The sequence below is a fragment of the Euprymna scolopes genome, chromosome 46, assembly GCF_053919585.1.
Source record: "Euprymna scolopes isolate OS-2025 chromosome 46, ASM5391958v1, whole genome shotgun sequence".
In the NCBI taxonomy this organism is placed as follows: domain Eukaryota; kingdom Metazoa; phylum Mollusca; class Cephalopoda; order Sepiida; family Sepiolidae; genus Euprymna; species Euprymna scolopes.
This window is the reverse complement of record NC_136527.1, coordinates 89,405,373-89,469,287: the sequence shown is the minus strand read 5'-3', so window position 1 is coordinate 89,469,287 and position 63,915 is coordinate 89,405,373. Positions and strand designations below refer to the sequence as shown.

At 33.6% G+C, this 63,915-nt stretch overlaps 1 protein-coding gene across 1 annotated transcript; it reads left to right on the top strand.

Moving 5' to 3' along the window:
• The first annotated feature begins 3,320 nt into the window (after positions 1-3,320).
• LOC145270370 (uncharacterized) lies at positions 3,321-42,634 on the top strand. Its single transcript, XM_080126020.1, has 2 exons — positions 3,321-3,793; positions 33,167-42,634. Exon 2 carries the CDS (start codon positions 35,006-35,008, stop codon positions 36,140-36,142), a length of 1,137 nt encoding a protein of 378 aa, XP_079982146.1. The 5' UTR covers positions 3,321-3,793; positions 33,167-35,005; the 3' UTR covers positions 36,143-42,634.
• The last annotated feature ends 21,281 nt before the right edge of the window (positions 42,635-63,915 follow it).

The following is a 63,915-nucleotide window of genomic DNA, read 5'->3' as shown; positions in this document are numbered from 1 at the left end:
TGCCTGTGGAACTCTGTTCCGTCTGCCTGCTTCCCACCTGACTACAACTCTTGGATGTCTTCAAGTCCAACGTTAACAAATTCCTAATGAACCACCCCCTTAAGTAAACACTTCATCAAATCTCCGCACTAACGTACTGTACTTGCAATAACCCTTATCCCTGTGTGGCTTCTGGGCCTTGATAAGTGGTGACCACCGTGTAAAAAAAAAAAAAATGTCTATTCACATTATACTTAAAGATCTGCATGTCTGTACAGTTGGAAAAGCAGAATCCCAGAAGGGAGTTCTAAAATCTAGCAGTTCTGGTGAAGAAACTATTGGAGTAGAAGGCTTTCTTACACCTAGGGATTTCTACTGTGAATGGGTGGGATTTAGCTGCTTGTCGGGTTTGTTGGGGGTATTCACGTTAAGGAGGCACAAGTGCTTGTAATTCGTCAGAGCATTCACCATTAAAATACTTGTAGAACAGTCAGAGGGATGCACCATTTCATCGATGGGACAGAGGCTGAAGCTTAGATGACAACTTAGGACCTATTAGGTTGGTGACTTTCTTTTGAACCCTGTCCAGGAGCGAGAGACTAGTAGCAGATGCACAAGCCCAAATGTGACAATACTCCATACATGGGCGAATGGTGGCCTTATAGAGCTAGAGGATACTTTCAGGTGTAAGCAGCTTTCTAGCATGGTAGAGAGAGCCCATCTTCTTCACAGCAAACTTGCCAATGCTCTCAATGTATCTATTCCAGTTCATGTTCCCTGTAAACGTTAGGCCAATGAGTTTTAAGGAAGTACTTTCGGGTAATATGTTCTTGGCCATTGCTATTGGTGGTAGAGAAGATTTCTTGTAATTATTGAAGGAAACAAGCTTAGTCTTGGCAGCATTGAATGTGACCAACCATTTTCGTCCCCATTCCGCTACAGATCGTCAGCAGGACAATGGCGTTTCCCTCCAGAAATGTAGCATCTGCAATGAGTAAGAAGGGCAGTAGACAGTACAGAATCAAACTCCATGCGATAATCAGCAAAGTCAGGGAGTACGTTTTTAGTCATAGTAGCAGTGATAGTATTGGTAGAATCATTTTGAGTTGGAGTAGCAGCAGGTCCAAGTTGAAAGACATATGATTCCACAAAGCTGAAGTATATTAACGTAATACCGTCATATTTTTTTCTGAAAACGATATAATCTAAATCCTTTCACCGCCTTAATCGCCTTACGAACAGTGCATTATTTGTTATCGTATTCTCAAGCCATATGTGAATACGCTCAACGTACACCGAATGACCTATTGACCGAGGAAACACTTGTAAATGGATTGACTTATTGTCTGAAAACGTACTAAAATAGCGCTAGTTATCCGTAAGATAAGCACTTTTTCCCCTCTAAACCGCGATGAAAAATGGGGGTTAACCTCCTTGGCTCTTACAGTTCTCTATTGAAATCTCACAAGAGGATTTGGTTATTTTTTTGAGAGTGTATAAGCGAGTATACAGAAAATTACTTGGACCGATCGAAAGCCAAGTGTCTACAAAAAGGAAACACATTAGAAAAGCAAATTTACAAGTATTCCCTTGCCTTTCTGGTTCTCTTACTGTCTCTTCCTATTTCTTTTACTTTGTTTATCTTCCGTTTTCTTTATTTATTTTCTATATCTAATATTTAAAAGGAAATAGAAAAACACCAAATCGCAAAAGTAATAGTATTAAAACAGTGAGTACTTCCATCTAACTGGATTCCGAGTGGAAAGGGTATTTTAGTAATACAGTTTTAAAATGTGCTTGCTCATATTTCTTAAAATAAATGCAGTTATTCAGTTCATACCCATTAGTTTACATTATTTAATGATTATTTATACCGTGCTCTATTGTTCTGCTGATGTACTCTTATAATAATTTATATGGTTATAATACTGACCACATTTTAAAAAGTATAATAAATGTTAGCGAAGAAATACTAATTTATGAATCTCATAAAAATTGTAATCTATATTTACTGATAGTTCTCTCAGTCCAAGAATTAAAGAACATAAATCCCTACCAAATTTTAGAAAAGAGAACTATATATATATATATATATATATATATATATATATATATATATATATATATATATATATATATATATATATATATATATGTGTGTGTGTGTGTGTGTGTATGTGTGTGTGTGGATGGTGTACTTGTGTGTGTGGGGGTGTTTCTTTTTTAGGGTAATACATTTCGAGCTTTGGCATTCATTTTTCACGGTTACTACGAATTACTTAGAACCTCTATCCAGTTATGGCATGCTACTCGAGACGTGTCAGAAATTTTGTGAAAAATATTGAATAATTCCACCCCGTCTTCCAAGCTTATAACTCCTCGAAAAATATAATTCAAGCCCTAATTTTTTTTTTCAATTAACGGAGAAGCAAGACCCAAGGTTTCATTAAAAAAAAAAAGAAAAAGTTTTAAACTTCGGACTTTACAGGTAAATTTCTAAAAAAAACACTACTTTTTTGAAAAATTTGAATATATTATTTATTGATCTTCAATTTGTGATATAAAACTTTGTAAAGTAAATTAATTATTTACTTTTTAATAGACATTTAAAAATGGGGGGGGGGATGCGTGAATTAAAAAAAAAAAACAAAAAAAAAGTTTGTCTAAAATATTATATTCGGTTTATTGGAAAGAGCATAAAATTTCACATTGACCCTGAAAATATCGTAAAAATTGAATCAATAGAAAAATTTTGATAGATTTTTAAAGTTTAAAAATTGAAAAATACTGAACTCGTAAAATTCAATTAAGGTCTTTACTGTTTAAAAAAAATGCTATTACTTTTTATACAACTTTAATAGTTTATTTTGGAAGTATAATCCATAAAGAAAATAAACAACCCACTTTTAAAAGAGAAATTATGAGGTTTTTATATTTTATTCGCAGTTTCGTGTTAGGGGTATCAAAAATTCCTACAAAAATTTTTATACACCTACAGCATCACTCCTTTTTTAATGGCGAATTCTGATACTCCTAATGCTACTCCCGTGAAGTAAATAAAGGGTTCCGGGTAAATTTTTACAACGTGCCCCAGTGTATTATACACCCCACCAACCTCCTCATGTTAAAAAACAGCTTTCGGAATAAACACCACCCCCAACCTCAGAAACCGTTCTTAACATTGGGAGGTTGGGGGGTATTCTGAAAGCCGTTCTTAATATGGGATGGTTGGGAGGGGGGTTATACAACGCTGGGGCAGGTCGTAAAAAATACCGGACTCCGTTCGAAATTCCGTCCAAATTTCCTTCAACAAGATACACCTGAAGAAGCTCGGAGGCCACATTGACCAAAACGTTGTGAAAATGGCACTCAAGATGAGAACAGTAGTCCGAAGAATATAAATAATACGAATAACCAATCCTCATCTCAAAAATTCTGAATCATAAGAGAATTTTTTTTTTTTTTTTCACAGACTTTTATACAGAAGGGACGAATGGTGTTTTACACCGGCGGTGATAATGCACTTTTCATGTTTCAATTTTGAAAAAAAAAAATTTACATATAAATCTTGCTTTTTCCCATTTTTATATTTCATTTTATTTAATTCTTTTCAGTTTCCACGGTTTTTCGTTAAGAATTTTTATTCTTAAAGAAGAAAACAGAAAAAAGATTTCTTGACGACGAAGAAATTGAAAAATAGCAAAGAAACATTTTGACAAAAAAAAAAAAAAAAATGCAGATTTTATGAATGTTTTGCAGAAAGTCAGCGACGTTTCTTCCTCGTATGACAATTGAATTCCACCAATTTTTGAAGGTAAGTCGGCTCAAATGATGAATTGTTTTAGAATTTGAATCGAACTAAACCTGTAATAATTTTTTTACGTTCAAGAAAAAAAATTGGGTTTGTATTACTGTACACATAGATTCGAAAAAGTTGTCAAAAAACAAATATATAACAAATGTTATCAAAGGCAAGATAAGTTACTTTTCTACCAAACTGGATATGTTTTTAGTGTTTTTATTTAATGTATCACTAGGTGTATCAGAATTTTTGTAGGAATTTTTGACACCCATAACACGAAACTGCGAATAAAATACAAAAAACTCGTAATTTCTCTTTTAAAAGTGGGTTGTTTATTTTCTTTATGGATTATACTTCCAAAATAAACTATTAAAGTTGTATTAAAAGTAATAGAAATATATATATTTTTTTTAATAATGAATTTTCCGAACTCAATATTTTTCAATTTTTAAACTTTAAAAATCTATCAAAATTTTTCTATTGATTCTATTTTTACGATATTTTCAGGATCAATGTGAAATTTTATGCTCTTTCCAATAAACCGAATATAATATTTTAGACAAACATTATTTAAAAATCCATGCCTCCCCATTTTCAAGTGTCTATTAAAAAGTAAATAATTAATTTACTCACCAAAGTTTTATATATCACAAATTGAAAATAAAAGATCATTAAATAATATATTCAAATTTAAAACAAAAAAGGGAACAGTTTTTTGGAAATTTACCTGTAAAGTCCGAGGTTTAAAACATTTTTTTAAACCACGTTATTTGTATATATATATTTTTTTAATAAAACCTTGCTCCTTGCCCCTTTAATTGAAAAAAATTAGGGTTTGAATTACATTTTTCGAGTAGTTATAAGCTTGGAAAGACAGGGGGTCAAATTATTCAATATTTGTGAGAAATATTTCCATTGTGAAATTTTATGCTCTTCCATTCTAGACAAGGGTTTTTAAAAATTTTCCAATGAACCGAACATAATCTTCTAGACAAGGTTTTTTTTTTTAATTCACCCCCCCCCATTTTGAAATGTCTATTAAAATGAAAATCATTAATTTTCTCACCTCAGATATAAATTGAAGATAAAAGATCAATAAATAAAATAAACAAAAAACAACAAAAAAATAGTTATTTGCAAATTTACCTGTAAAGTCCAAAGTTTAAAATCTTTTTTTAAAAAACGTTGAATTTTTTTTTTATGTGAAACCTTATAATCTTATATTGCACTGAAAGTTTCGTTTTATTACGACAATTATTTCTATTTTATTCAATGGTTTTTTTTTTTTAGATATTAAAACAAAAAAGAATTCACTCCATAAAATATATAAATTCAAAAACTCATGCATTTCTTTGAGAAAAGAAAAATAATAAATTCCTCGACTGTTTTTTTTTTTTTTTAAAGACAAAAACTTATAAGTAAAATGTGAGTACTTTTCACCTATAATGACACATCTTTCTTCACGCACAAGGCTAGATGGCTAACGCAAACGTGTGTTTTTAATGTCCTTCTGTAGGTGTATCAGAATTTTTGTAGGAGTTTTTGACACCCCTAACACGAAACTGCGAATAAAATATAAAAAACTCGTAATTTCCCTTTTAAAAGTGGGGTGTTTCTTTTCTTTATGGATTATACTTCCAAAATAAACTATTAAAGTTGTTTTAAAAGTAATAGAAATATTTTTTTTTTATTTTCTAAAAAACAGTAATGAATTTACGAACTCAATATTTTTCACTTTTAAAAAGTGAAAAATATTGAAAAATATTGAGTTCGTAAAATTCATTACTGTTTTTTAAAAAATAAAAAAAAAATATTACTTTAAAATCTATCAAAATTTTTCTATTGATTCAATTTTTACGATATTTTCAGGGTCAATGTGAAATTTTATGCTCTTTCCAATAAACTGAATATAATTTTTTGACAAGCGTTTTTTTTTAATTCACGCCCCCCCATTTTGAAATGTCTATTAAAAAGTAAATAATTAATTTACTCACCAAAGTTTTATATATCACAAATTGAAGATAAAAGATCAATAAATAATATATTCAAATTTAGAACAAAAAAAGAAGTGTTGTTTAGAAATTTACCTGTAAAGTTTGAAGTTTAAAACCTTTTTTTTTTAAATCACGTTTTGTTTTTTTTTGTTTTTTATGAAACCTTGGTCCTTGCTCCTTTAATTGAAAAAAATATTAGGGTTTGAATTAAATTTTTCGAGTAGTTATAAGCTTGTAAAGACAGGGGGTCGAATTATTCAATATTTTTCACAAAGTTTCTGACACACCTAGTTCTTCTGTTCATCCGTAGTTCAAAACAAAATAAATGGCAGGTTCAGCGTTTGGCTAAATGCCATAACAATGTTTACATAATGACGTCTTTTTCAAATAGTTGTTTAAAAAAATTCATTTATTTAAAAATACATGGAATTTAAAATATAAATATGGATAAATTCTTAACAATGAGGAATGGAAGTACCCATTGAATAGTATTTTTTATAGGTAAGTGATTTTTTGGAATTTATATATACATATATTTTATCGAAGCAAGTTAAAATATGTTGATTTTCTTTAAATCTTTTTTAAAGAAAACCGATTTAAAAAAACAAATATTGCATAATTTGCTATTAAACCTGTTATTTTTTTTTAAATTTGGTCTGTGCGCCTTTAATTGAAAAAAAAATAGGGTTTGAATTACATTTTTCAAGTAGTTATAAACTTGGAAAGATAGAAGGTCGAATTATTCAATTTTTTATCACGCATTTTTAATGTTGGTTTCTGACACTGCTATATATTAGGTGAGTTTCTAACAGAAATTGGTAACTGTTTGATGGACTGACTTTATAGTGTGGGTTTGTTGTTCATACATATTAAGATAAAAACGAAATGTAAGAAGCCCCCAGACGTACCCCTCCACCATACTGTATACCGATACTCTATTGCTGACTGGGATAGCTTCCGTACATTCATATCTGATTTACCTCTGCACTCCATGTTTAAAAAGGATGTGTCCTCTATAGTATCAGATCTGACCGAATGGTTAATTGTAGGCATAGACCAATTCATACCATCTAAATAATTCCAACAAAAACTTAACAGCCAGCCATGGTTCTCCCCAGAATGTGCTGCTGCTATCGCGCACAGAAATCACTTTTTCCATAGCTACCAACGTAATAGATGCACTGAGACTAAAGCTGCTTTCAGGACTGCCAGCAACCACTGTAAAAGAGTAATAAAAAATGCAAGAGAGCTATATGCCCAGTCTGTTAAATCCAAGGTAGCTGATCAGCGGCTTGGTTCCCACCAGTTTTGGCAAATAACAAATAGGATCCTGAACAGAAGTGTATGTTCTATCCCAACCATTATCAATGGACCAGAAGTCATCTCGTCAGCGTCAGACAAGGCCAAACTATTTGCAAAGAACTTTGCAGCTAATTCCACCCTATGCGACGAAGGCCATCAACTCCCCATATTTCCTCCTATAACACAGAACAAGCTAGGTAACATACAAATATCCGTGCATGAGGTCGCCAAGCTAATCAAGAACCTAGATTCCAGTAAAGCAACTAGCCCTGATGGCATCCCAATTATAGTGTTAAAAAAGCTTCAACCAGAACTTGCTCCCATACTTACGAAACTATTTAAGCGCTGCCTTAAGGAGAAGTGCTTTCCGACTCCCTGGAAGACCTCATCAGTTTGCCCTGTATTTAAGAATTCAGGTGATAAGTCATCTCCCTCTCAGTACAGACCTATAAGTCTCCTGTGACAAAAGCCTTTGACAGATCTGACATTTTTCTTCTGGATATCACACTTAAAATTAAGTGTCTGAGAAATTTCTGGTGTACTCTCTCCATGACCTTTATGTGTGTGTGTGTGTGTATATACATATATACACACACACACACAAATACCTAACCCTTAAATTATCACCCCATTAGCCTCCACCAAAATATTTGAGTCCATAAATTAATCAAGCTCTAGTCCATCACCTTACAGTTGCTAAACTTTTTACCAACCAACAGTATGGATTTAGGCAAGCCCCTTCCACACCAGATATCCTAACTGTAATCTCTGAATGTATATACCATTCGCTGGGCAAAGCAAGGGAGGGTAGAGTGGTAGCCCTAGACATATCTAAGGCTTTTGACAGGGTATAGCATGATGGTCTTCTAAGGAAAATAAGATCATATGGTATCACTGAACGAATACTTAATATAATTAAATCTTTCTTAAGTAAGAGTAGAATTCAAGTTGCCCTCAACAGCCGTACATCTAAACAATATGATATAAATGCAGGAGTTCCTCAGGGGTCTATCCTTGGCACTTTATTATTCCTAATATTCATGAATGATCTCCCTGATAACATTGTCTCTGAGATGGGTATATTTGCCGATGACACCACGCTCTATAGCAGGCACGAGGGGAAAACAGATGAGCACATATCTAAGGAAATGGCAGAAGCAATAGAGAATGATCTCCAATCTGTAGTGGAATGGGGACATAAATGGATGGTCATATTCAATGCTGCCAAGACTAAGCTTCTTCTTTCATTCAAAAATTAAAAGAAACCTTTTCTAACATCAATAGCAATGGCCAAAGACACATTACCTGAAAGTACTTTTTTTAAACTCCTTGGCCTAGTGTTCACAGGAAACATGAGTTGTAACAAATGCATTGAGAGCATTGCCAAGGCCACTGTGAAGAAGGTGGGCTCTCTCTACCATGCTAGAAAGCTACTTATGCTTAAAAGTATCCTTATAAAGTCACCATTCGCCCATGTATGGAGTATTGTTGTCACATTTGGGCTGGTGCATCTGCTACTAGTCTCTCACTCCTAGACAAGGTTAAAAAAAGAGTAAGCAACCTGATAGACCCTGAACTATACAAATTCAGGTTTAAGATGTTCAAAATTAGGGACTAATGAATACAACGAGTTTCTAGAAGTGTAAGCCATGTTTAGTTTCAGAACAGTTTCCGATGGTTCGTTGTTCTAAACAAGTCTCGAGAGTATTTGATGAAAGATCTTACTTGATAACAAAAAGTTAAGCAGAGGGAATATGGTGAAGAAAAGGGTGATTTCACGTGAATGGATAATCTGGTGTAAGGTAAAGTATCCAATGACGGTAAAATCCAAAAATGTAAATCCAAGAAAGTTAATTAAGTTTCCATTCACACAAGTAAAATCCAAGGAAATCGCGTAATTGAAAGATGGTCCAAAATAAAGGCCGAAATCCGTGGAATATTTATATTGTGAACCAGTTTGATTTTTCTTTTGTACTATTTTTTGTTTTTTGTTTTTTGTTTGTGTATTTTAATGCTTGCAAAGGAAAAAAATTGTTACTTATTGTAAATAAAATTTCTTTTTCCTCCCCTTTTAATTTCATCCTTTTATTTTTTGTGCAGGCTATTAGTTTCACATTGAATTTATCTGAAAAGAGGATAAATGTCTGCAATATATGTGTATATAGATAGATAGTCTAGAAGTGTAAGCCATGTTTAGTTTCAGAACAGTTTCCGATGGTTCGTTGTTCTAAACAAGTCTCGAGAGGTGACTGGTTTGCAGTAGACAGCACAGTTTCTGATGGTTCGTTGTTACACACAAGTCCTGAGAGGTGACTGGTTTGCAGTAGACAGTTCCACAGAGCAAAATATTCTTACCGTGTCGAGACGAAAAAAAACATGCGAAATTGCTACGGAAAAGGTTTAATATTTATGGAGCAATTCTGGTTTCTGATTGGTTGGTAGCAGAACGTGAATTAATTTGATTCATCAGTTCCTAGCAATAATCGTTTATAAATAGAATCACCCGACTGTGTGGGATCATACCTCCATTATGAATCAAAAATATTGCAACACCCCCTCTATTTTTTTATAATGGGGAAGTCCCTTGTGTTTGTTCTGCTCAAAAATAAATCTATATATATATAAGAATGTAATTCTTGGTTCGTTCAAAATTGATACAACCATATTTCTACATTACCAATTTATTTGAAATTTTCAGACAACCCATCTTTAGAGTCGAGGGATGTTTCTATGTTATTAAAATAAATTTACATTGCTAATTGATAAAATATTAAATAAAATAAATATATTTTTCATAAGCCGTTAGTATGAACCTGTTTTGTTGATAGAAATGAACTTCCGGTTCGATTCATTTCACACACCACGATTTGACGAAACGAATTAGAAGATTTCATTTTCTGTTTACTCGATAAGTAAAAATAAAAACATAATTCATTTGTTTATCTTCCAAATTTTTTAATTTAAACATTTTTTCTTTATTATATCAGGCAAAAAGAAGTTTGTCGCTTGCTTTTTGAGTCGAAGCCGTTTTTTTTGTTTTTTGTTTTTTGTTTTTATTTTTCGATATAAGACAATATGAACTTTTTTATTATTAACACTATAAATTGTTTGGTAAAAGTACAGGTTTTTTTCGAAGAAATTTTACGGATTGGTAACGTGCTTAAATAATATTTGGTGATAATGCAGAGAGTGGTCTGCGCTATTTTTTAAATCGTATTTCCACGTTTAATTAAAGTTTTATTATATGTTTTTTTTTTCAATTGTAAGGTTAAAATACAGATTAGGTAGGAAACACCCTCCCCTCCCCATTTTAAGAATGGCTTTTTAGATAATAACATTATTTCAGCACCGATCACTCTCTGCATGAGTACCATACTTTCGCTAACAATTTAATAAACAAAACATGGTACTTATGCAGAGAAAGTACCGTGCTAAAATAATGTTATTTAGAAAGCCATTCTTAACATGGGGAGGACGTTTTGTAACTATTCTATACTTTCACCTAACAATTTAATAAACAAAAGATGGTACTTATGCAGAGAAGGTACTGTGCTGAAATAATGCTATTAAGAAAACCATTTTTAACATGGGAAAGGGAGGGTGTTCGGTAAGTATTTTATACTTTCACCTAACAATTTAATAAACAAAAGATAGTACTTATGCAGAGAAAGTACCATACTGAAATAATACCGTTATTTAGAAAACTATTCTTAACATGGGAGGGAGTTTTGCATCTATTCTATACTTTCACCTAACAATTTAATAAACAAAAATAGATATTACGTATGCATAGAAAATAATGTGCTGAAATAATGTTATTTAGAAAGACATTCTTAACATGGGGACGATATTTTGTAACTATTCTGTCCTTTCACCTAACAATTTAAAAACAAAACATGGTACTTATGCAGAGAAGCTACCCTGCTGAAATAATTACGTTATTATTTAGAAAGCCATTCTTAACATGGGAATAGGGGTGTTTTGTAACTATTCTGGACTTTCACCTAACAATTTAATAAACAAAAGTTAAACTTAAGCAGACAAGGAACAGTACTGAAGCATTAACATTATTTGGAAAGCCATTCTTAACATGGGGAGGGAGGATGTTTTCTAACTATTCTGTACTTTCGGTGCTAATGCACAGTGATCCGCGCTATTTTTTAAATTGTATTTCACGTTTAATTAAAGTTTTATGTTTTTTATTCAATTGTAAGGTTAAAGTACAGAATAGGTTCAAACTCCCCTCCCCTCTCCATGTTAAGAATGGCTTTTTAAATAATAACGTTATTATTTCAGCACGGATCACTCTCTGCATGAATACCGATTAACGTTTTGTTGTTTGCTTTTTTTACCGTATTTGTGAGTTTTTTTTTTAAGAAAACCTTTTTTAACAAAAATTGAAAGTAGACGTTTTTTCTTTTTTTTTCTTTTACAGAAGTTGTTTTTATATAAGAAAATATGAATGCTTTTTCTTTATTAAAGAAATTGGGTACTTATTGATCCATGCTGAAATAATAACGTTATTATTGAAAAAGCCATTCTTAACATGGGAAGTAGAGGGTGTTTTGTACCTATTCTGTACTTTAACCTTACAAGTGAATAAAAAAATAGTAAATTTTCCGATTAGGTCCACCTCCACAATTTTCTTTTAAATGACGAAGTTTTCAGCCATGTTGAATACGAAAATCGCATTGAAATTTTGCAGAAATAAGTAGTTATCGAGATATAAAAAGTAGTATAATGCATTGTAATCCCTGGCAGCCATCTTTTTTACACGCTTGCGCATGTCATAAACAAATCTACGCACATAACAAAGATGGCCGCCAAAGAATACAATGCATAAAACAACTACTTATATCTCGATAACTACTTACTTCTGCAAAATTTCAATGCGATTTCCATATTCAGCATAGTTGGAAACCTTTTAAAAGTCATTTAAAAGAAAATTGTGGAGGTGGACCTAATCTGAAAAAATACCAAAAAAACATAAAACTTTAATTAAATTTGGAAATACGATTTAAAAAAATAGCACGGATCAGTAAGTGCATTAGCACCCATTAATCGGCTAACGTGACCTTATTGCCAAATAAGATCTGGCTACAATGTTGAACGCGCCGTTCACATTGTTTGTTTGTTTTTTTTTTTCAAGTTAAATTCAACTTTCACAATATCTTTTTATTTTTTTATAATTTCACAATATCTTTTTTTAATAATAAATTGTTAGTTAAAAAAGCACAGAATAGTTACAAACCACCATCCCCTCTCTATGGTAAGAATGGCTGAAAAAAATATTAGGTACTCATGTAGAGAGTGATCCATGCTGAAATAATAACATTATTTAAAAAGCCATTCTTAACATGTAGAGGGGAGGGTGTTTTGTACCTATTCTGTACTTTAACCTCACAATTGAATAAAAAAACATATCATAAAACTTTAATTAAACTTGGAAATACGATTTAAAAAATAGCGCGGATCAGTAAGTTCATTAGCACCAGAAATTGTTAGGTGAAATACAGAAAGGTTTCTACCAAGAAAACCATTATTTTTTTTTTTTTTTTGCTATTCTTACCAAGGGGAGGGATGGTGTTTTGTCACGATTCTGTGCTTTCAACTAACAATTTATTAAAAAAACAAAAAGTAAATTTTCACATTAGGTCCACCTCCACAATTTGCAACATGGGTAGGTTGGGGGTGTTTATTCTGAAAGCCGTTCTTAACATGGGGAGAATGGTGGTATTTATTCCAAAAACCGTTTTTAAAAAACGAAAGACGGGTAAAAGGTTAAAACATGTGGTTAGGCATGGGTGTTGTTTATTCCAAAAGCCGTTCTTAATATGGGGAGGTTGGGAGTGTTTATTCATGGCCGTCAGTGAATTATAGTGCATAGTACAGGTCTTTATATCTCGAAAACTAATTGCCTCTGTAAATTTTAAATGAGATTTTCTTATTCAGCATAGTCAAAAATTGTGGAGGTGGACCTAATGTAAAAAAAAATACCCTCCCTCAAAAAAGATATCGTAAAATTTAAATATAAGCACGGTACTAAAAATAAAATTAGACAGAAAAATACACCTTTGGGTTTGTATGTGCACAAAGACTTGAAAAAGTTGTCAACAAAAACAAATATATAACAAGTAAATATTTTCAAAGGCAAGATAAGTTACTTTTCTACCTAATTGGATAATTTTTAGTGTTTTTATTGGGTTTGTACTACTGTACATATAGATTCGAAAAAGTTGTAAAAAAATAAATGTATAACAAATATTATCAAAAGCAAAATATGTTACTTTATTACCAAAATGGATAATTTTTCTGTTTTTTTTAATGTAAAATGTTTATTCGGCTTGAAAAACGCAGCGTTTATTGCTATATTTGAAAATTACAAATGGCGGCAGACTGTGTTAAACACATTATGTTTGGGAAAATGAGTTAAAACTAAAAACTATACAAAATACTGTTAAAAACCACCGAATACATGTCTGCCTATGTCACGGTAACATATATTGAGTGAGTTCCTGACAGTATTTTGTATAGTTTTTTTAACTCATTTTCCCAAACTTAACGTGTTCAACACAGTCTGCCGCCATTTGTATTTTTCAAATATACAGATAAACATACATGTTTTCGAACCGATTAAACATTTTACACTAAATAAAAACACTAAAATCTTATCCAGTTAGTTAGAAAAGAAACTTACCTTGCCTTTGATAACATTTATTTGTTATATTTATTTTTCAACAACTTTTTCGTTTCTGTGTTTAGTAATACAAACCCGTTTTATTTACTATAACATTTAGTCAGCCCGAAAAACAGTGTTTATCAGTGTATTTGAAAAATACAAACGGTGACAGACACTGTTGATGATGTTAAGTTTGAGAAAATGATTTAAAACTAAAAAACTATACAAAATACTATCAGAAACCCACCGAATATGCCAACCAATCTCACAATAACATATAATCAGTAGGTTTCTGACACTGTTTTGTATAGTTTTTAACTGATTTTCCCAAACTTAACGTATTCAACAGAGACCGCGACCATTCATCTTTTTCAAATATATAGATAAACACTGAGTTTTTTGAGCCGATTAAACATTTTACATTAAATAAAAACACTAAAAAATTATCCAGTTAGATAGAAACGTAATTTACCTTACCTTTGCTTTCATTTATTCGTTTTTGAACAACTTTTTCGAATCTGTGTATAGTAACACCCCCCCCCCCCTTACCCAAATATTAATTAAAAACTGACATTTTTGAATACAATAAAAAAGAAAACTATTTAGCGTTTCAATGGTTTAGCAACTTTTGGCTTAATCCACTGAATGTTGGTCGAGCCCAAGCCATGATTTATGGTAACTCCCGAGGATCCAGATCCAGTTCTGCAAGAGTACCATTTTTTTTTTCATTTTTGCCTTTTTTTTTTTTTTTTTTTTTACTTTTTGGAGTGGATTGCTGTACTAAGAATATAAGAAACATGCATTTTCTCTTTTTATTAGAATTTTCCGTTACACCAAATTAAGCCACAGCAACGTGTGGCAAGGTACAGTTAGTACATATATATTTAAGTATTCAATTATACATAACAAACATTAGAAATCATTTGGATCTTAAAATTTTAGCATGTAAAAAGACGCCATTTTTAATTGTGTTCAAATATCAAAACAGATATGTGTACAGAGAAGAGAAATAAAAGAAATGGAATGTATTTTAACCTTAAAAAAAGGGATGGGTATGTGAAAAAGAAGCCATTTCTTAAATTTGATTATGTAAAAATTATTGTAAAAAAAAGAAAAGAAAAAATATACATAAAAATAAACAGACATGCAATATGTACCCGTTTAAAGAGTGTTTTTTTTTGTTAATGAAAACAATGCAAAAAAAGATGCAATATGTACCCGTTTAGAGTTTTTTGTGTTTGTTTTGTTTTTGTTTTTTGTTTTTTTTTGTTAATTAAAACAATGCAAAAAAAAATAGAACATTTTTGAAAAATAAGAAAGAAAACTAATGTGCACAAAAATAAATAAAAGTCAATTGTAATTTCTGCGCGCCTTTAAATAAGCATGTAAAAGGTATTTTGTCGAAAAGTAAAATTACAAAGAGGTTTTTAAAAAAGTGACTTTAAAAAAAAAATTTTTTTTTGTTTTATTTCAACAAAAGTATTAGTTACGCATTAGTAGGTTAAAGTGTTAATACAAATAAAATGGATACAGTTTAACGTCTTGTCTAGGACTATTTTTTTTTTTTTATATATATAGAAATTTATATACATACAGGGCCGTGAAAAAAAAAATTATTCAGTCGAATCCCCCAACAAGTTTTGAGAAAAAACGCTTTAGCTTTATTCTTGTTGCGGGTTTTGTGAATACATCAGGAATATTTTGTTCTGATGATATGTAATTCAAAATAATGGATTCTTTTTTCACTCGTTTTTTATGAAATGGTATTTTATATCTATATGCTTAGATCTTTGGTTGATCATCATGTTCTGTGCTAAGACTATACTGGCTTGATTATCACAATTAATTACTATGGGGGTTTTAGTTAATTCTGACTATTTTATAGTCTTTAGGATATTTTTAAGGTAGAGTGCTTCCTAGGTCGTATGTGTGATCGCGATAAATTCTGCTTCACACATAGAGAGAGATACAATCTGTTGCTTTTTAGATTTCCATGAAATAATAGGCCCATTTTCTGAAAGTCTGAAGCAATTTCCAGATATACTTTTTTGATCTTCATCATTTTTTCAATCTGAATCCAAAAACCCTTCTAATTTTAGGGGATTTCTTGATTTTCTAAATACTAATTTCTGTTCTTTAGTTCCTTTTAAATAACGCAGGACTTGTTTAGCTCTGTTTAAATCCTTCATTGTCGGTCGTGATAATTTTTGTGATAGTTTTGTTACTGTATAGCATATGTCGGGCCTGGTTGCAGTCATTAAATATACAAGACTACCTATAATTTCTCAGTATTGTTTATCATTTATTATTTCAGATTCTGTGTGTATATTTTTTATTAATATCATTTTCGACCGGTGTAGAGCGTTTCTTGCACTCTCCCATTCCAAATTTTAATAGTATTTTGTCGATGTATCTCGATTAATTCATCATAACAAGTCCTTTGCTTTGAATAAATTCTATCCCCAAAAACCAGGATATTTTGTCAAGATCGGTCATTTTGAATCTTTTACTTAATTTGTTCTTAACATCAGTTAACATTATGTCACAATTTGATGCAATTAAAATATCATCCACCCACAAAACCAAAATCAGTAGTTTATCGTCTTTGTGTTGGGTATATAAACAGAGGTCTACAGCACATTGTCTAAATTGTTGTTTAATAATATAATCATGGAATACTGTGTTCCAACACTGAGCACTCTGCTTTAGACCATATAATGACTTGTTAAGTCGCCACACGCTATTTTTATTTTTCATTATAAATCCCTCTGGAAGGGTAATATAAATTTTACAGTCTATTTGGGCATTCAAATAAGCATTTTTTACGTCCATTTGATGGATGTTTAGGTCATATTGCGATGCGATTTACAGTAAAATTCTGATTATCGTTAGGTTTGTGGTTGGTGAAAACATAGAAAAATATTCTATACCGTAAATCTGAGAGTATTATTATTTGATAGTACCCTTTAGCAACAAATCTTGCTTTGTACTGTTCTACGCCTGATGCTGTAGTCTTTTTTGTAAAGACCCATCTTGTAGAAATAACATGTTTATCTTTTGGGAGAGGCACTACCGCATAGGTATCATTTTCGGTTAAGGCATCTATTTCTTTTTTCATGGCAATTTTCCATTCATCACAATGTTCTGAATTGCTTTGTTAAAGCTTTTTGGTGCATTTTCCATTGAATAGCAATAGTCGATTTGATAATCTTTTATATTGTCGACCACAAAATAATTGGGTCGCCTTCTATTTCTTTTGGGATATCTTTCGACTTTATCATCATCATCATCATCATGGACACTCTTGTCTCCGTCATTTTTATTGTCTTCGTTTGTTTTAATTATTTGAGAAAATATAATTTCATCTCCTTCATATGACGGGTTTTCATCTGTAAAATTAAACGTGTCTGTGAATTTTAAACATCAGATTCTTTTTATTTTATTTTTTTCTGGAAAAAAATACTAAATTGGTTGGACTGATTTTATCGTATCCAAGAAATATACCTCTGTCGGCTTTAATATTCAATTTACTCTTTTTCTCTATATATGCGAAGCAAGTTGAACCAAATATATACATTCTGCTTGAATTTGTTTTTTTACCACAGAAAGATTCATATGGAGTTTTAGATAGTGTTTTGTTAAAACACCTGTTACGTATATAGGCTGCTGCCATAAGTGCGTACATCCAAAGGTTTTTGGGGAGTTTTGATTCAATGAGTAGGTATCGTGCCATTTCAAAAAGTGTCCACCACGCTCTTTCAGCAGTTCCGTTTTGGTGTGGCGATCTAGGAGCTGATGTTTCATGCTTGATACAATGGTTAATTAGTAAAAGTTCAAAGTCTTTATTAGTGAATTCCGTACCGTTGTCAGAGCAAATACACTTGACTTTACTGTAGGGAGCCATGTCGGCTAGATATTTTTTAGTTGCTAGCAGGGTATCAGATTTGTTCTTTAAAAAGTAAACCATTATTAAACCTGAATGGTCATCTACGAAATTCAACACATATCTATGATGTTCTCTGGCCATCGGTTCCACGGGACCATTCAAGTCAATGCACCATTGATAGGATTTTTTTGGCCTTCTTGTCTGGTATCTTGCTTTGATAGTTTGTCATTTTCACTTGCGTACAGACGTCGCAGTTGAAGTTTTTTGATGTTTGTATTTTCATTCCATCAACTACAGTCGGCAACTTTTTGATATCAGGAATATTGCAATGTCCAAGAATTTTATGCCATGTCTGTAGATCATGGCAGGTGGTTTTCAATCGGACTACGCTATTTAAATAATATAGTCTTCCATTTTCTTTAATGTCGAATACAGTTCCATTCGGGTATACCAGTTTTGATTTATTGATTTATTGTGGCTAAAGTTTATATTTGCACATTGTTTTGTGGCAGCTTGTACAGAAAATATATTTGTTCAAATTTTGGGATTAGAAGAGCGTTTTCTAGAATACAGAAACACACTTCACCTTTATTGTTCTTTAGCGAGATTTTAGCATCGCCTCTTTTCAAAACGATATCATTGACTTGACTCCTGTCAGCTAGTTCTACAAAATGATTTTGTGACTTAAAGTTGGGATCAAAATTGATAAAATCAGATTCCTTTGTAATCACATGTGCCGTGGCCCCACAATCAACAAGAAAATTATTATTGTTTGTTGAAGCATTAAACGTACACGAAAATAAAAATGTATGTTCGCTAACAGAGATCTCCACATTTTTAATGGAGTTGCCATTTTGAGTCCTGTATCTACATTGGAAACTCTTGTGATTAGGTCGTCCTAAGTTTTAAAATAATATTTATTAAAAGGAAAAGGCTAGAATCGAACCCAGTATTCCAAGGTTTAAAGTATGTCCAAGGATGGAGTACTGCTGCCACATCTACCAGAGTCCAGTTTTGACCAGGAATATATCTATGGAATGCGTACATCAAATCTGTTGCCAGGGATGCTGGGAAAATGGTGGGATCCTTCTACCGCTCCAGAAGATATCTCATTACTGATGCAATTCTCTATCTTTATAAAAGTCAAGTACGTCCAAGGATGGAGTACTGCTGCCACATCTGGGCAGGAGCTGTTAAAAACAGCCTATCCTGCATTGACAGAGTACAAAATAGACTTTGTGGCTTAGTGGGGTATGTCATTTTCTCTTCCCTGCAACCCTCTTCCACAGAAGAGACGTTGCGAGCCTGTCTCTGTTTTATCGTTATTTCCATGGCAGGTGCTCGTCTGAGCTCCAATCTTTAGTCCCCCCTCGCCAATCTTTCACGATAAACGCCCGTTTAGCTGAAGCCACTGTCAAAAATTTCCCCTACTCTTTATCTGTGCCAAAGCCAAAACGTAGATTCCATGTAAAACGCTTCTTTCTTAGAAGTTCACGCCTGTGGAACTTTGTTCCGGTTGCCAGTTTCCCACCTGACTACAACCTGGATGTCTTCAAGTCCAACATAAACAAATTCCTGATGTAACTTTTTAGATCATTGATTACCTGATATGTCTGTAGGGAGTTCTGGTTTATAGAGCGATCTTGGTTATCTGAAGACTGTTGATTGTGAGACCAATTATTGTGAAGGTTGTGTCTGATTACTCGAAGATTGAAGGTGTTGCATGGTCATCGTTTGTTTTTTGGACAGTGTAATAAACACAACAAGAAAGCATATTTTACGAGTACATTTACGAAGATATTGAATGAAGTACACTGAAACAGATAATATTTATTTGCATGAAATATACATACAAAACGTAGAGCATAAATTAAAATCAGTTCAGCACTAGTGTTTGATAACGGTGCCAGGCAATGCTGTTTTTTTTTGTTTTTTTTAAATAATGAAGAACAGACTTTTCGGATCAAGGGAGTTATGGAGAAAAAGCTGCCTGTCAACAGCGGTTGTCCACATTTTTTTGTCGTCGCGACAACCAACCACCCTGGTGCAGTTTTTCTAGATCAACAAAAAATGTTTTCGTTATTGAAACCAAATATACATACAAAAGATAGAGCATGAATTAAGTTAGTGTTAGGGAGAGGTGTCTGGGCAATCAAGAACACAATAAGTCAATCTCAAGAAAGGTAACCTGTAATAGTGTTACGGAGCTGTATCCGGGCAATCAAAAAAACACAATGGGAAATCCCGGGATTTAAAATGAAATATACATACAGAACGTAGAGCATAAATTAACACAACAAGAAAGCATATTTTACGAGTACATTTACGAAGATATTGAATGAAGTACACTGAAACAGATAATATTTATTTGCATGAAATATACATACAAAACGTAGAGCATAAATTAAAATCAGTTAAGCACTAGTGTTTGATAATGCTGCCAGGCAATGCTGTTTTTTTTTTTAAATATTGAAGAACAGACTTTGTAAATAGATGCATCCCATTTTTTGACTGTTTATGTAGAATGACGTATGTTTAATGAAACAAAAGAAAAAATGGAAATTCCGATTGATGCAATGATAATAAAACAGTTCTGCATATTTTTTTGTTATCATCACATCTTTTTTCTCCAGTAACAGTTGGTATAGTAGGATTTGTGGTAAAATTGAAATCAGTTAAGCTCTAGTGTTTGACGATGGAGTTGGTCAATACAGCATTTAAAAAAAAAAATAACAAGGAGGTACATGTATCCTATTTTCTGACCATTGACGTAGAATGATGTATAAACATAGATTCCACAGAGAAATACTGGGTTTTTTAAAAATAATGAAGAACAGACTTTGTAGATAGATGCATCCCATTTTTTGATGTAGAATGACGTACGTTTAATGAAACAAAAGAAAAAAAATGGAAATTCCGATTGATCCAATGATAATAAGTTATGGAGAAAAATCTGTGAACAACGCTTATCTGCATATTTTTTGTTATCGTCGCAAAATCTTTTTTCTCCATAACCACAAGCTCGAATAACAGTTGGAATATTACGAGACCCTACATTTGTGGTAAAATTAAAATCAGTTAAACCCTAGTGTTTGACCATTTAAAAAAATAACAAAGAGGTAGATGCTTCCTATTTTCTGACCATTGACGTAGAATGATGTATAAACATAATAATCGAATAACAGTTGGAATATTAGGAGACGGGTTACCTACAAATGTTAGATTTGTGGTAAAATTAAAATCAGTTAAGCCCTAGTGTTTGACCATTGACGTAGATTGGTGTATAAACATAGATTCCACAAAGAAAGCTTCTTTCTTAGAACTGCATGCCCATGGAACTGTCTTCCGTTTGCCAGCTGACTACAATTTCATTGTCTTCAAGTCCAACGTAAACAAATTCTTGATGAATCGTCTCCCCTAAGTAATCCAATCTACAAAATTTCCACTGCTTAAGTTTACTACGCTATAATCCCATTGACTAATTTATACTCATTAACCCTTATCGTTGAGTGGCTTCTGGGCCTTGATGAGTGGTGATTCTTATGTAAAAAAAAAAAAGTTCAAAGAAATTACAATTCATGCAATGATACTAAAAATGAATGGGTTTGGAGTCAGAGGAGTTATGGAGAAAATGAGAAGTTGTTCACATATTTTTGTCATCGCCACAACCTGCCACTCCTTGTGTTTGTAAGAGTTCACTAAGGTATTCATTCTTACCTTGAGAGAAAGGCGGAAGTAGATGATGACACCTGTTGGGCAAACAATAATTACCACAAGGGCAGGTAACCGGTGTACAGTTTGAGTAATGTGTTAGATTTAAAAGGCATGTGCCCATAATTATATTCATTACATATAGATATTTTATGAATATATTTTTAAAAAAATTTATATTGCTTTCATATTTTTGAATTACAATATTCATTACATATAGATATATTTCATGAATATATTTTTTTTAAATTTTTATATTTTATATTTCTTTAACATTTTTGAATTACAATATTCATTACATATAGATATTTTATGAATATATTTTTTTTAATTTTTATATTTCTTTAATATTTTTGAATTACAATATTAATTACATATAGATATATTTTATGGGTATATATTTTTTTGATTTTTATATTTTATATTTCTTTAATATTTTTGAATTACAATATTCATTACATATAGATATATTTTATGAATATATTTTTTTAATTTTTATATTTTATAATTCTTTAATATTTTTGAATTACAATATTTATTACATATAGATATATTTTATGGGTATATATTTTTTAATTTTTATATTTATATTTCTTTAATATTTTTGAATTATAATATTCATTACATATAGATATATTTTATGGGTATATATTTTTTTAATTTTTATATTTTATATTTCTTTAATATTTTTGAATTACAATATTATTTACATATAGATATATTTTATGAATGTATTTTTTAAATTTTTATATTTTATATTTCTTTAATATTTTTGAATTATAATATTCATTACATATAGATATATTTTATGGGTATATATTTTTTAAAATTTTTATATTTTATATTTCTTTAATATTTTTATAATTACAATATTCATTACATATAGATATATTTTATGGGTATATATTTTTTAAATTTTTATATTTTATATTTCTTAAATATTTTTTAATTACAATATTCATTACATATAGATATATTTTATGGGTATATATTTTTTTAATTTTTATATTTTATATTTCTTTAATATTTTTGAATTACAATATTCATTACATATAGATATATTTTATGGGTATATACTTTTTTTTTAAATTTTATATTTATTTCTTTAATATTTTTGAATTACAATATTATTTACATATAGATATATTTTATGGGTATATATTTTTTTAATTTTTATATTTTATATTTCTTTAATATTTTTTAATTACAATATTCATTACATATAGATATTTTATGAATATATTTTTTTTAATTTTTATATTTCTTTAATATTTTTGAATTACAATATTAATTACATATAGATATATTTTATGGGTATATATTTTTTTGATTTTTATATTTTATATTTCTTTAATATTTTTGAATTACAATATTCATTACATATAGATATATTTTATGAATATATTTTTTTAATTTTTATATTTTATAATTCTTTAATATTTTTGAATTACAATATTCATTACATATAGATATATTTTATGGGTATATATTTTTTAATTTTTATATTTATATTTCTTTAATATTTTTGAATTATAATATTCATTACATATAGATATATTTTATGGGTATATATTTTTTTAATTTTTATATTTTATATTTCTTTAATATTTTTGAATTACAATATTATTTACATATAGATATATTTTATGAATGTATTTTTTAAATTTTTATATTTTATATTTCTTTAATATTTTTGAATTATAATATTCATTACATATAGATATATTTTATGGGTATATATTTTTTAAAATTTTTATATTTTATATTTCTTTAATATTTTTATAATTACAATATTCATTACATATAGATATATTTTATGGGTATATATTTTTTAAATTTTTATATTTTATATTTCTTAAATATTTTTTAATTACAATATTCATTACATATAGATATATTTTATGGGTATATATTTTTTTAATTTTTATATTTTATATTTCTTTAATATTTTTGAATTACAATATTCATTACATATAGATATATTTTATGGGTATATACTTTTTTTTTAAATTTTATATTTATTTCTTTAATATTTTTGAATTACAATATTATTTACATATAGATATATTTTATGGGTATATATTTTTTTAATTTTTATATTTTATATTTCTTTAATATTTTTTAATTACAATATTCATTACATATAGATATTTTATGAATATATTTTTTTTAATTTTTATATTTCTTTAATATTTTTGAATTACAATATTAATTACATATAGATATATTTTATGGGTATATATTTTTTTGATTTTTATATTTTATATTTCTTTAATATTTTTGAATTACAATATTCATTACATATAGATATATTTTATGAATATATTTTTTTAATTTTTATATTTTATAATTCTTTAATATTTTTGAATTACAATATTCATTACATATAGATATATTTTATGGGTATATATTTTTTAATTTTTATATTTATATTTCTTTAATATTTTTGAATTATAATATTCATTACATATAGATATATTTTATGGGTATATATTTTTTTAATTTTTATATTTTATATTTCTTTAATATTTTTGAATTACAATATTATTTACATATAGATATATTTTATGAATGTATTTTTTAAATTTTTATATTTTATATTTCTTTAATATTTTTGAATTATAATATTCATTACATATAGATATATTTTATGGGTATATATTTTTTAAAATTTTTATATTTTATATTTCTTTAATATTTTTATAATTACAATATTCATTACATATAGATATATTTTATGGGTATATATTTTTTAAATTTTTATATTTTATATTTCTTAAATATTTTTTAATTACAATATTCATTACATATAGATATATTTTATGGGTATATATTTTTTTAATTTTTATATTTTATATTTCTTTAATATTTTTGAATTACAATATTCATTACATATAGATATATTTTATGGGTATATACTTTTTTTTTAAAATTTTATATTTATTTCTTTAATATTTTTGAATTACAATATTATTTACATATAGATATATTTTATGGGTATATATTTTTTTAATTTTTATATTTTATATTTCTTTAATATTTTTGAATTACAATATTCATTACATATAGATTCATTTCTTTAATTAAAATCTTTTCAAAAAACACAAATGTTAAGATTATTAAAAACAGTCAAGCATGCATGGTCCCTTGTGAGTGCACAATGAATGAGGCATAAGAAAATGAATAAGCACAGTGATTTGATATAAATGATATAATTCTCATCTGCTTTGATTAAAACAATCTTCCATGTTGCACCTTAGACACTTTTTCTCAGATATCTAATAACAAAAAAAAAGTTAGGATTCTGGTAAAACGCTGGAATCTTCTTACACTGTCGAATCATGGGAGTCTGAAAGTGTACAAATAAAAAAATCTGTGGAGCCTCATTTCCATGTGAAAGTCGATTTCTGAATCTTGTAGCAGACGAAAATTATAACAAGCTGTAGAATAACAGACAACGCAATGGAGTTTCATTCTAAGATTTAATAAACAATTTTATTTGTTATCTTTGTTAGTAGCGTTAGTAGAAGAAAGAAACAGGTTAGTAGGTTGAAATGTTCTTGTGTAAAGATAGATTTAATATATTGCTGTCTTGTTGAAGCGAAAACAGCTCAGTTCACACGTTTTTATAGAATAAGAAAAATATAGAATAAGAAACAACGAAATGGAGTTTCATTATATATTAATAAACAACTTTATTTGTTATCTTTGTTAGTAGCATGTACAAGAGAGAAACAGATTAGTAGGTTAAAGTGTTCTTGTGTAAAGATAGATATAATATATTGCCGGCTTGTTGAGGAGATAATAGTTCAGTTAACACGTGTTTATAGAATAAGAAAAATATAGAATAAGAAACAATGAAACTCCATTTCATTTTATATAAATAAACAACTTTATTTGTTATCTTCGTTAGTAGCGTGTACAAGAGAGAAACGGGTTAGTAGGTTAAAGTGTTCTTGTGTAAAGATAGAATTAATATATTTCTGGCTTGTTGAAGAGAAAACAGCTCAGTTCACACGTGTTTATAGAATAAGAAAAATATAGAATAAGAAACAATGAAATGGAGTTTCATTATATATTACTAAACAACTTTATTTGTTATCTTTGTTAGTAGCTTTGGTAGAAGAGAGAAACGGGTTAGTAGGTTAAAGTGTTCTTGTGTAAAGATAGATTTAATATATTGCTATCTTGTTGTAGCGAAAACAGCTCAGTTCACACGTTTTTATAGAATAAGAAAAATATAGAATAAGAAACAATGAAATGGAGTTTCATTATATATTAATAAACAACTTTATTTGTTATCTTCGTTAGTAGCGTGTACAAGAGAAAGAAACAGGTTAGTAGGTTAAAGTGTTCTTGTGTAAAGATAGAATTAATATATTGCCGGCTTGTTGAAGAGAAAACAGCTCAGTTCACACGTGTTTATAGCTAGCCGTCTCCAGAATGAAGGAAGTCATCTAAAGGAGAAAGAAAGGGCAAAGGTATTTAGGGTGTTGACGTGTGAGTTGTATGGACGAGAACAGTTAAGCTTAAACATGGAAAAATAAAGGACTAGTTGTTAAAACTGGAAAAGAAAAGGACAAGATATTCTAGTAAAAAATATAAAATCTCATTTTAACATTGAATAAATAACTTTATTTGTTATCTTTGTTAGTTGACAAAAGAAACAGGTGAGTAGAGGTTTCTATCAAGATCTGGTTTGGACGTGTGTTAAAAGCACACCAATGTTTTAGTGTCTTTCTGTGCTTCTCCCAGACAAATCAACCCCACATGCATGTCGTGACCACTGCCATGCAGAAGGGCTCTGATGAACGGCGAGTGTCCTGCGCCATATAACTGGACCTCCACTGCCTTGTGGGTCAAGGTTATTTAACCAAAGGCTAAGGGTGAGGTACATACATACGTACATACATTTAAACAAACAGACAAGATTTATATTATAGATGAAACAATGAAAGGAAGTCTCATTTTATCATTTAATAAACAACTTTATTTGTTATTTTCGTTAGTAGCTTTGGTAGAAGAGAGAAACGGGTTAGTAGGTTAAAGTGTTCTTGTGTAAAGATAGAATTAATATATTGCCGGCTTGTTGAAGGAGAGAATAGCTCAGTCCACACGTGCTTATAGCTAGTCTATCCATCTCGATTTTAAGACCATAATCATTTGGGATGTTGACATCAATAATGAGCACAGGTCTTTTCAGCTTATTCCATATTGAAATGTATGGTTTAATAACCTTGTCTATTACGTATCGGCTTATTCCATATTGAAATGTATGGTTCAATAACCTTGTCTATTACGTATCGACTTATTCCATATTGAAATGTATGGTTTAATAACCTTGTCTATTACGTATCGGCTTATTCCATATTGAAATGTATGGTTCAATAACCTTGTCTATTACGTATCGACTTATTCCATATTAAAATGTATGGTTTAATAACCTTGTCTATTACGTATCGGCTTATTCCATATTGAAATGTATGGTTCAATAACCTTGTCTATTACGTATCGACTTATTCCATATTGAAATGTATGGTTTAATAACCTTGTCTATTATGTGTCGGCTTATTCCATATTGAAATGTATGGTTTAATAACCTTGTCTATTACGTATCGGCTTATTCCATATTGAAATGTATGGTTCAATAACCTTGTCTATTACGTATCGACTTATTCCATATTAAAATGTATGGTTTAATAACCTTGTCTATTACGTATCGGCTTATTCCATATTGAAATGTATGGTTCAATAACCTTGTCTATTACGTATCGACTTATTCCATATTGAAATGTATGGTTTAATAACCTTGTCTATTATGTGTCGGCTTATTCCATATTGAAATGTATGGTTTAATAACCTTGTCTATTACGTATCGACTTATTCCATATTAAAATGTATGGTTTAATAACCTTGTCTATTACGTATCGGCTTATTCCATATTGAAATGTATGGTTTAATAACCTTGTCTATTACGTATCGGCTTATTCCATATTGAAATGTATGGTTCAATAACCTTGTCTATTACGTATCGACTTATTCCATATTAAAATGTATGGTTTAATAACCTTGTCTATTACATATCGGCTTATTCCATATTGAAATGTATGGTTTAATAACCTTGTCTATTACGTATCGACTTATTCCATATTGAAATGTATGGTTTAATAACTTTGTCTATTATGTATCGGCTTATTCCATATTAAAATGTATGGTTTAATAACCTTGTCTATTACGTATCGGCTTATTCCATATTGAAATGTATGGTTTAATAACCTTGTCTATTACGTATCGGCTTATTCCATATTGAAATGTATGGTTTAATAACCTTGTCTATTACATATCGGCTTATTCCATATTGAAATGTATGGTTTAATAACCTTGTCTATTACGTATCGGCTTATTCCATATTGAAATGTATGGTTTAATAACCTTGTCTATTACGTATCGGCTTATTCCATATTGAAATGTATGGTTTAATAACCTTGTCTATTACGTATCAGCTTATTCCATATTAAAATGTATGGTTTAATAACCTTGTCTATTACGTATCGGCTTATTCCATATTAAAATGTATGGTTTAATAACCTTGTCTATTACATATCGGCTTATTCCATATTGAAATGTATGGTTTAATAACCTTGTCTATTGCGTATCGGCTTATTCCATATTGAAATGTATGGTTCAATAACCTTGTCTATTACGTATCGACTTATTCCATATTGAAATGTATGGTTTAATAACCTTGTCTATTATGTATCGGCTTATTCCATATTAAAATGTATGGTTTAATAACCTTGTCTATTATGTATCGGCCCAACTGTATCTGTGGAGCCTCATTTCCTTGTGAAAGTCGATTACTGAATCTTGTAGCAGACGAAAATTGCAACAAGCTATAGAATAAGAGAGAACGAAATGGAATTTCACTTTAACATTTAATAAACAACTTTATTTGTTATCCTCGTTAGTAGCTTTGGTAGAAGAGAGAAACGGGTTAGTAGGTTGAAGTGTTCTTGTGTAAAGATAGAATTAATGTATTGCTGGCTTGTTGAAGGAGATAATTGTTTAGTCCACATGTGTTTATAGCTAGTAGCCGCCGGAACAAAGGAAACCAATTACAGGAGAAAGAAAGGGCAAAGGTAGTCAGTGTATTGACATGTTGTCAAGAGTGTGTGTGTGTGTGTGTGTGTGCATGTCGCCAGAACAAAGGAAGCCGATTAAAAGAGAAAGAAAAGGCAAAGTCTTCAGTGTGTTAACGTGTTGTCGTGTGTGTCGGTGTAGTTTCTTTAGCATGATAAAGATGTTCGTTTGGGTACAGCACATGGAAATAAATGTGAGTTAGAAGAGAGCCATTGTGAGCTTGTTGTACTCACGATAGATAGATAGATACAAAGATAGATATAACTGGTTAGTAGGTGGAAGTGTTCCTGTGTCGTATTTACATTTCACAGTCTGTTTTATGGTACCTATTTACTATGCTTCCCCACGGGACAGAGTTAGACACCAGGGTCGTTTTTTAACGTGGAGAAAAGGTACAAAAATAAAAATTGTCTCAGTCGTGAAGGATTTCTCCTCCACCGAAAGAGAACAAGAAATAGAAGTGCAGCATCTGAAGAACAGATACTACACTTTGATCTTGTTTATATATTTTATTGAGAAAGAAAAAATTGAACATAAAAAAACGTACAAAAAATTCAATTCAACAAAATTAGGCACAAGGCCTTAATAGAAATTGGGAGGTGGAGGGTACAGGGTCTTTTTGACTATGTAACAGATGAGACTTTGAAGTCTTACTCTTGACTGGCAACATTTACCAAAATACCTCAATCACTCTGTGGATCTTAATCTAACTAATAACCCCAGCGTTCAATGTAAAATTTAACTATGTACAATTTGTATATTCATTTCTGTATGTTGTGTGTGCATTTTTTTTTTTTTTTGTGTGTGTGTGTGTATGTGTGAGAAATCTTTGATCTTGTCCCGAAGGCCAAGAGAGTTTTCAGAATATTATCTAAATGGATTCTATATCTACTGACAAAGTAAAAGGTTCATTAATTTTCGATCGTACTACTTTACAAAAGAAATCATCATAAAACATTTCTCATTTGTTTCATATTGAAGCTATGCTTTTTTGGACATGTTTGTTATCAGATGAACTGTCAGTTATTTTTGTAAGGGAGAAATTGCTTCATTGCACCAAGAGTCAATTTTGTATTTTAGCCATTTACTATGTGGATGAGCAAGGGATGGGGTATTGGAGGATTATCCGTACGTAAATCTACTACATTCTTTACTATGTTGCTTTATTCTGGCTTGTTGAGAAGAGGACAGCTTAGTCCACACGTGCCTGCAGCCATTGGTATGACGATATCATTCTCAGCCTCACCCATCAACAGTAACGACCCGATATCCTGACCTCGAACAAAGAGTAAAGATAGATTTAATATATTGCTGGCTTGTTGCGAAGAGCACAGCTTAGTCCACATGTGCCTGCAGTCATTGGTATGACGATATCATTCTCAGCCTCACCCATCAACAGTAACGACCCGATATCCTGACCTCGAACAAAGAGTAAAGATAGATTTAATATATTGCTGGCTTGTTGCGAAGAGCACAGCTTAGTCCACATGTGCCTGCAGTCATTGGTATGACGATATCATTCTCAGCCTCACCCATCAACAGTAACGACCCGATATCCTGACCTCGAACAAAGAGTAAAGATAGATTTAATATATTGCTGGCTTGTTGAGAAGAGCACAGCTTAGTCCACATGTGCCTGCAGTCATTGGTATGAAGATGTCATTCTCAGCCTCACCCATCAACAGAAGTTAAAGCACTCTATTCCTTCATGTAACGACCCGATATCCTGACCTCGAACAAAGACTGTGTAGTGACGATGTTATTATTTAGGACCTAACCCCTCTATGACCTACATTAATCATATGGACTTTTTACTTTATCTATTGACTCTCAATCATTACACAAACATTTTCATACAAAGATAACTTTATTACATTTCGAACAATTTAACTCTAATGTACATTATCATTTGAACTGTAGGTCTTCAGAGTATTTAAGTGTTGTAGTGGGTGTGTGTGTGCCGGTGTATCCCACAGAAGAGACCTTGTGAAATGTGATTACTGAATCTTGTGGCAGACGAAAATTGCAACAAAAACAGTAGCAGGAGGGAATTCGCGTGGTTGGAGATTTTGAATTCACTTTCTTCCTGGCTTATCCAATCAGAAGCCAGCTCTCGATCATGTGACCGAGCGTCTAAAAGGTTTAATTAGCACTCTTCTTACACTAATTTGTAAAATTGTGAGAGTTGGTTTTTACTAAAAAAATGTTCGACCAAAATTATGCTCAATCAATGTATGACTGACTGCTCCTGCTGTTCGTTAAATAGAAACAATGTGTAAAGTTTGAATCAGCAGGAGCTTAATTGGACATTTAGTCACGCCGGATTTTGGTCGTATTACGTAAGTAAGAATTGCTGAAAATATTAAAACAATTAAATACTGAAAAAAAAACCAGTTCTTGTGCTAAATTGTCTAACAATTCGACCAATTTGGAATTAAATTATTGTGTCTGTGATAAACATTATTTTCTTATCAAGGCCAAGAGGCCACTCGAGGATAAGGGTTAAAGAGTGTACAGTAAAAATTGGACAATATAGTAACCGTGTAATCAAAAAACTTGCTTATGTTAGACTTGAAGACAACCATATTGTAGCCAGCTGGAAAGCAGGAAAACGGAAGACAATTCCATAGGCGTGCAGTTCTAAGAAAGAAGCTTTGTTCATGGAATCTACGCTTAGGTTTAGGCACAGATAAAGAGTGGGGGAAACTAGTGATAATGTTTTGTGCTAGACGAGTGTTTCTTGTGAAAGTTTGGCGAGGGGAGACCATAGAATGGAGCTCATCCGAACATTTGCCATGAAAATAACGATACATCAGAGACAAACTTGCAACGTCTCTTCTGTTAGAAAGAGGTTGCAGGGAAGATAAAAGGACATCCCCACAAGTGTTATATAGTTATTATTATTAGTATTAGACTATACCACTTGTGCGCGTATGTTACGTGAGTTCTTATTAGTAATGATGTGTGTCTTAGTGAGAGAGATGTTATAAGTGATGCTTTTTCTTGTGAGAGTTCTTATTTTATTACATATGATGTTGTATCTTAGAGAGAGAGATGTTGTTGTAATGACATTTTATAACACAGACATATTATAACAATACAATTTACCTTTTTGTAGAAATCACAAACACAAAGATGAGCTTTATCCAAAACACATGGTGAATTTATTTAATACGACCGGTCGGGATTTCCTCATTAAGAACTCAAAGTTTCACATCTTAGTTTCTGAAGTGACGTCTCGCTTCAGACGTCCGCCTGTCTGTCTCCCCTGACTGTCTCTCCTGACTGTCTCTCTGACTCTCTCTGACTCTCCCCTGCTATATTGAGAACTCCATGCATCCCGGCCACGTGAGCAAAATTCACGTGTCTCAACATGCACGACTTTGCACGTTTTCGACATTGATTTCCCAATAACCTATTTTCCTTGTTTGTTTCCACAAAGGAATTTAACCTACATATCTAATTTATTTAACTCATATTTTATTATCCACATTCTTTTAACAATTGAATAGTTTATTTATTATTTATTTCATCCGAATTAACAATTTACTGGACATTCCATTTAAACCTATTGTTCTTTAAAACTTATGTCCAGGGTTCGATTTCTGCTTTCTCTTATTTCCATTTTAACTAATCTCTCTATTTTTATACTTACATGAACAGGGGACAGCCCTTATCATGTAACACAAGGCTACGAAGTCGATTTTGAAATGGAGATTGACTAATATTTTAATAGGATTTTTTTTAATTGGAGCTTCAGACTTTTTTTATTCGCATCTGTTATAGAGCATGGCGGAATTGTATGATTGTTAAAATTGTATGATTGTTAAAATTGTATGATTGTTAAAATTGTATGATTGTTAAAATTGTATGATTGTTAAAATTGTATGATTGTTAAAATTGTATGACTAGCTGCAAAATGAAATAATATACAAATTACTCATCTGAAAGGATTCCAATAATAAAATATTATTTTTTAATTATTTTTTTTAATCCTGTTCACCCATTACAAAGCATATCACCAGGGGCTACTATTTGGGGCCATGTCTATGAAAGATTAACAAGATATTTGTTTGCATTACATTTAAACTTCTGCATATCAGTACAAACAGGAAGCAGGAAGGGAATTCCAAAGTCTAGCTGTTTGAAGGAAGAAACTATTAAAATAGAAAGCTTTCTGGCATTTAGGGACATCAGCAATGAAGGCGTGTGATTTTGTTGCTAAACGGGTTCGTCGGGGATATGTGCAAAATAAATATACAAATTACTAATCTCAAAGGATTCCAATAGTAAAATAAATTTTCGGGTAAAATCCCTTGAAAGCGTATTGTGGTTCTATGAGAAAATAAAGCTGTGTACGCATTATAAATGTTTCTTTTCTGTGTCTTACGTTATACATTAGTACATTAGGGGTCATTTCAAGTTAAAAGTTTATTTACTGCACCCAATTAGAATCAGTTAAATGTGATTTTGTTGTTAAGCAGGTTTGTCGGGGATATGTACAAAATAAATATACGAATGACTAATTTCAAAGGATTTCAATAATAAAATATTTTAATATTTCCTTTTAATATTTCTTTCATATTTTTTAATTATTTATTGCTTCTGCTATTTATTGATAAACCAAATAATAGAAACAATCCTTATTGGTGTCATCTCTTTTGTATTTACAGATTCAAATTACGGCAGAAGAAAAAAACTTCTTGGAAATCCCGGCAAACTCAAGTCATAGAGCTGCATCATTTGATAACCTCAACTAAAATATCTACGCGAGGAAAAAATATCTTTTTCTGGAACGACACTTACCTTAAATTTGAAACTAAAAAATGGAGATGGATTATTCGCATGTCAATATTTATCCCCCCTTCCTAATCCTCATTCTATGAAGTATTCATGAAACTCTTAACTATATAAAACCAACATCTCGTTAGTCTTCCCTAGGGCTAAATAATAGCCCCTTACAGCCAAGTGGTTATATGCATGGTTTAGAGTGAATGTGAGTGAAAAAAAAAAGCTAATAAAAAAAGTAACTATACTATAGAACATTATACTCAAAAGGAAATATCATCACAGGTAGTAATACTATTTAGCATGTAATCACACAAAAAATCAGAAAGGAGGGATATAGGAAGCAGAAAGTGACTAATATTGAATTTAATTCTTTTATTTTGAAAAAATTTTAACTCACTTTCTGATTCAAACTAGTGAACCAAGTGTAAGATAGATTTAAACAATTGTAATTAGAATATTTAAAAGATCTCTTGGTTGGGATATATTAGATAAACAGGTGAATGTCTGGCATCCAGTAGGATGGCCCATATTTAGCTTAAACAAATAAGATAAAGAAAATTGAAAAACAAAAAAAAACTGGCCTAATGAAAAAATATAAATCAAATACCTAGACACAATAGTTGGAAAAGCAATCTGTAGCAAAGTAAAGATAACTTTAAAGATCAAAGTGTAGTATCTGTTTTGATACTGCACTTCATCTTTTCTGCCCTCGATCAGTGGAGAAGAAATCCTTCTGGACTGAGGCAATTTTAATTTTCGTTCCTATCAAGAATGTGCCCCTTTTTGGGGAGTTGGATTTTTCCCACATTAAAAACTGACCTTGTGTCCAACCCTGCCCTAGTGTAGAGGCAAGTTAATAGGAACTTTAAAGAGGTAACATGACTTGTTCGTCTCGAAGTCTTAATCTCTGAAATTAGGAAAAGAATGATAAAGAGAAACTGTTCTTTTGTGCATTTTTCATATGGAAGCTGATATGGAAATTGTTTTGACATGAAGCTTGTGGTTCTACTTTTTCAATAACAGAAGAAGAAAAACACTAATGAAATATAAACTTTGTATGTGGTTGTTTTGTATTTTTAAAGTTTTATCTAGATATACAAACACACACACATACATTTTCACTGTATACAATAGATATAGTAAAGTAATTGTGAGCTTTAAATTTCAACAAGCCATATACAATTCAATACTTATCAATCCATTTTCATGTCTACCCGTTTCTTTCCCCGTCTCATAATTTCTTGCTATCCCAACTTATATTTGTTTCTCTGTTTTTCTTAATTTCTTTCTTACATTCTTTCCCCCCCCACACACACACACACGCATACACACACATGCGCGCACATATAAATATATAGAGAGAAGACAGAGAGAGAAAGGAAGTGAGCAAGGGAGAGAGAGAGAGAGACTTTGTTCCACTTTTAGAAGAAGGAAGTGCTTGTAAACATAATTTTAAAACCAAAAAGTCATTTGTTAATCACAGTTATGGGATGCTGGTTTGCCCTGTAATTTGTTAGTAAGTTTTCTCTTGATTATGATTTAAAAATTCACAAGCTAGCAGCACACGCTGTGAAGATGCACTTTTAAAAATTTGTGATTCTTTCCTTTCCTAAAAATCCAACTTAACTCTTCATATATATTAGATAAAATTGTTAGAAGCTGTATTCTGCAGTTTTATTTTCTAAATAATCCCAATTCTTGATTTTAACGCGGAAACTGACATGAAAATGACCACAGAAGAAAAACGACATGCCTGTAATGATTGTGAATTGACTTTTTCGCTTGACAATGAGTTGAAAATGCACAAAGAAGCAGCACATGAAAATCGTACAAAAAAAGGATGCGTCTGTAAAGTCTGTGGTTCTTTTCTTTCATACAAATCCAACATGACTGCACACATGCGAACACACACAGGTGAGAAACCATTTGCGTGTCAAATATGTGGCGCTCGTTTTTCACAAAACGCGCATTTAGTGCAGCACATACGAACACACACTGGCGAGAAGCCATATAAATGCGACGTCTGCACATCACGTTTTTCACACAAATCGCATCTGAAAGGTCACATGACTATTCACTCTGGCGAAAAGCCGTTTGGCTGCACTGTTTGCCCGTCGACGTTTGCCCGGTATTTTTATCTCAAAATACATATGAGAACTCACACCAAAGAAAAACCATATTCTTGTAATTTTTGTGATGCAACGTTTGCCGTCAAGTCGCATCAGAAATCGCACATGCGCAAACACACCGGCGAGCGTCCATACTGCTGCACTGTTTGTGGGTCTGGCTTTGCTCAGAATTCGACGCTGAAAAACCATCTCCAAACTCACACAGGTGAAAAGCCATTTTCTTGCAAAATCTGCGACTCCGTATTTGCTCGGAGTTCTAATCTGACTTTGCACATGCGCAGACACTCCGGTGACGAGCCGTATTCCTGCAACGTTTGTGGATCTTCGTTTGCATCGAATGCTCATCTTGAAACACACGTTCGAACACACACTGGCGAGAAGCCATTTTCGTGTTCGGTGTGCGGAACTTCCTTCTCGCAAAAGTCCCACCTCGAAACGCACAAGAGGATCCACAGTGGCGTGAAGCCGTTCTCGTGCTCGATTTGTGGTCACGCCTTCACCGAGAATTCATCGCTGACGAAACACATGCGCGTTCATAGTGGAGAGAGACCGTATGTTTGTTCGGTTTGTGGATCGTCATTTGCTAATAATTCGAATTTACAAAAACATTTGTGGACGCACATGAGAGAACGGCCTTATTCGTGTGACGCTTGTGAACTGACGTTTCCATATAAAACCAATTTGAAAAAACACATTCGAATGTGCAAAAATATTTGTGGAAACACATAAGAATGTCGAAATATTCAAAATCACATATTTACGGCTAAAATAAGATCTTGCTGATATTGCAAACCAACACTGACTTTTACATAGAATGGTGCACCTTTCTCAAGTAAGAGCACAAAGCTGGATACTCCACCAGACTAGATAAATTCTTTTCCTGGAATTCAGTAAAACTAAGAGCGGCCTTATTCATGTGACGCTTGTGAGTTGATGTTTCCATATTAAACTAATATGAAAAAAACATATTTGAATTAATTAAACTTTAAGCCTTGGAAGGTTTCCGAGACGTGTATGCGCAAATGTAATGTGAACAAACCTGCTTGCCTTGGCCAGTGGATGATCTCTTCTGGTTGCTGGTCTGCCATCTCGTAGGGGAGTGGTCGCTGCAGACAGATTCATTAATGAACAACAACATGGGATTTGAAGCTTCAATCTTTTTTTCAAGGCAAGCCTAACATTTCGGCCCCTGGTTGTCGGGAGGGACCCAATTTCCCGTCTGCTTCATCTGCTGCCTAGACCAACTCTCAGCCCATGTGGTCGTCAACTGGAAGCGTACCCACAATTCCCGTGTCACCCCTTAATTTCTGGTGCATTCTATGTAGGTTGTTCAAGGGAGATTTGAGTTTGATGCCTGTGAGCCTAACCTTTCTGACCCTGCCAACTCGCTGATGGGAAATAAAAATATGCTTACATAACTTTCTATTTCTAAAACTACCTATATAGCAATTAAGCTGGGATTCCCAATATTACATAAGAATCCAAACCTTATTATCGTGCATCAACATCATAAAACAGACCAATAATTTTGGATTATTTACAAAGAAAAATCAGAAAAAACACATTAACCCTTATCCTCGAGTGGCCTCCGTGTCTTCATAAATGGTGACTACTATGTAAAACAAAAATCTTACAACTCTTGCTGATATTTTCCCATGTGCTCATATGTGCTCTACTATAGCTAGACATTTACAATGCACTAAAAGAAAATGATGACGCAGTACAGTATAACAGATGAGCAAAGGATATGCGTTTCTGAGAGAGCTCCCTGAATGTAAACCTTATTATGGTGTATTAATATCATAAAACTGATCAAACATTCTGAATTATTTACAAAGACACATCAGTAAAAACACGTCTGCACGCTCACCAGGGAGAAGCCTTATTCCTGTTAGGTATGCGGACTGGAATTTTCTGGCAATTATAGTTTGAAAAAACATGTGGAAAAAAAAAATAACTTCTATTACGACCAGTTTAGTTGTCAGAGTTAGATCCCCATCTGACCAGGCTCTACCTTGTAACCTTCCAAATGTGTCTGATGCCTTGGTGATTCTCTGTCTTATTTCCACATCAAGTGTGCCATCATTTGATAAGTTACTACGAAGGTAAACAAAGTTTTTTACAACTTCAAGGCGCTTTCTATAGGTGAAGATATCAGGTTCCACATACAGATCACCAGGAACAGGAGCGTACATGTATATACACACACATACACAATGCAGATTCTGTCACATGGAATTGGAAAGTGTGAGTCATTTGGTATCAAGTTGCAAGGTTCTTTTGCGGGAGGCTACTACACAGCGAGACATGATGGAGTATGTAAGTACATCCATGGACCATCTGTAAAAAATTAAACATCCAGTGTAGCAGCAAGTCCTGTGAACATCAACCTGAAAAAAACAGTTGGAACTGACTTATATACCATACATTACGACCATGTAATCTCTACAGCCACCTACCTTGAAAATGCTGCTGTGAAACCTGACATAGTTATATGGAAAAAGTCAGAGAGAGTTGCAACCTTGGTTGAAGTGAGTGTTCCTAGTGATGGAAGTCTGAACAGAGCTGAAAGGGAGAAACAGACCGAATAGCAAGGTCTCATGTATGATATGAAAAGAAATTGGAATCTTAGGGAGATATCAATCATACCAGTTATTATAGGTGCCACAGGGCTTATGAAAAAGAATCTGAAGTCCTACCTAACTAATATTCGTGGTGAACCAAGTGCAAAAGAGATCCAGACAATTGCACTTAAGGGAACAGTTAGGATACTAAAAAGGGCTCTTGATTGGTTTTCAATAAAAAGCAGAGCAATGTTGGCAGTTGGTTTGGCTGCCTCATACCCAGTGTTACAATTTTCAAAGGAAGAAAATTAAAAAAATAAAAAGCCTTGATGTAAATGCTTACTAGACTCTATCCCTGAAGTCTCTCTGTTCAGGGGTTTGTCAGAATAATCTTGCATGAGGATACTTTTCCCTTGAAGTAAACCCTGATAAAATATTCGAAATCACAATTTGAAAAAAACATTTATGAATTGCAAATGAGTTTCTACACGAGGAGGACTTCTCAGGTCAACGGATAATTTCTACTGCAAGTAAACAATGACAGCTTAAATAAGATCTCAGTATTGCTAAAAAATATTTGCTTTTATGTTACATCAAGAGCACGAAACTGGATACTCCACTAGACTAGACAAATTCTTTTCCTGGTGTCCAGTAAGACCAAGACACCAAAAAGAAAGGGATTATCATGTGACTTTTGTGATTTGACGTTATCTCAGTTCCATGTATATCAAATTTTAAATCTGTAGACTTAAAATTGACAGAATTATTGCGTAGGGGAATGTATGCACACACACACACACACACAGACACACTCACTTTTATATATACAGGGTGGTCAAAAAGTCAGGTAACATTTTAAAGAAAAACGATATTAGCAATACACGTATATTTAAGTAGGTCTTCACAGGAAAATCAGATCATACGGGATTACTTTCAAATTTCTCAGCTTAACGTTTACAGGGAACATGAGTTTAAAACAGATACATCAAGAGCATTGCCAGGGCCGCTGAAAGGAAGGTGGGCTCCCTCTACCGTGCTAGAAAGTTACTTACATCTGAAAGTATCCTGTACCTCTACAAGGCCACCATTCACCATGTATGGAGTATTGTTGTCACTTTGGGCTGGTGCATCTACTACTAGTCTCTCGCTCCTGGACAGGGTTCAAAAGAGATTCACCAACCTGATAGGTTCCGAACTGTCAGCCAGGCTTCAACTGCTGTCCCATCAACGAAATGTTGCATCCCTCTGCCTGTTTTACAAGTATTCTAACAGTGGATGTAAGAGAGCCTTCTACTCTAATAGTTTTTTATAATTTAATATATTTTATTCATTTACCTGATTTTTTTTCAACTGTGGATGGTACTTATTCCAAAGGTCCTAATGTTATGTTTAGATTTTAAATCCAAACACTCAAAGTTTAATTCCGTTACTTGTTCAGAGGAAATAAATCTTTTTATTTTTATTTTATTTTAAATCCAAACGCTTAAAGATTAATTAATTCCGTTACTTGTTCAGAGGAAATAAATCTTTTTATTTTTTTTATTTTAAATCCAAACGCTTAAAGTTTAATTAATTCCGTTACTTGTTCAGAGGAAATAAATCTTCTTTTTATTTTTTTTTTTATTTTAAATCCAAACGCTTAAAGATTAATTAATTCCGTTACTTGTTCAGAGGAAATAAATCTTTTTATTTTTTTTATTTTAAATCCAAACGCTTAAAGATTAATTCCGTTACTTGTTCAGAGGAAATAAATCTTTTTATTTTTTTTTATTTTAAATCCAAACGCTTAAAGATTAATTCCGTTACTTGTTCAGAGGAAATAAATCTTTTTATTTTTTTTTTATTTTAAATCCAAACGCTTAAAGTTTAATTAATTCAGGGGAAATAATTCTTTTTTTTCTTTCTTTTTTTTACAGGTTTTCTGATCAAGGGGACATAATTCAAAATTCTGTTTAATATGGTTACGGACAGATAAATAAATAAATGAATACTAAATAATTCAATAATTTCTTTTTTATTTATTTACCTGAATTTAAACATTTTTTTTTTTTCTCAACAGTGGATGGTATTTATTCCATAGGTCCTTTTGGGTGTATAACCCATCATCAGTGCAGAAACAAATTTTCTGAACAAGGGAACGTAATTCACAATTCTGTATAATATTGTTGTAACTGACCGTTGTTATTTAAATGTTTTGTAAATTATAGACGCTCTAGAGCTTCAACAATGTAAACAGTTAATGGAAGTGATTTTTTATTTATTTATCTATCTATCTATATATGTGTGTGTATATATATATATATATATATATATATATATATATATATATATATATATATATAATATATGATCAGGGAGAAAGTAAATATGGTTAAGTCAAAGGGAAAACATATCTATTCATTCATTGATTTTAGATTATGTAGTTGTAAGGAAGCCATATTTTTTTTTTACATGGGGGTCACCACTTGTCAAAGCCCAGAAGCCACTCGGGATGAGGGTTATTGTGTGTACAGTAATCAATGGGAAAGTATCGTAGTAATAGTACTGGGGATTTGATAAGGTGTCATCAAGAATTTGTTTGTGTTGGACTTGAAGACATCCAAGTTGAATCTGGGGGGGGGGGACAGGCAAGCGGCAGAGAGTTCCACAGCCGTGCTGTTCTAATAAAAAAGCTTTGTTCATGGAATCTACATTTTGATTTAGGCACGGATAAAGAGTGGGGAAAATTATTGACAGTGGTTTCAGCTAGTTGGGTGTTTTTCGTGAAAGATTGGTGAGGGGGACCAGAGAATGGAGCTCAGACGAGCACTTGCCATGGAAATAACGATAAAACAGAGACATGCTCGCAACGTCTCTTCTGTGGGAGAGAGGTTGCAGGGAAGAGAAAAGGTCATCCCCCACCAAGCCACGAAGTCTATTGTGTACTCTGTCAAGGCAGGATAGACTGTTTTTAGCAGCTCCTGCCCAGATGTGTCAGCAGTACTCCATCCTTGGACGTACTTGGCTTTTATACAGATAGAGAATTGCATCATTAGTGAGATATCTTCTGAAGCGGTAGAAGGATCCCACCATTTTCCCAGCGACCTTGGCTACAGACTTGATGTATGTGTTCCATTTCAGATCAGGAGTAAAGGTCAAACCCAGAAGCTTATCAAAACATGGGGCCTCCCCTAAACGAGAGCCATTCATTTCAATCAATGCCAGATGGGGATCAGAGCGCTTATGATGTAATGGTAGAAGCTTGGTCTTAGATGCATTAAAGGTAACCAGCCACCTCTTCCCCCACTCTATCACGCGCTCAAGATCTGAGGAGAGAGAATCAGAGAAAACTTTGTCATTTACGGCCTTTGATGTGTTGCCATAGATGGTTGTGTCATCAGCATCGATGTAAACGAAACTTTTATTGTTGCATGAATTATCACTGAGACCATATTACCACGAAAACATCGTCATTCTTCAAACATGCATCCATAGAACATAATCCAGACAAAAGCGTAAATGTGAAAATTTTAGCAAATGATAGGAATTGGGGAAATCTCAGCTGAAAACAATCAATACTGATTGAAAAATTCAAACCAAAAATTGATAGTAAAACAGAAAAATTTAACATATTTCTAATACACTGTGTATCAAATTATTAACAAGTTTACATTTTTTTAATATTTAAGGAACGAGTGATTAAAAATCCATGAAACTTTGAGAAAGTACTTCCAATACTATTCAGCTACTCCAGTCAGTAGCGAAAGTATAGCAGAAGATAGGAATATCTGTTGAGAAAAAAATACAATATACTCATAACTTGTTTATTGAAATAATTTTCAAACATTTAATGAACTCGGAAAAATCCTTAGAGCATAATAAGTACATAGCAATTTCTACGTTGACATTTGCGATCCTTTTTTATGAATTGTAAATGACGTTGGTCCACAGAATTAGTCAAATTTATGATTTCGTCAAAGGTTATTCCTCGTGATATCTCTTGGAGAGCATCCCACAACTCATCTTTCATTCAGCAATTACGATGGTAAGTTGTTTACATTGTGCGGAACAGTACGAAAATTTCACAGTACGTGCATCTCAGCATTGCCAACGTTTCTAAAGCTTTTGATACGAAACTACCGTTAAGTTTCTGAAACTGGTAAAAAATGTTATCTTGTTAATAATTTGACACGCAGTGTAAAGACACAAACTACTTTCCTTATACGGTTCTATTGACGCATGTTTGAAGAATGATGTTTTGGTGGTGATACTGTTTCAGATAGTTCAGGACTCAGCGCCGGCCCACAAGTCACTGCATTTTATGTTTGCTGGAGATGTTCTGGTCAAACACAACCAAGGATATAAGGGCAGTTCTTAATAATCCGATGAGATGTGTCAGAAATTTTATAAGTATAAACAGATTTGGATATGAAAATTTGAAAGTCATTACATAGTCATATTCATTTTTTTCGATACCAAATTTGAAAGTCATTACACAGTCATATTCATTTTTTTGGTTGAATCACACACTTGACAATTAAATGAAGCAGAAAGCAACAAATATTGATTGGTTAGTAAGAAGTACGGCGTGGTTTGCTTGTTAGCAGACAAAAAGGTATTTTTTAAGGCTTACAATGCAGGAAAATATAGTCGTTAATAATAAACATGGTTTTCCATATGTATTTTTATGTCATAATAACCTTTTCTAACTTGTAAATTATCAATGTTGAATATAGACTTTAGTACTGTAACAGTTGACGGCTTCAGATTTATGCTTTTTTCAATTATATACGCTTTTGAGTTACTTAGAGTTACCTCCCCTTTGTATATATAAACGAGTGATTACGTGTTAAACATTCTCTTCATGTCATAAAAACGCATATAGAAACACAAATAAAATATACATACATATAATATTTAAAAATTCAACATTATTTCACACGGTTAACGGTAGCGGAATTTGACCTTATCATTATATATATATATATATATATATATATATATATATATATATATATATATATATATATATATATATAAAGAGCAAACAGTTAATAAAACATGTTAAAAAGCACTTTGAAAAAGAGTTAAAAACTGAAAAGGAAACACTTAACAAGTGGATAGTCCTTAATCCGCGAAGTTTTGAAGAAATACTTTCCTTTTCATCAGAGGGTAGGAATTAGCAAAATGCGGGGTCGGATTTTGCATACAAAAGTATTTGATGAAACTGCAAGGAAGTCAAAGATCTTACTTGATAACAAACAGTGAAGCAGAGGGAATATGGTGAAGAAAACGGTGATTACACGTGAATGGATAATCTGGTGAAAGGTAAATTATCCCATGACGGTAAAATCCAAAAATATAAATCCAAGAAAGTTAACTGAATTTCCATTCACACAAGTAAAATCCAAGGAAATATATATATATACTAGCGGGGGTACCCGGCGTTGCCCGAGTGTTTGTTTCCGGGATGGGGGGAGGAGTTTTAAAAAATGTTATGGTAGGTAAGTAGGAAGGATCAAACCCGGAGTCATGAGTAAAAGTAGGAAAATGTGTGAAAAAAAAACAAAAAAAAAACATCTGCAACGTTAACAGTTCGGCCACCAAGAAAAGTCCATTCCAGTTGTTTAGAAAAAAAAAAAAACGACTACAGTAGGTCAGCGCGAACGTGAAAATATAATGTGAATTGTCCAGCACGCTAACCACTATGCCACAGAGCACTGCAGCTTAGTTTAGTGATTTTAAATAACTTCACATGAAAGAACTACGAAGCCAAACCGGTGTTCTCTTCTCAACTGTTCCTTGTGAACGATCCCCAAACGGTGTTAAGTGGTGGCAGGGGGAGGAGGAATTTATTAGAGAGAAAATATTTTACCACTTCCATTGATCTTAACCGATTTTGGCCGTGACTTCTCAGCAGAAAAAGTATAGAAATCTAAGATTATCGAGGAATTTGAGAAATAATAAGCCTATAACACACCTCAGATATTGTTCTGCCATTTGTGCATATTATATTTGCATGAAATATCTTGATTTTTAATCCTATTAAGGTCAAAATCCGATGGGAAAAAATGAGTTCATTTTATTTATATAGAAGAAGATAGATAGATATATATATATATAAACCTTTATTATCTCCCTTGAATATATATATATATATATATATATATATATTTATAACTACTTCATTTACTCACATAAAATTAATATACAAAAGTATAAATTTATGCGTAAACTTTAAGTATTGACTTCAAAAGTGCACATTATGTAGGTAGAGCTAGTTAGTAATTTATAAAATATATATGGCGATTAAGCTACACTGAATATTCCGCGTTTCATCGACTCTAGGATTCTTCAGGCTTATGCGCAAAAGAAAGAAAAGGAAATGTGTTCATCTCAAGTTCGGGTCACTATCGTTTGTTCGCGTGTGGAAAGAGAAGTGAGTGATGTAATGAAAATTGGAATGATAGTCCAGCGTGTAGACAAAGACAAAGAATGGAGAGTTGACATCAGTTAGAAGTCAGCTACGTGGTGGTGTTCTCAGGGACAAGTAGTAGATAGAGAGAGAAAGGGTGAGAATGTGTACGTACGGTCTGTTAGCTTTTTGTCCCACATAGTAGTAAAATGGCGTGAGGTACGCACGGTCGAAAGCTGGGCCTAAAAGAAAGAAGGCGGTTATTGTCTTTGTGCATGTGTGGATTTCCATTGAAAGTGGAAGTGACATCGTCCATGTGTGCGTACGTGTGTGCGTGTGTGATTACATGTGTGTACGTTAGCATGTGTATATATACATGTGAATGCGAGTGTATGTACGCGAGCGTGAATATATGTATGTGTGTGGACGTGGGTGCGTATGTTTGTGAATGCGTGTTTTTGTGTGAGACTAGAAAAGGCTCGCGCAAATGTTATGATTATGTTAATGATTCTCAGGAATGTTTATTCTGATCGTTTTTGATGTCTAGAATATATGTATCAAGACGAAAGATATTTTTACAATAAAAATATGTTAGAAATATATCAGGATTGTTAGTGTAGGAATGTTGAAACAAAAGACAAAAATTATTATAATAATAATAATAATCATAATAACAAATAATAATAACACTCATCATAATAATAACAATCATAATAATAATAATAATAATAATTCTGATTTCGTTTATGAACGTCTCTTTGGAAAGGGATGGGATTCATTTCCAGAGGATTTCCCTTAATCCTGGCTTCAAACCAGGACCTTCAAAGATCAAGGGTTTTCCTAAGGATGTTGGTGGTACCTACAATAGCAGAGGTCTTAAGGCCGCTTAAAACATTGGGGATTTGTAGTTTTTTCAATTGTCCTTCCAGACGACTTGATACTACTTCTAGCGTACTAACTACGACCAGGATTATTTGTTTTAACCCCGTGTATACGCCTTATCTCCAAGGCCAATTAAGCATAATTGCTTCACGTCTCATTCTCTCTCACATTCTTGTCTCAGGGTACTGAGAAGTTTATAATCTGCCAGTTTTTTGAGACTTTGTCAATGACGACCAAATCCGAACGATTATGTTCCAATTGCTTGGTCGTTATGACACTTTTGTCCCACCATACTTCTACATTTCCATCCCCACTTGTTCTCACTTCATCAGGCACCGGTCCTGGATATGACCTTAAACTATATCCAGTGGTGAGGCCCCAGCTTGTGGGCTTTGGTGAGTGTGGAGCCATCCTTTAATTGCCATTGCTCCCAGGTACACTCTGACCTGGAGTAGTAGTACCTGTTAGGGTCCCAACTATGGGTTAAATAGAAACCGACTTAAAAAAAAAAAACAAATATACTCTATTAAAACATTGTTCTTCAAAATCACTGGATTCGGCATTAAATAAATTGAAAAGGGTTGATATGCCGTAAAACAAAAACAGCCAACCAAATCATCAGGCACCTCCTCAAACCACTTTACAGCACACTTCACCCCAACCGTCTTACAGACCTCCCAATATATCCGGCGCCCCATGCGATCGTGTCTTTTGCGATACTCTCTCTGGGCCAATCCACTACACCCTGCTGCAAGGTGCGAAATTGACTCTGAGGTCATACCACAAATCCGGCATTCTGCAGCAACTTCCTCTCCTAGAACCACTTTTTTGAACAATCGTGTTCCTAATGCCTGCTCTTGTGCTGCACAAAAAAAGCTTCAGTACTCTTAGCCAGATACCCAGCTCTAAGCCATTGCCATGATCTTTCATCAGCCACTTCTGCTATATCCTGGAAGAACCTTCCATGCATTTTCTTCCTAGCCAGTTCCTCTGCCCTTTCTCTATCCATACGTTTCACATAATCAGCCTTGGTCTCACATACCTCCACTTCATTGGCCACAACCTTAAGCATCCACTCCTCAGTTGCTGCTCCTTCAACGACATCTCCTCGGTTTTAACACAATCTTTTACACTTTTCAATCCTCTCCCACCGTCTTTCCTCTTTTGATACAGCCTTGCTATGCTACTTCGAATGTGAAATATACCAAATATTGCTAAAACTATTCTTGATTTGATATCCATAGCATGCAACTCCTTGCACATTTACTAATCCCAAACTCCATCCCGATGTCTTTCGAGTATGTCCTACAGTCTCTACCAGTCTCTCCATTTCCTTTTCATTTCTACCGAATATTTTCAAATCATCCATAAACAGTAGATGGTTGAGGCATCTGCCACCAGATCCAAAGTTATAACCCAGTTTCTCTCTCTTCAAGAGGATGCTCAGTGGCATCATTATCATTACAAAAAGTAGAGATAATGAATTTCCTTGAAATATTTCACGTTTAATGTCAACCTGCCCATCTCCTCTCTATTTTCTGTCAGCACCGTTTTCCATTGAGACATACTTGTCTCCAAAAGCCCTACCACATTCTCAGCAACCTTCATCATCAATAGTGTTTCACGGATCCATGAAAGAGAAACCATGTCGTAAACCTTTCTGTAATCAATCCATGCTGCACTCAGTTCCACTTCTTCTTTGCACCCTGCATTACTGCCTTATCAATCAGTAATTGCTCCTTGGTACCCCTTGAGCCTCTCCGACACCCTTTCTGTTCATCAGGGAAAACATTATTACTCACAAGATGTCCATAAACTTTTTTCTGCAAGGATTCCGTTTAACAGCCTCCACATCAGTGGTAGACATGTAGTTGGTCTGTAATTGCTGTCATCTGTTCCCTTTGCAGGATCTTTCCAAATTAGTGTCGTCCTCCCCTTAACAAGCCAATCTCCCGACTCTATGACCCTTTGCAGGACAACAGCTATAGGTGAATAAATAATAATAATAATAATAGTATTAATCACAATCATAATAACAATAATGATAATAAAAATAATCGTAACAATGAATAATAACCATAATAACTATCATAATAATAATCACAATCATAATAATAATCAAAACAAAAATCATAATAACAATCATAATAATAAAAAACAAAATAATAATAATCATAACAAAATAATAATCATAACAATCAAAATAACAATCATAATTATAATAATAAAAAATAATATAATAATAAAATAAAATAATATAATAATAAAAATAATAATAATAATCAAAATAACAATAATAAAAATACCAAGCGGGATCACCAATGTAATCGAAAATGCAACGAGAACATGGAGACTGGAATTGACAGCTGATGGACAACACATAACAGAAATTAACATACAAAGAGGCATCTTCCAAGGAGACTCTCTATCACCACTACTGTTCATCATAGCCATGATGCCCTTGAACAATATTCTGTGCTAAGCGGGATATAAGTTCTCCAATGCAGAGGAAAAAATGAACCACCTGATGTACATGGACGATCTGAAACTTTTTGCAAGGACCGAAAAGGAGCTAGAGACACTAATTAACACTACCAGGATCTTCAGCTAAGATATCCAAATGGAATTTGGAATGGAAAAGTGTGCACAACTAGTTATAAGAAAGGGAAAACTGGAAACGACAGAAGGCATGGAACTACCCAACCAAACAGAAATGAGGGCACTAGGGGAACAAGACGACTATAAATACTTGGAGATTCTGGAAGCGGACACCATCAGAGCAACAGAAATGAAAGAGAAAGTTGGAAAGGAATACCTCAGGAGAACAAGAAAACTCCTGGAAACGAAATTATATAGCAGTAACCTAATAAAAGGTATTAATACATTGGCAGTATCACTAGTAAGATACTCTGAACCGTTTATAGGGTGGACAAAAGAAGAACTGAGACAACTCGACCAGAAAACCAGGAAACTCATGACCATACATAATGCACTACACCCAAAGGACGATATTGACAGACTCTAGATGAAAAGGAAAGACGGTGGGAGGGGACTGATCTCTATAGAAGACTGTGTTAAGGACACAACAAAAGACTTGAAAAATACATAATGCAATACACTGAAAGGATAATTATGGCAGCGAGAGACACGGAAAAAAACAACAAAGCAGAAAACGGAGAGATTCTCTTGGTCTGAGATAAGTAGACATATTGTCATCGTTTGATTGTAAAAAATGTTTGTGTCATGTTTATTAACGTATATTGGTGAAGAATTAGCAGTGTCAAAAATCGCCATTAAAAATGCATGATAAAAACTTGAATAATTAGACTTACTATCTTTCGAAGCTTATAACTACTTGAAAAATCTAATTCAAAACCTAATTTTTTTTTTTGCAATAAAAGGAGCAAAGACCAAATTTAAAATAATAACAGGTTTAATAGCAAAATATGTAATATTTGTTTTTTTTTTAAATCGGTTTTCGATAAAAAAAGGTTTAAAGAAAATCAACGAATTTGAACTTACTTCGAATATAATAATATATATAAATTCCAAAAAATCACTTACCTATAAAAAATACTAATCAGTGGATACTTCCATTCTTCATTGTTAAGAATTTATCCATATTTATAGTTTATATTCCATGTCCTTTTTAAATAAAATACTTTTTCAAATGAGGATTCAAAAATACCGTGATATCAGATGTTCACTACTGGAATAAAACTTTGGTGACCTGTAAGCGCCAGAATTAATCTCCCTTTCTATTCCTGATTGTAAACAAAAGTTAGTAAATTTGAGCCATCATAACTTGAAAAATGATCACATTTCATTAAAAATTTTTGCCGTTTAAAAAAATTCCACTCAACCGATTTTCTATTTTTTTATTTTATTCTCTTAAAGAAATACATGAGTTTTTGATTTAATATATTTTATTCCTTCTTTATGGAGTGATTTTGTTTTTGTTTTTTTTAGTCTAAAAACATTGAATGAAGCAGAAAAAATTGTTGTGTATATTCAATCTTTTCAGGACAAAATTTTTAAAATGTGAGGTCTTACTTTAAAAAATCCACGTGGTTAAAAAAAAAAAAAAAAAAGGTTTTAAACTTAACTTTACAGGTAAATTTGCACAAAACTATTCTTTTTTGTTTTAAATTAGATGATTTTATTCATTGGTCTTTTATCTTCAATTTGTGATATATAAATCGGTGAGAAAATTAATTATTTTCATTTTAATAGACATTTCAAAATGGGGGGAATTAAAAAAAAACGTTTGTCTAGAATATTATATTCGGAAAGAGCATGAAATTTCGCATTAAACCTGAAAATATTGTAAAAATTGAACCAATAGAAAAATTTTAATAGATTTTTAAAGTTTAAAAATTGAAAAATACTTAACTCTTAAAATTCAATTGATTTCATTATGTAAAAAAAAAAATGGCTGCATGAAGGCGCGTAGACACTTTGTAAACACTGTTTTTTAAAAAATAAAAAATATTATTTCTATTATTTTTTTAAACAACTTTAATAGTTTATTTTGGAAGTATATTCCATAAAGAAAATAAACAACCCACTTTAAAAAGAGAAATTATGAGTTTTGTATATTTTATTTGCAGTTTTCTGTTAAGGGTGTCAAAAATTCCCCAAAAACTGACGCACCTATTGAAGAAGTGCTCGCACACACAACGGACATTTTACAACGAATATTTCTACACTCAGTATGCACGCATTCATTAGAAGAATATTTTATACCATGAGCCGAAACATGAATTCAACACACACACACACATATATATATATATATATATATATATATATATATATATATATATATATATATATATAGTTAGACAAATATTATTGAATAGCACGGAATTAATCTGTGTTACAATTTTCCTTTTTATCTTCTCCAATCTCCAAATAGTCCTTTTTGTGTTTTTCTCGAAATTGTATATGTTGGATCCATAATCAACAGAAGTGCTTCTATCATCCTCAGGAATATTGTAGAAATAAATGTAGAAATTGTTTTTTTAATTTACTTATATATACATTTTTTTTAGTCACGTAGTAGCGTGAAAATTTTCTTCACAATATAGCTGAGAAGGTGATCTATAAACAGTAATAATTGTTTGAAATTTTGGTCGAAAAATCAGTGAGCGGTGCAGCTTTAAAGCAGTTCTAAATGACTAAAACTGCCACTTAACCATATATTCAGACACTACCGTGTTTGAATATATGATTAAGTGAAATGATAGAGATCTTCCTTAGATTCCAATTTCTATTCATGTCATACGTAAAACCTTGGTATTTCTTTTCCTTTTCAACTCCTTTTAACCCAACATCATTGGAGACACTGACTTCTACTAAGGTCGCTTCTTTCTCCTTCCCCCATATCACTATGCCAGGTTTAATATTTAATTTTCATTAGATATCATTCAAACACTTTTTTGTGTTTGAATGATATCTAATGGAATCGAAGATGTAGTAAAGCAAAATGAAATTTACAAATTAATTAAATTAAATCCACAAGAATGCATTTCAGTTTTTTTCATAAACAAGTCAGCTATTTTTATTATTTAGTTAGTTTAAACAAGAAAAAAATTGTGGTTCTTTTAAAATTTGGAAACATTTAAAACTATCGAATAAAAATATTTCTGGCTGGAAACTATTTACATCCAATTGTTTTTCATTAATTAGCATGGTATAAGAAATTCCAACCTTTATGACCAATGCAAACTGGAGATATTCGCATATATAGAGAAAAAGAGTAAATTGAATATTAAAGCCGACAGAGGAATATTTCTTGGATAAGATATAAACAGTCCAGCCAATTTAATATTTTTTCCTGAAATGTTTTTCATTAATTAGCATGGCATAAGAAATTCCAACCTTTATAGCTGTGAAAATTGGCCTGTGTGGACAAGTGACTATAATTGCAAATTGGAGATATTCGACCATAACTGCCTATGACACACCGTTCATGTCCACAGGTAACAGTACAACTCTCATTCGCTGCCAGATCCACTCCCTCCAAAAATCTCTCCTTCATTTGCTTAGCCACACAGTTCAACAACACCCAAGTGACTTCATCCATGAAGTCATCACTCCAGTAACTAAATATGTACATCACGTAAGAATAAATAATAAATATGTACATCACGTAAGAATAAATAATAAATATGTACATCACGTAAGAATAAATAATAAATATGTACATCACGTAAGAATAAATAATAAATATGTACATCACGTAAGAATAAATAATAAATATGTACATCACGTAAGAATAAATACATGTAAGAATAAATAATAAATATGTACATCACGTAAGAATAAATAATAAATATGTACATCACGTAAGAATAAATAATAAATATGTACATCACGTAAGAATAAATAATAAATATGTACATCACGTAAGAATAAATACATGTAAGAATAAATAATAAATATGTACATCACGTAAGAATAAATAATAAATATGTACATCACGTAAGAATAAATAATAAATATGTACATCACGTAAGAATAAATAATAAATATGTACATCACGTAAGAATAAATAATAAAAGAATTGTTTAAAAATGAAACATGTTTAAAAATTAAGAATTCTTTAAAAAGAAAAGAATTGTTAAAACTTAAAAACACTGTTTAAAAATAAAATGTAGTTTTAAAATAAAACAATAAATTTTTAAAAATGTTTAAAATAAAAAATTGTTTAATAATAAAAAGATTTGTTTAAAAATAAAATTGTTTCAAAAATAAAATTGTTTCAAAATAAAAAATTGTTTAAAAATAAAAAAAAAAACATGGAAAAGTAAAGGACTAGTTGTTAAAACTGGAAAAGAAAAGGACAAGATATTCTAGTAAAAACTATAATAAATCTATTATAATCCTTTTCTTTTCCAGTTATTTTTATTATTTAGTTAGTTTAAACAAGAAAAAAAAATGTGGTTCTTTTAAAATTTGGAAACATTTAAAACTATCGAATAAAAATATTTCTAGCTGGAAACTATTTACATCCAATTGTTAATGTTTTTCATTAATTAGCATGGTATAAGAAATTCCAACCTTTATGACCAATGCAAACTGGAGATATTCGCATATATAGAGAAAAAGAGTAAATTGAATATTAAAGCCGACAGAGGTATATTTCTTGGATAGGATAAAAACAGTCCAGCCAATTTAATATTTTTTCCTGAAAAAAAAAAAATATAAAAAAAAAAAAGAAAAATGTTGCTACACAAAGTACTAGAAACACAACCTAAAAACAGAAACAACCCCGACCAATGCAAACTGGAGATATTCGACCATCACTGCCTATGACACACTGTTCGTGTCCACAGGTAACAGTACAACTCTCATTCGCTGCAAGATCCACTCTCTCCAAAAATCTCTCCTTCATTTGCTTAGCCACATAGTTAAACAACACCCAAGTGACTTCATTCATGAAGTCATCACTCCAGTAAATAAATATGTACATCACGTAAGAATAAATAAAAAGAATTGTTTAAAAATGAAACATGTTTTAAAATAAGGAATTCTTTAAAAAGAAAAAAATTGTTAAAACTTAAAAACACTGTTTAAAAATAAAATGTAGTTTTAAAATAAAACAATAAATTTTTAAAAATGTTTAAAATAAAAAATTGTTTAATAATAAAAAGATTTGTTTAAAAATAAAATTGTTTCAAAATAAAAAATTGTTTCAAAAATAAAAAATTGTTTCAAAATAAAAAATTGTTTAAAAATAAAAAATTGTTTCAAAATAAAAAATGTTTAAAAATAAGAAATGTTTAAAAAATGTTTAAAAATAAAAAAATTGTTTAAAAATAAAAAAAAAATTTTTAAATAAAAAATTGTTTAAAAATGAAAAAAAATTGTTTAAAAATAAAAAATTGTTTAATAAAAAATTGTTTGAAAATGAAAAAATGTTTAAAAAACTATCGAATAAAAATATTTCTAGCTGGAAACTATTTACATCCAATTGTTAATGTTTTTCATTAATTAGCATGGTATAAGAAATTCCAACCTTTATAGCTGTGAAAATTGGCCTGTGTGGACAAGTGACCATAATTGCAAATTGGAGATATTCGACCATCACTGCCTATGACACACCGTTCATGTCCACAGGTAACAGAACAATTCATAACCCTAACCCAACATCATTAGAAACACTAACTTCTATTAAGGTTGCTTCTTTCTCCCTCTTGTCCCATATCACTATGCCAGGTTTAATAGCTCCATTTCTAAGTATGTAGCTGTAGAAATGGCATAATCATAGTGGATGGTGAATGACTTATTACCAACTGTTTTTTTCTGGTAAACACAAGACTTTGGTATTTCGTTATCTTTTTCCTGTCAGTTCTGTTTAACCATGAATCATTGGGGACATAAACTTCCACTAAGGTTGCTTCTTTCTCCTGAAGAAATTGAATAGTTGTAGTGGATGGTGTATAACTTATTTCCAACTCTTTTTTCTGGTAAACATGTTCTCAGGATTTGCTGCTGCATTCGATATTCAACTTACAGTTGGATGTCAGATATCAATGGATACAATATATCTGAGAATCAAAGCAAGGAAAAGAATATGCTGTTGTCATAGTCATCAAATCATGTCATATGCTACTGATACCATGTAACTCAGTACTACCTGCCTCATAGTCGAGTCACCGGCGACTAAACTGGTTCCCCCACCAGACTTGTTTGGTGAGGAGGGTGGCTAGTCTCCCTGAAGGATTAAAAACAAGACCTTCCAAAGGGCGAATGAACCCTTTTTTGTGGTCAACAGCCAGCTAGTATCGTGTGTATGTATATGTGTGTTGGGGTGGAGAGGGCTCCCGTAAGCCGTGGTGAAGGCAACCTTTCTAGGAGAAGCAAATCTCTGATTCAAAAAACCATAAAGCGGGAGACCAGTACCCGCATTAAGTTGTAGCGGACGGTGTATGACTTCTTTCCGACTGTACTTTCTGGTAAACATGTTCTCAGGAAGAAGGTTGGAGGTTATATCAACCAAAACATTGAGAAAATGACACTCAAGATGAGAACAATCATCCGATGACTACTAATACAAATAACTGATAATCAGGTTTTGAAATTTAAAGTTACATGGAGCTGAAAGGGGGGGGAGGAATAACAAAATACTAAGGTCTTATATACGATATGAAAAGAAACTGGAATCTTAGGAAGATTTCTATCATTTGAGTTATTATAGAAGCAAATAAACTCATAAAAAAGAATTTCCCAAATTGGCAAATATACTCGGTGAACTATTCTTTTCATGTTAGACATAAGATATTTTGTTTTTTCCTTTCAGTCCTGTTGGAAACTTCCACTAAAGTTACTTTTTTCTTCTTCACTCTCTTTTGTTTCAATTTTCTAATCGCTTTGCTTTTTTTGGGGGGATGGGGCAGTCTACCGGATGCCAAACATTCCCCCATTAGTTTAGTTACTCCAACCGAGAGATCTTTTTAAGATTCTAACCGCCTCTTTAAGCGCTATTGTTTGTATTTCTCTTGCACTTGGTTCACTGGGTATATTCGCCAGATAGTTTTTGAAACTCTTTTTCATTAGACCGGTTGCTCCTATAATGACTCGTATGATTGATACCTTCTTAAGATTCCAGTTTCTTTTCATGTATTACGTGAGTTCTTGGTATTTTGTTATTTTCTCCCTCTCTGCTCTGTTAAGACCAGCATCATTAGGGATGCTTACTTCAACTATGGTTGCTACTTTCTCCCTTCTGTCCCATATCACTATGTCAGGCTTAATAGCCCCATTTTCTAGGTATGTAGCTGTAGGAATTTTGTAGTCATAGTGGATGGTGCATGACTTATTTCCAACTGTTCTTTCCGGTAAACATGTTGCTAAGATTTGCTATGACATAGGATATTCAAGTTTTTTTCAGATTTTCCCATGGAGATGTTTAAACGCTCCATTGTGTCACATTGTGTACCTATTTACTATGCCTCCCCACGGGACAGAGTTAGACACCAGGGTCGTTTTTTAACGTGGAGAAAAGGTACAAAAATAAAATTGTATCAGTCGTGAAGGACTGCTCCTTCACCGAAAGAGAACAAGAAAATTAAGTGCAGCATCTGAAGAACAGATACTACACTTTGATCTTTGTATTTATTTGCTTCCCCACGTAGCAAATTAGGCACAAGGCCGTTTTTTAATGTGGAGATGGAGGGAAGGGGGGAGGGAAAGGGGGTACCAGCTCCCGAGAGGTGGGAAATGGGAGCTGGATTAGAAACTGTTGGTATGAAGGGTTGCCCCTTCAGTGACCAAGTTTAGATATGTGGGGTTACCCCCACATATGGTCTTTGCTAGTCTTAGCTGGTCTTTGCTAGTCATAGCTTTGCAGCATCTGCCGGAACAGATACTACACTTTGAGATATTAAATCTTTTATTCATGTTAAAAATACAGTGAAAATCAACGATGAACAAAAAACTTAGGCACATGGCCAACTCAAAAGGGGGGGATTTTGGGGGGTCGTTGGTCATCCTTGTCACTCCAGAACTAAACAAAATCAAAAGCTTCTCCCAGCTAGTATCTTCTTTCACCATAATACCGCATTCACCCTTTCATATTGGGGGGTCCTACTTAACTCCCAGTTTTTAAAACATTTTTTATTGACGTGTAAAAACAAAAAAGATAACAATAAAATGCCGGAACAGATGGTATTTATTTGCTCCCCCACCGAGCAAATTAGGCACAAGGCCGATTTTTAATGTGAGGAGTGAAGGGAGGGGGAAGGGGAAAAGGGGACCAGCTCCCGAGAGGTGGGAAATGGGAGCTGGTTAATGGTCAGGTATGTGGGGTTGCCCCCACATCTGGTCTTTGCTAGTCATAGCTAGTCATAGCTTGCAGCATCTGCCGGAACAGATGGTATTTATTTGCTCCCCCACCGAGCAAATTAGGCACAAGGCCGATTTTTAAAGTGAGGAGTGAAGGGGAAATGGGGACCAACTCCCAGGGAGTAGGGGAGCTGGATAGTGACAATTGGTATGAAGGGTTGCCTCTACATTGACCAAGGTCTTATATGTGGAGTTGCCCCCACATATGGTCTTTGCTTGCAGTATCTGCCGGAAAAGATGGTGTTTATTTGCTCCCCCACTGAGCAAATTAGGCACAAGGCCGTTTTTAATGTGAGGTAAAAACCAGCTCCCCTAAAAGTAGGCAAAAAGGGGGCACTCTGGTTACCAAAAATAATAATTGTCCCAGTATAGAGGGTTTCCCCTCCATTGACTGGTACAAATTATCTTAAGTGCAGCATCTGCCGGAACAGATGGTATTTATTTGCTCCCCCACTGAGCAAATTAGGCACAAGGCCGTTTTTAATGTGAGGTAAAAACCAGCTCCCCTTAAAGTAGGCAAAAAGGGGGCACTCTGGTTACCAAAAATAATAATTGTCCCAGTATAGAGGGTTTCCCCTCTATTGACTGGTACAAATTATCTTAAGTGCAGTATCTGCCGGAACAGATGGTGTTTATTTGCTCCCCCACTGAGCAAATTAGGCACAAGGCCGTTTTTAATGTGAGGTGAAAACCAGCTCCCCTAAAAGTAGGCAAAAAGGGGTCACTCTGGTTACCAAAAATAATAATTGTCCCAGTATAGAGGGTTTCCCCTCCATTGACTGGTACAAATTATCTTAAGTGCAGCATCTGCCGGAACAGATGGTATTTATTTGCTCCCCCACTGAGCAAATTAGGCACAAGGCCGTTTTTAATGTGAGGTAAAAACCAGCTCCCCTAAAAGGGGTCACTCTGGTTCCCAAAAATAATAATTGTCCCAGTATAGAGGGTTTCCCCTCCATTGACTGGTACAAATTATCTTAAGTGCAGTATCTGCCGGAAAAGATGGTGTTTATTTGCTCCCCCACTGAGCAAATTAGGCACAAGGCCGTTTTTAATGTGAGGTAAAAACCAGCTCCCCTAACAGGGGTCACTCTGGTTACCAAAAATAATAATTGTCCCAGTATAGAGGGTTTCCCCTCCATTGACTGGTACAAATTATCTTAAGTGCAGCATCTGCCGGAACAGATACTACACTTTGATCTTGTTTATATATTTTATTGAGAAAGAAAAAATTGAACATAAAAAACGTACAAAAAATTCAATTCAACAAAATTAGGCACAAGGCCCTACAAGAAATTGGGAGGGGGAGGGTACAGGGTCTTTTTGACTATGTAACAGATGAGACTTTGAAGTCTTACTCTTGACTGGCAACATTTACCAAAATACCTCAATCACTCTGTGGATCCTAATCTAATTAATAACCCCAGCGTTCAATGTAAAATTTAACTATGTACAATTTGTATATTCATTTCTGTATGTTGTGTGTGCATTTTTTTTTTTTTTTTTTTTTTGTGTGTATGTGTGAGAAAATAAAGTTCGATTTCATTAGAAAGAGTTCTTGAATTAATTGGCATAAAATGTTCGTGGAGTGGGAAAAAACTAATGAAAATGTTCATTTCAAAAATAAGGAAAAACTACTAATGTGTTGTTAGTAAGACCCCCCCTGTACTATTCTATGTGGCTAGATCCCCCACTGTTTTCCGGGGAACCGAAAACAAGCAGAGCATCCCTAATGGGGTTTGGGGAAGTCGCCTTAATGGAGGTGGGAGAAAATAAAGCAACGGATGGAGGGGGTAGGAAGGTGACCTCTGAGTAGGGGGATGATCGGGGGCATCAGAAAATAAAGATGAGGAGCAGGGGGGTTGGGCAGACTCAGAGGTTCTCTAATACCAAAAAATAAAATCAGGAACAGGATCTCATTTGTACCACCAGTCAAGAGTTACTTTACTGAACTTATAATGCTAACCTAGGCGGGATGGGTTCCGTAGGACCCAGCACCGCCCATGCCATGCCTAAGGAGGGAACACGTATTGAAACTTGGCTCCTCGACGGATGCACAAACTAGTGCTGTGCACCCACCTCTTGTCAAATTCCACTCTAGGCAACCTCTTCCAATCGCATCTGATCTTTACTTTAAGCAAATGTTTAAAGTAAACGATCAGATCCCGATCAGGAACAGATGTCCCTTCGTGGACCAACTTGAGGCGCGCGATCCAAATGGTCATGCGCGCTACTGCTAGGATCGCCAGGAAAACCAAACTTTCCTCCCTGGGGAACGGCGGCTCCATGTTGTACACAAAAGTTCCTACGTCGAGATCGAGCAGACACTCGGCATCGATGCGAGCTGTTACCCCCTCGACGTACCTTAATAGGGGCTGTATCCGGCTGCAACTAAAAAACGCGTGCTCGATTGTTTCGGGCTCGCGTTCGTCACAGCACGGACAGAAGCGGCTGGTATGTTCTTTATACCGGAAAAGTACGTCGAAGAGGGGCAGCGCATTTCGGACCAGTCGCCAAGTCAGGGAGAATTCTGAGTTATTCAGAATCTCCCGTCCCGGCGCCCAACGCCATTGAGAACGGACAACCTCCATCGACCATCCCATCCGCCTACAAAGTGGATCCTTCGCGGTCCCCTCCACTAAATCCCGATACAGTTTCTTCCTTGGCTGATCGAGGACATTGGTCCCCGGCAAAGCTCTAAGAGCGGTTCGGCATTCGGAGAAGAACTTGGACTCCCCCTTCGGTCTACGACGACCTTCTACCGAAGGGTTGGGTTTGAGGTTGGGAAACGAGTTCTCAACCACAGGGACCCAAGGAGCGTCTCCTTCAAGCGAACGACCCAGGAAAGCCAATCTCTCGGCGTTTCTATGACACAAGAGACTGGGCTGACCCAGGCCTCCCTCGCTCGGATTTTGAACACAGACCTCTCTGCAGACATAATGCTTACCCTCGTTCCACAAAAGTGAATCGAGGCGCCCTTGTAAGCGGGTTAGTCGTTCTGCAGGGAGAGGAAGTACAGACAAACGGTAAAGGATGAGCGGAAAGACGTATGTAGCACACGCCTCCGCCCGACCCTTCAAGGACAATTTCCTTCCAATCCAAGTCTTTACTGACGATTTGACCTTAGACTGTACTTCCGACCAATTCTTTTCCAGCTGAAGTACCGGTCCAAACCAGACACCGAGAATGCGGACCGGTCCATCGGTCCAGCTGAAAATACCTGGAAGCGAGTTTACCCCGGTCCAGGCCCCCAACCGCAGGCCAACAGACTTGCTACGGTTGAAGATGGCCCCTGTTACTTCTTCGTATCGAGCGAGCGCCTCGACCACCGCTTGAACGTCCGTGAGGCAAGACACGAACACGGTGACGTCATCGGCGAACGCGGAAACCCTGCCTCGTGTGCCTCCAGGGAGAGCTATTCCGCGCAGGACTGGTGTAGCCACCTCGTCCCTTAACTTGCGAAGGAGGGGTTCCAACGCCAGGACATACAACAGAGGCGACAGCGGACAACCCTGTCGCACCGACCGAGAGACAGCGAATGACTCCGACAGCTTACCGTTGATCTGCACCGCTACCGTCGGCCTGTCATACAGAACAAAGATCCACTTGCGGAAGTCCGGATTAAATCCGGCGGCCTCTAGCACAGATCCTAGGAACCGATGGTCGACCCCATCGAATGCCTTGGACTGATCCAAACTGATCAGCGCGGCTTCGGCGTCGTCTTCTGTCCCCTCTATGATCGAGCGTATCAAGTGCAAATTGTCTTGAATCGATCTCCCCTTCACAGCATAAGTCTGGTCCGGTTCGATCAAGTCAGTGATGACAACCTGCAAGCGATTCGCAAGAATCTTTGCCAAAATCTTTAACTCTGTGTTTAGCAGAGTCAAGGGCCTAAAATCATCAAAGTTTTCCCTCCCACCATGCCGTTGACCTTTCCTCAGCAATGTGATCACACCCTTGGTCACCTGTCTAGGGATGGAACCCTGGGCAAACCAATGGTTGAACATATCCTTCAGAATAGGGACCAACATGGGCGACAGCCTCAAGTAAAACTCGTAGGGTAAACCATCAATCCCCGGGGATTTGTTATAGCCGACCTGCTTCAACGCAGTAATGACCTCATGTTCAGTAATAAGACCATCACAGCTAGCCGCCCGAGCCGCCGTGAGGCGGGGCGAGTCAGCCAAATAGCTGCCAAACTCATCAACCCTGAGTCTGGGTAGTTGGGTGAAGCGCACCGATAGATGCTCCCGAAACCCCTCGCAGATCTCCCGAGTCGATACTAAGGGGTGTCCTTCCAGGTTATGTACTTTACGAATGTACCCATCCGAACCGCGCCTTAAAGCAGCCTTACGCTCAACAGCGTCAACATTCACAGCCTCGTTAGAAACTTTCTTTAACCTAGCCCTAACTACTTGACCTTCATACCGCTCGCTAGCCAAGCGGTTGAGATCTTGTTTAGCTAGTGCTAACTCTAGGGGGTCTCCCCCCTCCACCGCCCGGGTCAGCTTATCCTCTAAACGCTTCTTTGCCTTAGCCTTATCTATCGCGAGGCGTTGGCTATACTGGACAGAGAAGCGCCTAATTTTGGCCTTGAGACTAACCCACCACTTACTCCCTGTAACCGCCCCCACTAAAGCCCGCTGAATTAGCTCAGTGACCTTCAACCGGTAGTCCTCCAGCTCCAACAAGGTGCTGTTGAACTTCCAGTATCCGGCCAGTTTAGGCCTAGCACTTAAGTTCAAACGGGCCATAACAAGTTTATGGTCCGAGTGTCCTAGCAAGTGGAACGTGGGGCAAGATAGGAAGTCTACATCGCCTCTTCTAACTAACATCCGATCCAAGTAAGTGCTTGGATGGGAAGGCACTACAGGATGCCACGTCCACATCTCCCGCCCCGGATGATCCAGACGAAATCTGTCGACGAGATCGCACGAGGCCAAGCCGTCCCCAACGGGACTTTACAACTTGATGTCACGTGGCTCACACTCTCTACTTCTGTGCAGCAGAACCTGCACTTCACTGTTTTGTCATGTGAGATTGCAAATTGGTAACTTTGTACTCATTAAATACTTTTATTTTAAACTGATAATCAGGTTTTGAAATTTAAAAATGAAAATATTCAGGTCTTATGTATGACATGAAGAGAAACTGGAATCTTAGGAAGATTTATTATTTCAGTTATTATAGGAGCAAACGAAAAACAAATTTCAAAAACTGGCAAATATACTCGGTGAACTATTCTTTTCATGTTAGACATAAGGCATTTTGTTTTGAGCTCTGTTTACTTTTTTCTTTGTCACCGTGCTTTCTCATATGAGTTTTCAAATTGCCGCTGCGTGCAAACGACATGCCACACGTTTCACAGGTGTACGGTCGCTCGCCTGTGTGGATCCTCATGTGGACTTTTAGATTCGAAATCTCCGTGTGTGAAGATCCACAATATTTGCATGTATAGGGTCTATCATCCGTGTGAATTCTGATGTGGTCGCGTAAATTGCTACGCCATGCAAACGAAGTTCCGCAAAGCTCACACGTATATGGTTTCTCGTGCGTGTGAATTCGCATGTGAGCTTTCAAAGTGTCATTTCGAGCAAACGCAGATCCGCACACGCTGCAAGAAAATGATCTCTCACGTGTGTGGATCCGCATGTGGACGTTCAAGTGCGATTTTTCCGTGTGTGAAGATCCGCAAACGTCACACGTGTATCGTTTCTCTCCAGTGTGAATGCGAATGTGGTTTCGTAGTTTTCGGTTCTGTGCGAAAGCATATCCGCAAATTTCACAGCGAAATGGTTTTTCTCCTGTGTGTGTTCGAATGTGATCTTGCAGGTGGCTGCTTCGTGAAAAGGATCGTTTGCAAACCTCACAAGTGTACGATTTTTTTCCTACATGTATCTGTTTTTGAAGAGTTTCCATTTTTATAATAGAATCAGGAATATTCAATCGTCAACAATTTTATGAAAAAATAATATAAAGATTTAAAAGATGTTTTTGCTTCAAGTTTTTTTAAAAACAGGCGTTAGCAGACCTTTTTTTTTTGTATTTTACTTCAGTAAACTTTAAGAGATCAAGGGGCTCCTTCACTTGATTCCGTTATGATTTAAATTTATATCCAAGGGCTCTTTTAAGAATAGATACTGTTCCCTTTATGGCTGCTATCTGTATTTTGTTACAGCTTGGTTTTCCAGGGATTGCTTCTAAGTATTTTCGAAGGTTCTTTTTTATTAGGCCAGTTGCTCCTGTCACAACTGGTATGATGTTTATTTCTTTCAGAGACCATATTGTTTTTAAATGTGTTTTCAAGTGTCTTTTCAAATTCGAATTCTGTTTGAATTTTGACCCGCATACATTACAAGCGTAAGGTTTATCACCAGTATGTGATTTGATTGCATCACCTGAGTTCAATAACTAGGACTATTCATTCTTTTAGTGTCCCTTAAGTTCAGTATGTGTTTTCAAGTGTCTTTTCAAATCCGAATTCTGTGTGAATTTTGACCCGCATATGTTACAAGCGTAGGGTTTATCACCAATGTGCGTTCGCAAATGTTCGTATAATGAGGAATTCCAACTTGATTCTGTTAAATTCATATCCAAGGGCTCTTTTAAGAATAGATGCTGTTCCCTTTATGGCTGCTATCTGTATTTCATTACAGCCTGGTCTTCCAGGGATTGCTTCTAAGTATTTTTGAAGGTTCTTTTTTATTAAACCAGTTTCTCCTATCACAACCGGTATAATGTTTATTTCTTTCAGAGATCATGTTGCTTTTAGATCATTTTTTTAGGTCCTGATATTTTGTTATCTTTTCCCGTTCTGCTCTATTAAGACCAAAGTCGTTTGGAACTGTGACATCGATAATGAGTGCAGTTCTTTCGGGCTTGTTCCATATTACTACATCTGGTTTGATGGCCTTGTCTTTTATGTATCTGCCTGCCTGTATGTCTTTGTTGTAGAACTGTCACTTTTCCATTTCTGTTTGAGATATATTATGTTCCATTAAAGTTCTTTGTCTCTCAAACATGGAATTAGTAAAGAAATCCGGAACATTATTTCCTTGTCTCCAATTTAAAAATGTTTTAGTCTCTTCGTCTTTCTTTACTCTTTCAGCATTGTTCCACATTACAATGTCTAGTTTGATGTCTTTATATTTTATGTATCTGCCAAACTGTACGTCTTTGCCATAGAACACTGTCACTTGATGGCCTTGTCTTTTATGTATTTTTCTGCCTGTATGTCTTTGTCGTAGATACTCCAGTGTGTATACGTACGTGACATCTTAACTTTGATTGCTGATGTCGTTATCGTTAGCAAGTTTTTGAAAGTTTGGCGAAGGGGGACGAGAGACTTAAGCTCAATCGAACACTTTCCATGAAAATAACAATACATCAGAGACAAGCTCGCAACATCTCTTCTGTGAGATAGAGGTTGCAGGGAAGAGAAAAGGACATCTCCTACGAGGCTACGAAGTCTATTTTGAACTCTATCAAGGCAGAACAAGTCCTTCCTTTCTAGAAGCTCCTGTCAAGATGTGGTGATGCTTTTGTAAAAAAAAAAAAGAAAGAAAGAAAGAAAAAAAAAGGATCTTTTAAGAATAGATGCTGTTCCCTTTATGGCTGCTATTTGTATTTCGTTACAGCTTGGTCTTTCAGGGATTGCTTCTAAGTATTTCTGAAGGTTCTTTTTTATTAAACCAGTTGCTCTGATCACAACCTGTGGTTAGAGTACTTGAAAAAAGTGATATTATCCTGAGGTTGAAGGTTCAATTCTCAGCATGGGCGACCAAAAAATATAATTATGAATTACTTAGAAC

Excerpts from the sequence above, each read along its gene's own strand:
- LOC145270370 (XM_080126020.1), top strand. The coding sequence starts at position 35,006 with ATGAAAATGACCACAGAAGAAAAACGACATGCCTGTAATGATTGTGAA.